This window comes from Schistocerca serialis, chromosome 1, assembly GCF_023864345.2.
Source record: "Schistocerca serialis cubense isolate TAMUIC-IGC-003099 chromosome 1, iqSchSeri2.2, whole genome shotgun sequence".
Lineage (NCBI taxonomy): Eukaryota > Metazoa > Arthropoda > Insecta > Orthoptera > Acrididae > Schistocerca > Schistocerca serialis.
In genome coordinates this window covers 121573270-121645358 of record NC_064638.1, presented here as the reverse complement: position 1 = coordinate 121645358, position 72089 = coordinate 121573270, and positions in this window count along the sequence as shown.

The following is a 72089-nucleotide window of genomic DNA, read 5'->3' as shown; positions in this document are numbered from 1 at the left end:
GGATATTCCAATACCAATCTTCTGTGCTATTTCCTGTGTTGAGATAGCTTGTTGTTTGGTTTCCTGAATGCTGTTGGACGAGATAGGAAGCTCATCAGCAAATCCTAAACAATTTAAACTTATGTTGCCTCTGGGTCTTCCAATTTGGATGTTCTTTGGGTTAGTCTTGTACCATTCCCCTCGTTATGAATTCGAAAGCACTGTTAAACAGCAGGTCTGCCAAGTAATCTCCTTGTCTTAAACCTGTTTTTATGAAGAATGGCTCTGAGTGTTCTCCCTGAACCTGAGTTTTGATACAGTGTTGATTAAGGTGAGTTCTACAAATCTGATTAATTTTGTATGGAGCCCGAAATTTCTTACGATTTTTAACATTGGAGCTCTATGGATATAGTCACATGCTTTTCTGAAGTCCACGAAGATTATTACAAGAAGTTTATTTCATTTCTTGTAATATGCTACAGCTAATTTTAAAGTGATGATCTGTTCTGCACAGGTTCTCCAGGGTTTGAAGCCTCCTTGGTATTCACTTAATTCTTCCTCTGGCTGCTCTTTGATCCTCTTGTATAGGATTCTGAAGAAAATCTTGTATGTGCAGTCTAAGACAGAGATACCTCTGTAATTATGTGGGTTGCTTTTATCTCCTTTCTTGTTGAGTGGGTGGATTATGGCTGCAGTCCAATGTTCGGGAAACTTTTCTGCTATCCAGATGTGTATGGATGTGTAAGGATGTTCGAATTGTATCACTGGCATATTTCCACATTTCTGCAAAAACTTGGTCTTCTCCGCATGCCTTATAATTTTTCATCTCTCTGAGTGCCGTTTCCACCTCTTGGACTGTTGGAGGATTTATGAGATCAGGTGGAGTCTTGATGGGTGCGTCTGTATTAATTGCTAAAAGTTCCTGGGATTCCTCACAATTCAAAAGTTTACTAAATGCTTTTGCCATGATTTCGGCATTTTTCTTGTCATTATGTGCCATTTTTCCATCTTCCCTTTTCAGCATTAACGTAGGAGGTGCAAATTTTTGTAATTGTACTCCAAAAATTTTATAAAAGTCTCTGGAATTGGTTTTGTGGTAATTTTCTTCTATCGAGTTGATTAGATCTTTCTGTGATTGTCTCTCGGTTTGCCTGATAATTTGTGTGAACTTTTTCCTTACATTTTCGGGGTAGTTTTCATTTTCTTCTGTTTTGTGTGTTTGAAATTTAACCACGCATGATGTCTTTCTTCATTAATTTTGTCACATTCTGAGTTCCACCAGACATGTCTATTAGGTGGGTTCAATGGAGCTCAATTTACTGCTTGTTGCCTGAGAATTTGAACCAGTTCTTCTAAATTACCTGTCAGTTTTATGTTTTGTGTGACTTCTCTATATTTATCATTTCTAATTAATTGGTGGGGATCGAAGTGCCTCTTTCTTTTATTGCATTTTGGTTTCATTTTTAGTTGTGTGAACTTAATTTTGATTTCGACAATGTAATGATTTGAACCTGTATCTACCCCTCTTAATACTTTAACGTTGTAGATGTCTCTGTGGAAAAATTTGTCCATAAATACATGATCCAGCTGCCACTCTCCTCTTCTCCAAAAAGCATGTTTCCTAGTTTTGTTTGGCCTCCTTTTGAAGTATGTTGGACTTTGAGATCAGTTTGTGTTCCCAATCTTTGACCATTCTCATTTGTTTGTCTATGTGGAGCCCATTTAACAATGATATCCCGGTATTTCTTTTCAACTTCTGATAGTTTTTACGTTAGAACGTTCAAACTGCACGGTTGGCCGCGGGGCATGATGGGAATTAGTTTGCGCATGCGCACACGCCTTGATGTTCTCGGACATTTTCACGTGAAAAAGTCACGGTACAGCGTGAGCGTTTAGCGCTTGTGAATGCCTACTACGCGAGCAATAATAGCCCAACTGCGACTCAAAGGAAGTTTGCGACCGAGTTCAAGCTGAAGACAACCCGTCCAAGTGTGCTAACAATCAAGAATTTGATTCGCAAGTTTGAGAGAACGAGTAGTGTTCGTTATGACAGTGTTGACAATGTCGGTCGTCCAGAAATGGTGAAAACGCCTGAAAACATCGAGATGACACACGCAGTGTTTCAAACCAGCCACAAGAAATCGATCAGATGAGATGTACAGCAGGTGGTAATCAACCGGGAGACATTGCTACGAACTGTTGTTGAAGACCTACGTCTCTTCCCATATAAAATTCAAATCGATCCACCATTAAGCTCCAGGGCCAAGGAACAGCGGTTGTGTTTCGCCGACACTATTGTCCACAGAATTGACGAACACGACTTTCATGTGAATATGGTTTGATTTAGCGACGAAGCCCGCGTTCATTCGGGTGGATTCGTCAATAAGCAAAGTTGGCGCATTTGGGCGATGGAGAATCCGCATTTCGCGATCGAGAAGTCTCTTCACCCTCAACGGGTAACTGTCCGGTGTGCAATTTCCAGTCACGGAATAATCGATGCGATATAATGGCACGGTGGCTACCAAACGGTACATGAAGATTTTGGGAGAGGGTTTCATCCCAATTATCCAAAGTTACCCTGATTTCGACAAGATGTGGTTCATGTAAGACGGAGCTCGATCCCATAGAAGCAGGAGAGTGTTTGATGTCCTGGAGGAGCACTCTGGGGATCGCATTCTGTCTCTGGGGTACCCAGGGGCCACTTGCATGGGCTCCGATTGGCCACCATATTCTCCGGATGCGAACACATGCGACTACTTTTTGTGGGGCTATATTGAATATAAGGTGTACAGCAATTACCCCAAAACCATTTCCAAGCTGAAAACAGACATTCAGGAGGTCATTGACAGTATCGATGGTCCGACACTAAAGCGGGTCATGCAGAATTTCGCTATTCGTCTGTGCCACATCATCGCCAATGATGGCAGGCGTATCGAACATGTCATAACCTAATTCTGAATATCTTTAGTGACGTTGACATGTTAAATAAAATGTGTGAACGCCTAACTTTGCAACTAAGTTACTATATGATCTTTTTGTGGTGGTCTGGACACATTGCAAAAGAATGTATAGTATGCCTCAGAGCCATTTTTTGTTTTATGTGCCATAAATTTCGGAATGAATGGTTGATGAGTCACACTGGATTTATTTAAATTTTGTGTTGTTGCATTTCTCTTTTTCCCGTTACTTATATGCATTGCTTGGCGTCATACACATTAATACTGCGCTCTTCGTTATAATTAACTTGGCCATTCGACCTAAATGAATTATTCTATTAAGTAAATTGAGTGTTGCGTACTTTAATGCCTCGTTAATTCGCCGTGCAAAATTCACGGCACGAAATCCATTAGCCATTGTGACAGGTAGAGACCCCCTTGTTTTGTTTTATTTTGGTCGGTGTTTTATAGCCTATCGGATCTAAAGCCGTTAGAAAAGCATTATTTTATATTATGCATTGCTCCCGTCCCATTTTCATTGCGTATCGGTGTCTGGGGACAAATTCACTGATTTTTAAATGCTTCACCTTTACTGCACTGAACCTTTCTTAAGAGAAAGAAGATATGCGAACGAGTCTTAATATCAAGTTATTCATATAATGTGGCGAATTTTCTTGATCTACATGTAATGGAACTCCCCAAGTCACTCATGTAAGGCGACAAAAGTGTTCAGAATTCGTTCTGAGATACATGCAGCAAAACGCTGTAATATACATGTGCCTGAAAAACCGTGCATTAACTTGTCCAAAATCTATTTCTGAACGTGTGTATTGATAGTGTTACATTTCTTGGCTTCTGGATGCAATTCGATGCAATTCCGCTCAGTCACCTTGTAAAAAAAATATTTAACAACACATGTATTCAAAACTAAAATTATCTGCTTCACATAAACTGAGACTGGAGTGCCATGTATTGTTGTTAAATATACCTAACTACAACTATAAGTTTCCCAAAGGTACAATTACCCTACATTGTTCGGGGTACGAAACGTCAAAGTTGTTCTGTAACTCACATTCTTCACTTTAATGTTGATAAGAGAATGCACCCGGCAACCAAAGTTTACCGTGAAGTTACGTGTTTAATAATTTTCTGTGGACAGCTGATATTGTGAAAGACATTTTTATGGTGTTTTAAACTAGTTTTCCTCAGTGCCGTTTCTTTACCAGAATATCCCTTAATGGTTCCACAGCGAAGCTTGGAGGTGTATGTTTCTCCAAGCAAAGGCGTAGAGTCATGTCGGGAGATGAAAAAAGATATTAATATCTGGGAACGGAACAAAAGGAGGACTCAGAGGTTACTTTTGTTACATTTCATTACATATGAGGCTTTTTTTATTAAGGTAATAGTATCTGAATAATGATAATTAAAAGACGACAATGTGTTCATGCTTGAACGAGGGGCTTTAGATAAGTAATGCAACACAACTTTTTCCTGAAAGCAAGTTGGTTTTATTCAAGATTCCCGTACACCATATTAATTCCCTCTCTTTTGGGTACAAAACCCTGTTTTTCAACATAATTGTCATTCAATGCGACGAAGTTACGCCAGCTTACCGGGAAGGCTCGAACATCCGCGTGGTACAAGTCTACTTGGCGACGTAGGATCCAGCGTCTTGCTGCATCAATAACCTCCCCGTCACCCATGTACTGCTTCCGCAGAGTGCATTCTTCATTGGGCCAGACTGGTGGAAGTCGGAAGGTGCGATACCTGGGCTTTGGGGTGAACGAGGAATTAACAGTTCAATGAAGTTTTGTGATATATGAAATAAATTTTTAAGTACAAAAGCTTTTAATGCGTTGACGGCAATTTTCATATCACAATTGAAGCACGATAATTAGTTTCGGTTGCTATCTACAACTATCTTCAGATCGTTTTGAGAGTGAAAAAGCGGTGTATGTGCATTGGAAAGCGTCATTAACTGCAATAACATGCATTCGTAAATACCAAGACGATAACAGTACGTAGTTTAAAACAGTATGGTTTGAGAGTAAATCGGAGAAAGACGAAGGTAATGAGAAGTAGTAGAAATGAGAACAGCGAGAAACTTAACATCAGGATTGATGGTCACAAAGTCAATGAAGTTAAGGAGTTCTGCTACCTAGGCAGTAAAATAACCAATGACGGACGGAGCAAGGAGGACATCAAAAGCAGACTCGCTATGGCAAAAAAGGCATTTCTGGCAAAGAGAAGTCTACTAATATCAAATACCGGCCTTAATTTAAGGAAGAAATTTCCGAGGATGTACGTCTGGAGTACAGCATTGTATGGTAGTGAAACGTGGACTGTGGGAAAACCGGAACAGAAGAGAATCGAAGCATTTGAGATGTGGTGCTATAGACGAATGTTGAAAATTAGGTGGACTGATAAGGTAAGGAATGAGGAGGTTCTACGCAGAATCGGAGAGGAAAGGAATAGGTGGAAAACACTGATAAGGAGAAGGGACAGGATGACAGGACATCTGCTAAGACATGAGGGAATGACTTCCATTGTACTAGAGGGAGCTGTAGAGGGCAAAAACTGTAGAGAAAGACAGAGATTGGAATACGTCAAGCAAATAATTGAGGACGTAGGTTGCAAGTGCTACTTTGAGATGAAGAGGTTAGCACAGGAAAGAAATTCGTGGCGGGCCGCATCAAACCAGTCAGTAGACTGATGACCCAATAAAAAAAAAAAAAAAGTTTAAAACCGTTACTGTGGGCGATTCAGGTTGTAAACTTCAATCTCGCATTATCGCGGTAATATAAGAAAATTTCCAGTTGCATGAGTAAAAGTTGCACCAAAAGCTCATTTTCTGCAACAGTATACCTGGTATAATCGCGAGAAAAGTATATGTAACGGTTCCAAAATTTGTCGGCTGTTCCGTATCCTGGCCTAAAAACGAATGATCCTGCATGGCGTATGAAGTATACATCGTTATAAAACGTTCACAGGTTGGAGAATAGTAGGAAAATGTTGCAAGCCCACCAGCCTAACAAGAGTTCCTCTCGGATGCGCGTTCGTTTGCATTTTTGTAGCGACGAACCCACTGAAGTTATTTCTTCAGTTACCTGAGGGTACTTCAATGCACTACAGAGGTGATTATTGTGCGCTGATGGAAGACTTCGAACAGAATATCCCCTACAGAGTCCGAGACGACCGTCGCCATGACTTTACAGGTTGTGGGCGCGTTTGAACTTTTTCTTCGGAATGGGGGTGGTACTGCGCCACTCCATAGATCGCCGTTGTGTGTCCGGTTCGATGTGATGAACCCACATTCATCGCCTGCGACAATGTTCGACGAAAAACTGTGACAAATAGCCCCGTAGCGCGCAAGCAGTTCCTCACAGATGGTCCTTCGTTGATCTTCATGGTCTTCTGTTAGGCGTCGAGGAATCCAGCGGCCACACCATCTTTAAGTAGGCAAACGGGTGGACGAGTGTGTCAGCACTGCCAACAGGGAAGTCCAGCAGTACAGCAAGGTGTTTGACTGTGATCCGCCTATCACCTCGAATGAGAGTGTCCGCACGTTCCAACATTCCAGGGAGTCACAGCTGTCTGTGTCGGCCGGCTCGCAGGAGATCGGACAGGTTTGCGCGACCTTGTTGCGATGATGACAGACGCCTCGCCCAACGACTCACCAAGCTTTTGTTCACTGCCGGGCTGACGTAGACATTCCGCAAGCCCCTACGAATATCTGCGATGCTCTAGTTTTTCGCAAAAGGAAACTCAATTATAGCGTTGCCATCTATTGAATCTTCAAGAAACTATACGTCATGAAGCAGGAAGATTCAACGATATCCCACAGCACATTTCGTATTTTTGTAACCGAAATTGTTGCTTTTCTTATTGAACGACCCTCACTGCTGTATTTGTATTCTCTTCTTTCTTTGTACTTACTCTGCTAAGCGATCACCAAACTTACCACCTGTCTGGTAATGACCAAGGAGTGTTCCTACTCCAAACTTTGCGCCCGGAAATAGCGGTTGCTTTCATGAAACACCCGCTACTGGGACAGCTGAAATCCATCCAGAAACATAGACTGATGTTGTTGTTGTGGTCTTCAGTCCTGAGACTGGTTTGATGCAGCTCTCCATCCTACTCTATCCTGTGCAACCTTCTTCATCTCCCAGTACCTACTCCAACCTACATCCTTCTGAATCTGCTTAGTGTATTCATCTCTTGGTCTCCCTCTACGATTTTTACCCTCCACGCTGCCCTCCAATACTAAATTTCTGATCCCTTGATGCCTCAGAGCATGTCCTACCAACCGATCCCTTCTTCTTGTCAAGTTGTGCCACAAACTCCTCTTCTCCCCAATCCTATTCAATACTTCCCCATTAGTTATGTGATCTACCCATCTGATCTTCAGCATTCTTCTGTAACACCACATTTCGAAAGCTTCTATTCTCTTCTTGTCCAAACTATTTATCATCCATATTTCACTTCCATACATGGCTACACTCCATACAAATACTTTCAGAAACGACTTCCTGACACTTAAATTTATACTCGATGTTAAATAATTCCTCTTCTTCTAAAACGCTTTCCTTGCCATTGCCAGTCTACATTTTATATCCTCTCTACTTCCACCATCATCAGTTATTTTGCTCCCCAAATAGCAAAACTCCTTTACTACTTTAAGTGTCTCATTTCCCAATCTAATTCCCTCAGCATCACCTGACTTAATTCGACTACATTCCATTATCCTCGTTTTGCTTTTGTTGATGTTCATCTTATATCCTCCTTTCAAGACATTATCCATTCCGTTCAACTGCTCTTCCAAGTCCTTTGCTGTCTCTGACAGAATTACAATGACATCGGCGACCCTCAAAGTTTTTATTTCTTCTCCATGGATTTTAATACCTACTACGAATTTTTCCTTTTGTTTCCTTTACTGCTTGTTCAATATACAGATTGAATAACACCGGGGAGAGGCTACAATCCTGTCTCACTCCCTTCCCAACCACTGCTTCCGTTTCATGTCCCTCGACTCTTATAAGTGCCATCTGGTTTCTATACAAATTGTAAATAGCCTTTCGCTCCCTGTATTTTACCTCTGCCACCTTTAGAATTCGAAAGAGAGTATTCCCGTGAACATTGTCAAAAGCTTTCTCTAAGTCTATAACTGCTAGAAACGTAGTTTGCCTTTCCTTAATCTATCTTCTAAGATAAGTCGTAGGGTCAGTATTGCCTCACGTGTTCCAATATTTCTACGGAATCCAAACTGATCTTCCCCGACGTCGGCTTCTACCAGTTTTTCCATTCGTCTGTAAACTGATAATGGTTGCTAAATCAACAATATTTGTTGTTTTCGGTTTCGGAACACTTAAAATTTCTTCTTCTGGCGTAAAAAATAAAATCACTTTAACTCACCCCATTGTTGCCTGGAACCAAAAGTTCTGCGTCAAAAGTATAAAACGTGGAGGACACGGAACGTTTGGTTCCATGACAACTCTGGGAAGGATGACCTGAGACGGTTAAGTGATTTTCTTTTTTACACCAGATGATGGAACTTTGGTTGTTCCGATATCGGTCGTGTATACAATAAAAGTTTGTTGATTCAGCAACTGTTGTGCGGTTTCTACAATTTACAGAATTGTCTTAGGCAGCTGAGGGTATGCCGTAAGAAGAACTCGTTGTACACACACTGATAGGATTAATGAGGTTCTGTACAGAACTGACTAGGAAAGTAAGGACAGGAAGTAAGTTCATAGCACTGAGTGGAGACGTAGAGGGCAAAAACTGTAGGGGAAGACAGGGATTGGAATACATCTGACAAATAATCGAAGAAGACGTTGGATGTAACTGCTACTCTGAGGTTAAGAGGTTGTCACAGGATTGGAAGTCGGGGCAGTCCGCATCAAACCAGTATGAAGGTTCATGAACAAAGAAACGGTACGACCTATGAAGCGATATATGCTAAGAAGTGGGTAACATCACGTGCAGACAGCAAGAGCGGTTAGGTTGGGAGGAGACCAGACAGCGCGGTCATCGGTCTCATCGGATTGGGGAAGAAAGTCGGCAGTGCCCTTTTAAAAGAAACCGTCCCGGCATTTCCCTGCAGCGATTTTGGGGAAATCAAGGAAAACCTGAATCAGGATGGCCGGAAGTGGCATTGAACCGTTGTCCTCCCGAATGCGAGTCCAGTGTGCGAAGCACTGCTCCACCTCGCTCGGTGAGACAGCAAGAGCCAAATATTGTATTTCTTCCTATCGAAATGGAAGATATTTGAGCACTTTATTGAACACGTTTAATGAAAAACCAGTGATGAAAGGTTAGAGTTTAACGAGCCGTCTCCTGCGATGTCAGAGAGGGAGCACGAGTTCCGAGTTTGTATTATCGTATACACACCAAGTCAAAAAAACAAAAAGAGACGCACCACGTAAGAAATATCCGAAAGGTACGAAAACCGGTAGATGTGATGTACATATAAAGACAAATAAATTATTACCATTTCCAAAAAATTGGATGATTTATTCTAGAGAAAGAACTTCAGAAATTGGGAAACCATAACTCGCTGGCGCAGCTCTGGCTCTTATGCGGGCAGTTTTTCGGCTTGGCAGAGTGGTTGTACGTCTTCCTGATGTATATCGTGCCATAATCTGTCCAATTGGCGCGCTATATCGTCAAAACCCTGAGCTGTTTGGAGGGCCCTGCTCGTAATTCTCCAAACATTCTCAGCTGGGGAGAGATCCAGCAACCTTGCTGGCCAAGGTAGAGTGTGTCAAGAATGAAGACTATCAGTACAAACTCTCGTCTTGTGTGGACGGGCGTTCTCTTGGTGAAATGTAAGACCTGGATGGATTGCCACAAAGGGCTACTAAAGTGACATAGAGTATCTTCAACGCATTGCTGTGCTGTACCGGGTCCACGAATGACAACCGAAGTGGTCCCAGTATGAAGACAAGGCCACTAATGCTTGTTGTCCTGTGACAACATGAATTCCACCGTTGTCTAGGGCGCGTCCAGACACGTTTTGGACGTGGAATCTCATTGACTGGAGTAGAATTGTCGTCCATGAAGAATCCCGCTGTAATGTCTCTTGCAGCGGTCTCTCCGCGATATTTTCAGAAATTTTATAAATTATATAACTCAGTACATATCTCGAAATATCTCATCTTACCGATTATCAATGCAAAGTAGTTTCAAGCCCAATTATTCCATGGAGCGTCCATTTACTCAATGGAATAGCTTCTCTGCTATCTATGTTTTCTCTTATGAAAAGAATTAAGGACTTCTTGCCGATTAGTCGTGAAAGAAGGAGGATGTATATGTAAGTATTATTGGGCTAGTCGCCATCTTGATGAGATTCTGTATGAGAAGGAATTTAATACATGAACTAAAGTAAAGTAAGTGTGTTCGCGTATTATTTAACTGATTATTATTGACAGTGTCTGCTTACTACGCTGTGTTGCACGGGATCAGTGGGGAACGTCTGATTTACACTGGACGAACCTACCGTTTTGTATGCTCAAGATATCCAGTTATTTCAAATAAATAGGCTAACACGGTCTTACCAGCAGATCTCCGGTCGTCCTCATGTGATCACCGAAAGTTAATAATTATTACAAATGTTTCCAGGAGCTCGACTGACAATTTTTGTCGCACCGAGACTTCGAAATTGCTTCACTGCCTTATGGAATTTACGTTAAGCTCAATTTAATCAGGATAGAACAGTATTGAACTGTGTGAATGTGATAAGCCTGCTTTGTGAATGAAAATTCCCTTAATATACGCATGTTTCTACTATCCTGATCAGTGAAGCTAAATCAGGCCGGTGTGAGAGAGGTTTTTAAATTTTAGATTCCACAAAAACATTAAACCGCTTCGAATTGCGCCCCCATGACCAGCAAAGACGTTTCCAGAGACGCCACGGACAGCAGAATGATACCAACCTGTCGCCCTCTATAGAGGCCGACAACACGGAGTGATGGTCTGGGGTGCCTTTTTTTTTCATAGCAGGGCCACTTCGGTTGTTTCCGCGGCACTGCGGTACGTCGACGATATTCTATCCGAAAGAGCAAATCATCCCAAGAACATAATGTCCACCTGCTTACGGCGAGAGTAGCTACTGCTTGCCTTCTTACCTTCCGAGGTCCACCTCGGCTAGCAAAGTCGTCGGATCTCTCCTCAGTTCAAAAAAAAATGTTCAAATGTGTGTGAAATCTTATGGGACTTAACTACTTAGGTCATCAGTCCCTAAGCTTACACACTACTTAACCTAAATAATCCTAAGGACAAACACACATCCTTGCCCGTGGGAGTACTCGAACCTCCGCCGGGACCAGCCGCACGGTCCATGACTCCAGCGCCTTAGAAGGCTCGGCTAATCTCCTCAGTTGAGAACGTTTGGAGCATTATGGGCAGGGCCACACAACCAGTACGGGATTTGGACGATTTAACCTTCTAATCGGACATAGTCCAGCACCATATACCTCAGGACAACTTTATCAATTAATGCCAGGTCGAATAACTGCTTAAATAAGGGCCAGAGTAAACCGACGCGTTATTGACTTGCTCAATTTCTGAACCTCTTTCTCTTGAATAAATCATAAAAGTCTTCTGAAATTGCAGTCATTATTTTGTCTGTGTTTACACATCACATCAAATCTACTGAATTGTCCAATTCGGATAATATTCCTTCGTGGTGCTTCATTTTCTACTTCTTAGAGACTTCACATCTCCATAATTTTGTCATAAACATCGCGTATATTATTTTATATTAAAAAATTATAAGAGGTGGCGCAAAAGTCATTAAACACTAAGCGAATGTATGTACTCCCATTCTCATAAATTAAGGATAATGCTGATACATGGTGAAACGACGAGTCTCCTCTAGAAGCTATGGTCAGTTAAGGTCGTAACCGTGTTACTGTACGTACACGATCAGTGTCTTACTACACTCATGCTCATAATGCTGATACATGGTAAAACAACGCTCTGGTGGGCGGTTTGCGGATTTCAGTCACCTCGGGGTATGACCATGCGGTGCATTTGAAATGCGGTCGTTGCACGGTGGCGCTGGTAGCAGTGCACATACGCAGAGGTGTGATGCTGCATGTCAGAGTACGGTGCAGCGAGTAAGTGTGCAGACGTTTTCAGACGTGCTAATGGTGACTGTGTGTTGATAATGGCTCAAAGAACACATTTTGAAGACGTCATGAGGCATAGAATACTATGGTCAAACACAGCAGGTCGTAGCACGGGCCCTCCGTGTGCCACAAAGTGTGATCTCAAGATTATGGTAACCATTCCAGCAGACAGGAAACGTGTCCAGGCGCTACAGTACGGGACGTCCATAGTGTACAACACCACAAGAACACCGATATCTCACCATCAGTGCCCGCAGACGGCCACGGATTACTGCAGATAGCCTTGCTCGGGACCTTACCGCATCCACTGGAACAGTTGTCTCCAGACATACAGTCTACAGACGACTGAACAAACATGATTTATTCGCCCGGAGACCTGCAAGGTGCATTTCACTGACCCCTGGTCACAGGAGAGCGCGTAAAGGCTGGTGTCAAGAACACAGTACATGGTCATTGGAACAATGGTCCTAGGTTATGTTCACGGACGAGTCCAGTTAGTCTGAACAGTGATTCTCGCCGGGTTTTCATCCAGCGTGAACCAGGAACCAGATACCAACTCCTTAATGTCCTTGAAAGGGACCTGTATGGAGGTCGTGATTTGGTGGTGTGGGGTGGGATTATGATTGGTGCATGTACACCCCTGCAGGTCTTTGACAGAGGATCTGTAACAGGTCTGGCGTATCGGGACGTCATTTTGCACCAGTATGTCCGCCTTTTCAGGGGTGCAGTGGGTCCCATCTTCCTCCTGATGGATGATAACGCACGGCCCCACCGAGCTGCCCATACCAGGCGAATGGAGTGGCCTGCCTGTTCTCCAGGCTAAACCCCATTGAGCACGTCTGGGATCTCGGTCGACGTATCGCTGCACGTCTTCAAACCCCTACGACACTTCAGGAGCTCCGACAGGCACTGACACAAGAATGGGAGGCTATACCCCAGCAGCTGCTCGACCACCGGATCCAGAGTGTGCCAACCCGTTGTGCGGCCTGTGTACGTGTGCATGGTGATCATATCCCATACTGATCATGGGGTACATGCGCAGGAAACAGTGCCGTTTTGTAGCACATGTGTTTCGGGACGGTTTTCTCAACCTATCACCAATACCGTGGACTTACAGATCTGTGTCGTGTGTGTTCCCTATGTGCCTATGCTATTAGCGCCAGTTTTGTATAGTGCCACGTTGTGTGGCACCACATTCTGCAATTATCCTTAATTTATGGGCATGAGTGTATTTAAGTTGGTACTACGTATGTCAACAAGGATCCTGTGTAGGACCCTTAAGACGTGAGCGACGTGTTCATCAACCGCAGTTAGAATCGACTGATCGCAGCGGACGCCATATCTACAATGGTTCTGCGCTATAGCTTCGCTAAACGACGGCAACGTCAGTGACGTCTTTTACTGTAGACTCGTGGACGAGGCTGGTGTCGGCTGCTACGCGATGACCCTTGCGTTGGGTTACGGAGAGTCGCTGGGCAGTGACAGTATGTATCATTCCGATGTGGTGGCAAAATAATTTGCATTAATGTTGCCAAACGACTGATGTATAGGACAGTTATACGATACTATCTACAGAACAACTGTAATGGTTGCCTCACGGCAAAATTTTGTGTCACCCCGCACCATTGGTCAGAGACTAGCTGTAGCCGTACTAAGTAATTACCATCCCACGCATGGGCTGTCATTAACACCACAACACAAACGGCTGTGTTCGGAGTGAAGCCGTGAGAGGCGAGCGAGGACTGCTGATGAATTCCATCGCATTGTAGATATTATAATTAAATGTTTCGCTGGGACATTTAAGCCTCTTTTTATTATCTACGATAATGATCGAAGCAGACGAAATGAGTTAAAATTCGCGCTGCGGCCAGGACTCGAACCCGAGTTTTCTTACTTACATTTTTTTTTTTTTTTAATCTCACTTTGTTCGTTTTCGTTCGTTGTATCTGCTCAGGGCGGACGTCGCAAGACACCCGTTTCAGTTCGTCCTTGATCCGTTAACTCAGTTTTTTTTTTTATTACAGAGGGCAGCAAACCCTCTGACCGAACACGCTGAGCTACCGTGCCGGCTTACTTATTACGCAGAAATGCTAACCATTACCCTACCACAGCACACTCTTCAAAATTGCTGCACGAACTACCTAAGGTGAGTGCCCACCCCAACACAAACTTCAGTTCATTTTTCCGTTACGTATTACAAGGACGACCCATTTCAACCAATGCTGTGGTGTTTGCCAATATCGGAGAGCCCTGGCAGTAGTGACAATATATAAGGGAAAAATGAATTGAAGTTTGTGTTGGGGAGGGCACTAAGTTTAGGTAGTTCACGCAGCAATTTTGAAGATTAGACTATCGTGGTGTGGTAGTGTAATGCTTAGCATTTCTGCCTAGCGAGTAAAAAGACCCAGGTTCGAGTCGCGGTCGCAGCACAAATTTTAATTCATTTCGTCTGCTTCGATCACCATCGCATTGTGTTCAGTGATGAATTGAGCTTCTGTGCTTTCCTATATGGTCATTGTTGCCGAGTAAGGCTGCGACATGGGGTGAGTTCCCATTTTTCTATTGTTTTGGAGACGAACAGTGGTGTTACTACTGCAGTCGTGGAGAGGGAAATCATCGTATATCACTTCAGCGCATGGCTGACAGTGACTGAAGGAACGGAATCCTGTATCCGCATGTGTTACCTATCGCGCAATTGTGGTGCAATTTTTCAACAGGATAGTGGTAGTCCACAGATAACAAATGACACGTGATTATGAACTGTCCGTTTAATGTTTATGTACCCATGTGGCCAGCGAGATCCCCACATCTGTACTTGAGAGGATATAGGAATGCGCTCGGACATCATCTTTGTCTCGTGCCAGTATTCAGAATATCAAGGACCATTGACAGCAGTTCTTGGGCACCTTGCCTTTGTAGAGGATACAATGGTTGTGTGGCACTCTTCCCAATCAAATCTGTGCAAGCATCCATCCAAGATGGGGCGCAACATCATACTGGTAAGTTGGCTCATATTCCCAAGCTATTTGTAAATTTCATTCGATTTAATAATCACTTAAATATCACACAACCTTTCAACCCATGAAGGTGTTGCTTTTTTTTTTTCAGTGTAGTTACTGCAGTTCCCACAAGGAACTTCGTAGGATTAATAGGGTATTCGTTCACAAGGGCCTATTCAAATATTCAAAATTATTTTGGGTAATCATGTTTCCTGCACCATAACTGCACTCTGCTAATGGCAGTTACCTACACGTATGTAGCATATATGCATATTTTCCATGTGAAGTTTCTGTCCTGTTTAGTGGTAACTATACCTACTTTGGTAGGTGAAAGCCCGCCAGAGATCCAGTAACGAAATTTATGGATTCGGTTTCATTACGAGGTAGCTCAATCCAAAGTTTCTCTCTGCAACGTTTATGCGGTGAGTTACTTGTTCAAGAGCACTTTTTCGAGAGCAAGAGTAATTTTATCGCCAAAAACTAAATAACTGAATTTGACGCCGTTGTGATCCCATGATATAGTCCTTTTTTCTCGAAGTTTCTAATCCGGGACTGTCTTCACTTTCTACAGAAAATAGTTATTAATTTCAATTATTAAATTATTCATCGCAGCCTATCACTATGATGTTAGCAGTAGATAAGAGATTTCATTTTTTTTTCTATACCTCATTAATCCTCAAAGAGACTATGATCCAAATGGTTCGTTATACTCTGCAGACTGACGTTTCGACGTGTACCGTGATACATATTTAAATGTTTTTCATAGTTAAGAAAATATGAAAGTGTTTTTGAACGTATGATGACATTTTATAAACTTTCGCGTATGAGACACCATCCCTTTGACATTGCAGTTCACTGATTTCTGTATAATGAGGCAATCCAAGAGCGAAGCCGTCGGTTCAGAAATTCGTGTTGAGGAAAGGTGAAGCTACCGCGCCAGAGTGGGAGCTGGACTTTTATTTTTCTTTCCGTTGCGGGGATGCCGTAAATCTGAGTTTTAGTGTTCTGTGCTGAAAATCGCTTGGAGAATTTCCAGAGACATAACTTCAGTTTAATGCACATATTGAGCCGATTATCTCTTATCACTTGACTTCTCTATGCTGAGTTATGATTCTTGAATGCACATTCTCGTTTTAAACGTCGCTGCACTGTTAAAACGTTTCTCACCTATTAAGCGGTGAAGAGTAAGATATTTTCTTTTCCTGGTGCTAATTACGCATGATGTCATCTCATGTTCGCTGCCTGAGTGTCCATGAAGTCCCGCTATTGTTTACACAAATCATGTATTGGAAACTATTGGAGATAGAGCATCGTGGTTTGCTGTAAAACCTTTAGCAGCTCTCAGAGTTTATCCAGTTAGTCCTTGCATTTAGTTAATATCTACGTATAAAATTCAATAATGAGTGCAAACAATACTGTATAGGTATCAAAGTGAATGGAACTATAATACAAATGTTCTGGGTAACTTAGCTGTGATAGCGCTAGACAAAAAGCACAGCCGAAAGTATTCGAATGCTAAGATACCATATAAAATTAAAATTAACACGAGAAAAAGAGAACTACTAGAGGGTTCCAAAAAATCAGAAAAATTATACACTAAAACCGGGGAAATAAAAGAAAAAAGAAAAAAAACAAAACAATGAAAATATTTTGATTGTGATAATATATAACGGATGAAACAGATAATATATAATCCAAAAAGAGAGAGAAAAACAATGCGAACGATTAGTAGAGCTTTGTTAAAATAACAAATAGAAAATGAGGAAAAAATTTCTTATGACGTACAACACTGTACAGCTTTCAAACATGGATCATAAGCAAATAATGAAATGAAATATGTCGAAGCGATTGAATGATGGTGCTGGAGAAACCTATTGAAGATAAAATGAAACGGTTAGAATCACAAACCAGGAAGTTTTACGAGCAACTGCGGAACAAAGAGTATTCAGGAACACAACTGAACAAAGGCCATATGAGTTCCATATCCATATTACCAAACGGTCGAGAAAGATCACAGGTACCCCAGTTGCAAGTTGCCTTCCTAACTGCATCTAGGGGCCACAAGAATTTCCTTTTCGGTAATTCACATAATTATTGGCAGCATTTAAGAACTCAAATCAATGACACGGCCTACCCATTAAGAGGCATAACCGTACGTTAAAGGTTAACATAAGAATGCCAGTATGAAGGTTAGCAACTTTTTATATGTCCTGGGGCAGCACAACTCGTGGCTCGCAAGTTACCCCACAACATTTGAGAACGAGAGCACTTAGTCACTTCCAGTAAACTTTGCACATAATATGAAACCTTTTAAAATCTTTTTCCCGCTGGCACCACCCACAAAATAATGAAAGAAAAAAAATTACAGTTTAAAACGTTTTCGCCGTTCATGCAATAAAGCTTCAGCATCAGTCACGACATTTTCATTTATTACTTCTTTACTACTAACTCCACTCGCAACACACTTTTCAAGCAGTATCCAGTCGTACCACTGAAAGTACCTCTGAAATAACATCATTGTACGACATATACTTCAGGAATATGACGTCACAAGTATTGAGATGCGTGATGAACTAGCTTTTCTTAAAACGGAGTGCGAATTACGAAGTGTGTGATGATGAGCTCTTGGTGACTTCCAAGAAACTTTAAAAATAATGCCTCACATGGGAGTTTGCTTCTTTAAGGAAGGGGGGGGGGGTAGAGGAAGGGAATTACTGACCTCACAAAATACCCCACGTCCAGTTCCTTGTGCACAGTCCATTCCAAGACATGGTTTTTGGGTACCAAAACCGAGCAGCGGATTCAAAGGTGGCTACGCGTAGGAAGTGGCTGAAACTTTTACGATATATTCCTAAGATCCCGATCTCGAATAATCTTGAGAAGTTTCTTGCTATCTTTACCAGTTTTGGAGGTACAGGGGTTCGAAGTCACCTTTCTTATAAAAGTGAAAAGTGAAATAAAAAAGCACCGTCTTCAGGCCACGAGTGTCCTACCGCGACCATCCGACCACTGTGTCATCCTCTGAGGAGGATGCGGATAGGAGGGGCGTGTGGTCAGAACACCGCTCTCCCGGTCGTTATGATGGTAATCTTGACCGAAGCCGCTACTATTCGGTCCAGTAGCTCCTCAATTGGCATCACGAGGCTAAGAGCACCCCAAAAAATGGCAACAGCGCATGGCGGCTGCATGGTCACCCACCCAACAGCGCTTAACTTCGATGATCTCACAGGAACCGATGTATCCACTGCGGCACGGTTGTTGCCCTATAAAAGTGAAATACGCACGTAAAATCTTATGTGAGGGAAAACGTAGTTTATGAAGTGACTTAGCTGTAAGGTGTCTCAGTTACTATCGGAAGGGTTCTGGGAACCCCGTGTTGTGGTACTGAAAGCACATGCAGAATTGTTTTGCACCTAAAATTGAGTCTGAGATGTAAAATTATTTTTGCGTTATTTGAATTTTACAAAAGTAATTAAAATTATACTTACTCACATAGTTCTTTTCATATGAGGGACATGCCTTGCTGTAGAGGAAAAATTCTGCTATCAGAGTGCAAAAGGCGAATAGTTTCTGTTTAAAAGGCTGGCTGAAAGTGGAGGAGCACCTGCCTCATTCGACTTTCCTCAGCACCTTTAAACATTTTTCCAAAAAATTTCACATGTGAACATATTCGCGCTTTTTTATGCTGAGGTAGGAGACAGTGGCAGAGAAAAAGAGACGGAAAAGTAATGAATACTGGGAGATATTACGCAGTGGCTGTGGTATAGAAAGAGCGAAGCAGACAGTAGCGGTGAGAGAAAGAGAGAGAGAGAGAGAGAGAGAGAGAGTGGCAGCGGAAAATCGTTGACACTGACACAACAGTGTTAGGAAAAGCCGGCCGTTGGTGGCCGAGCGGTTCTGGCGCTACAGTCTGGAACCGCGCGACTGCTACGGTCGCAGGTTCGAATCCTGCCTCGGGCATGGATGTGTTTGTTGTCCTTAGGTTAGTTAGGTTTAAGTAGTTCTAAGTTCTAGGGGACTTATGACCTCAGCCCGTCGAGTCCCATGGTGCTCAGAGCCATTTGAACCATTTTTTTTTTGTTAGGAATAAAGGTGAAGGAAACACTGCCGGTAGAAGAGGACTAAAGAGAAGGAAAAAATGGAAGTGGATGAGAGCCAGTGGTGATGAGAGAGTCTATGACAGAGTAGAGACAGATAGTGACAGAGAAGAAAAATGGTTCAAATGGCTCCAAACACTATGGGACTTAACATCTGAGGTCATCAGTACCCTAGAACTTAGAACTACTTAAACCTAACTAACCTAAGAACATCAAACACGTCCATGCCCGAGGCAGGATTCGAACCTGCGACCGTAGCCGTCACGCGGTTCCAGACTGAAGCGCCTAGAACCGCTCGGCCTCAACGGCCAGCAATTTTAAATTCATGCAAAATTCCAAGCACTTTGCCCAATATGTCATCTTGCAACCATAATTTCAAAATTTGCTCTTGAAACAATGTTTATTAGGTTTAGAGAAATGTGTGTACAAAATTTCATAATTGTAGAATTCATAGAATATGAGGAAAAGGTACATAAACTTTAAAAAACAAGCTTTTCAGGAAACGCAATTTAAAGTTCAACCTAACATTTTTCATTATGTCACTTCTTCAGAAGGCACCACATTAATTGTACTCTGGGTCGTCTTTCCGTTCAAGGCTTCTCTTTGCTTTCTTATTGTCTGTCTTCTTTCCTTTACCAGGTCTTCAACTGACTTTTAAGACGTAGAGACGCGCTGTAAATCTATTTTTCTCAGGATGTCTTGAGTAAAATTGCGTATCTTGAAGCCCATTCTTTCTAATACCTTCATCCTCCCGACGTTCCCATTATTAAATGCAATAACTCCATCACAAGTTGTAATTCTGATAACTGTAGCAGATGCAAATGTGTTTTTAGGGCATGGTTTCCATATGAGTGAATTTAGAGACTCATTTGGATTTTGGGTTTTGCCATGAACACACTTTTTGAGAAGTGCAGGATTGGCCAAAGATGATCCATAAAACCAAAGACCATGTATCACGGCGTTCTAGATGCATCCCGCACACGTTTGGTTGAAAGCAATACACAGAATCGTTGTTGAGCTTGTATTGAAGTGCTGCTTCAAAACACGGACGTGGCGGAGAGGCGGCGTCACACTTTTAATTAATTTTCAGGCACTTCGGATGCGATTTCAGATTTGAAACTTTGGGAACTTATTGTCCACGAGTTGCACTAAAAAATAAAAAATAAATCGAAAATTGACATTTTTGGTCAATTTCATCAACGTCCCCCCTTAAACGTACTTAAAAGTCGTGTCGAGTTGCAGCCTTGGGCAGCAGTAGTTGTTGACTCATGGAGAGACTGTTCAAATGGTTCAAATGACTCTGAGCACTATGGGACTTAACATCTGAGGTCATGAGTCCCCTAGAACTACTTAAACCTAACTAACCTAAGAACATCACACACATCCATGCCCGAGGCAGGATTTCAACCTGAGACCGTAGCAGCAGCGCGGTTCCGGACTGAAGCGCCTATAACCACTCGGCCACAGCGGCCGGCCACAGTGAGAAAAGACAACAGGAATGGGGAAGAATAAATGAGATAATAGCAGTAAGAGAGAGCAAGAGGGAGACGTTAACAATGAGGCGAAACGGTACTAGTAGTACAGAACGTAGGAGATTGTGGCCGTGAGACAGGAGAACGACAGAGAGACAGAATGAGAAAATGACAGTATCTTGGACAGTATGAGTGTGTGAGAATGAGCAAGAGGGAGTGATGGATATGAGCGCCTTATAGCGATGGACTACTGGCGATGACCGAGTTAATACACTAATTGCTACGCCACGAAGATGACATGCTACAGACGCGAAATTTAACCGAAGGGAAGAAGATGCTGTGATATGCAAATGATTAGCTTTTCAGAGCATTCACACAAGGTTGGCGCCGGTGGCGACGCCTACAACGCGCTGACATGAGGAAAGTTTCCAACCGATTTCTCATACACAAACAGCAGTTGACCAGCGTTGCCTAGTAAAACGTTGTTGTGATGCCTCCTGTAAGGAGGAGAAATGCATACCATCACGTTCCCGACTTTGATAAAGGCAGGATTTTAGCCTATCGCGATTGCAGTTTATCGTATCGCGACATTGCTGCTCGCGTTGGTCGAGATCCAATGACTATTAGCAGAATATGGAATCGGTGGGTTCAGGACGGTAATACGGAACGCCGTGCTGGATCCCAACGGCCTCTTATCACTAACAGTCGAGATGACAGGCATCTTATCGGCATGGCTGTAACGGATCGTGCAACCACGTCTCAATCCCTGAGTCAACAGATGGGGACGTTTACAAGACAACAACCATCTGCACGAACAGTTCGACGACGTTTGCAGCAGCATGGACTATCAGCTAGGAGACCATGGCTGCGGTTACCCTTGACGCTGCATCACAGACAGGAGCGCCTGCAATGGTGTACTCAACGACGAACCTGGGTGCACGAGTGGCAAAACGTCATTTTTTCGGATCAATCCAGGTTCTGTTTACAGCATCAAGATGGTCGCATCTGTGTTTGGCGACATCGCGGTGAACACACATTTGAAGCGTGTATTCGTCATCGCCATACTGGATTATCACCCGGCGTTATGGTATGGGGTGCCATTGGTTATACGTCTCAGTCACCTCTTGTTCGCATTGACGGTACTTTGAACAGTGGACGTTACATTTCAGATGTGTTACGACCCAGTAGTGCATTTTCGCTGATAAAGAATGCAGGATTCAATAATTATGCAGAAAAGAAGGAATTAGCATATTATAGTTTCCGTTGTAGAGCTGGTAATCAATAGAAAGATAAATGGTGATGAAAATCATTTATCCACAAGAACATGAACAATGCGTTCCACGCTAAAACACTCACAATGTTAGTATTTGAACTCCAGACTTGGTGCACACGTTGTAAGGATTTGACAGTCACTTCATCTGCGAGAGAACCGCCACAGATCTCCTTCTTTATAATCTAGACAGGAGACGCACATTCGGCCGCGAATCATAAATCACCCTCGCAGACTGTATCAATATTTAGCAGTCGCGCGGATAAACAGAGCGGAAACATCCGGACAGAAGTTTGTGCTGCGGGCGCCGCTTCGAATACATCCGCATTTGCGTGAATTAAGCCGAGGCTAATGCATGACTCTCCCATTAGCCGGCTTTTCGGCTGCCACGCTCAATATAAGTCCAGCCATAAAATCCGCAACCGGAAAAGGCCGGTAATTCCGCGAATACGAGTTGGAATGCGAAGTTGAAAACCCTGCTGCAAACGTAATCGGGATGTTATTAATGCTTGTTTTATTGGCATTTCATTGAAAAAATATCTAAGTTCTTTCGCAGTCAAACGAAGGATCGCATATTAGAAAATTTCCAATCAGCGTTGAATACAGCCGAGAACTATAACGGCGTTATTAATCAAGTGAAACTCAATTTTACGCAGCTTTGATGACGAAATTCCTACGTAGTCGTGAGTAAGTTGACGTCTTCACATATAAATTCTATGTTATTGCTTTCCTACAGCTTGTCTGAGTCTTACCCGACCCATCAGTGTACGAGCGTTTCTGTTTTCTTTTTTTTCCAACCTGCAATCAGTCCCGAAGTTGAAATCACAGTCAAAATCGTGAAGCTTTGCGAAGATGTGTTGCGGAGTGCTTCTACTATTCCCATTTATCGCGTCACTTAGCACTTTTCAGCTCTGAGAGCAAAGTGAGCACGTAAAGATGTCTAGAAAACAGCGTTTCCCGCCAAGTGTGATGTCCTGCTAAGGATTTTCGCCTGATTTCATGGTTCCCACGTGACGTAACTCTCATGAGTTTCCTTCTTCATGACAGTTCTCGGCCACATACTGCAGGGGCAACGAACAGTCTCCTGCAGCGTTTTCGATGGGAAGTGTTTGATCACCCACGACCTCTCTGCTCACATGAACTGCTGTCTATGAGGGCAGTATTTCGGCACAGACGACGAGCTGCAGACCAGCGTAGGAATCTAGCGGAAATCACGGAAGTCTGCCTACTGTGACGAGGGTACTGGAAAGTTGATACTACGCTATGACAACTATCTATGTCGGAGCAGCGACTATTTAGAGAAGCAGCTAGAAAGTGTAGCTAAATATTCCAAATGAAGTATTTTTGTGGTTTCCATTTCGCGACCGACCGGAGGCTGAAAAACACTAACAGTCGTGTTCTGCAGATTGCTGTACACAAGTTGCACCAAAACACCACCGACAAAATTATGGAGGTTATTGACAGATATTTTCTCACTATTTTCGCGTAAGTGTGTGAAGCTCGGTAGCACTTGCTACATAGTATTTTCTGACAATGCATCAAGCGCTGGTTATCACCGATCGAGGTGGCGCAGTGGTTAGCACACTGGACTCGCATTCGGGAGGACGATGGTTCAATCCCGCGTCCGGCCATCCTCATTTTGGGTTTTCCGTGATTTCCCTAAATCGCTCCAGGCAAATGCCGGGATGGTTCCTTTGAAAGGGCACGGCCGACTTCCTTCCCCGTCCTTCCTTAATCCGATGAGACCGATGACCTCGCTGTTTGGTCTCTTCCCTCAAACTACCCAACCCACCCCGCTAGTGGTGGCTTGTTCTGTAGGCAGCAACAATTTTTATCGGACTTAGTTAAGTTTACTGTATTTACTCCCATTCATTATTATATCTGCACGTTCGACGTAAAAGTTGTAGACGGCAGATAACCGCGCACTAAAGAGTCAGTAGCCGACTCTCTCGTTCCATGGTGGTGGAGTCATCTACATCTACGTCTGTATCATGATCTCCCCTGCGAAAAGTCTTCGCCCCTGACAACGGGCCACGTCTTCTGACACTTTCCCTCTCTTTAGCCACCCTCTCCTGATCTCTGCGTCAGATTCCGTCGCAAAGTAAAAATATATGTGTTAAGCATTAATCCAGATCAGTCTGAGCTCCGAACGCAATTCGCGGATCAACAGTGCTCTAAGCGGACTCTCGACATTGTGGAAGAATTAGAGACCACAAACTCAAGAAAAAAAGGAATGTAAGAAAAGTTACTGTTAATATTACTGATGATGTACTACTGAGATAATTTATCTTTTATGGGTACGTCAATTAGACACAACAGTGGCGTTATTAATGAAGTGAAAGTCAATTTTACGCAACTTTGATGACGAAATTTCTACGTAGTCGCAAGACGAGTAAGTTAACTTCTTCACATTGTTGCTTTCGGCGAGATGATGTCAGGCAGCTCCATATCTGATATGTTGTTGTTCAACGCTTACAGTTTTGAAGGCAAATTTGTAACGTACAATCACAAATATTTGTTTTTTCTCAGTCTTCTGGCTGATTGATCTGATGTGGCGAGCCACTAATTCCTTTCCAATGTCAACCCTTTCATCTCAGAGTAGCACTGGCAACCTACGTCCTCAGTTATTTGCGAGATATATTCCAATCTCTGTCTTCCTCTACAGTTTTTACCCTCTAAAGCTCGCTCTAGCACCACAGAAGTTATTCACCGGTGTGTTAGCAGATATCCTATCATCCCATCCCTTCTTCTTGTCAGTGTTTTCCATACATTCCTTTCCTCGTCGATTTCAGATTATTGCAGATTATGTTCACGGGATAGGAAAATAGCGGAACAGGAAGGGAAGATTAGAGACCTTCAGGCTGAATGGATAGTGCTAGGGAGGAAATGATGAGGTTAAGGGGGAAGGAGGGTAGCAAGGAACAGGGGCCACAGAAATAGAACAGTATCAGACAGTTTCATCATTGGCACAAACAATATATTTGCCTTGCTACCTCAGTGAGCTAAGGAGCAGGCTCAAGGAGATGTAAGACTTTCACTAGGAAAGCAACTGTTGCAAAATAAGTAGAAAGTAGGAGGAAAGTTCTGTTATTAGGTAGTAGCCATGAAAGGAGTGTGGGCCAGATTTTTCAGGAAAAATTAGGTGACAGGCACCAGCTCACAAGTATTTTCAAGCCCAGTGCATGTCTTAGCCAAGTAATAGAGGATGTAGGATCATTGTTCAAAGGTTTTACAAAGCAGGATCATGTTGTGGTAGTGGGTGGAGCGGGAAACGGTATTGATAGGGATTAGGGCTACAATATTGAGTGTGATCTGGTAAAAAAGCATCTGCAACGAACCATACAAGTGTTGGCTTCTTTCCTGTTCTCATGTGGTATGACCGGCCGCTCTGAACAGCTCTGTCAGGAGAGTCAATATGGAGCTAGATCAGTTGCTTCGGGCAGCTGCTTTGTTAAGCATAGGTTTGGTTCCTGTTGATGGTACTGGTAGGTGGGACTTCACAAGACGTGGCCTGCATCTCAATAGGAACGGGAAGGGAAGGGTAAACTGGCTGGGATGATAGAAACATCTTTTGGGGAGCGGGGGGGGGGGGGGGGGCACTGAAACTCATGGGAGTACTTCTTTAGGCTAATATCAGTATCCAATCGTCCTAAATTGATTGAAATTAAGCTTAATGAAAAGTTCAGACAGGCAGGTACTAGTGATGTGAAAATATCACAAGATTCTCATAACAGTACAGTGAAAAATAATGTTAGTATGTCACAAGACTCACATAAAAGCACAGTAAAAAATAATGTATATTGCATCAGAATACCAGGGGGCCAAAAAACAAAGTAGATGAGCTTCTTGTCTGTATAGAAGATTTAGAAACTGACTGGAATATATGTACTATGCCTGTCTGAACATCATATAGTCAAAGGTATGGAAATAGTAAATGTAGGTGGACATAAGCTTTCAACAGATGTAATAGAGACACTATCGAGAGAGGAGGAGTTGCCATAATTGTAGTCATGTATAGGTCCCCATTAGGAAATTTTCATCTATTTTTGAAAAACGTGGATTATTTGTTGTGCTACCTGTCAGACAAAGGAAAGCAAACTATTATATGTAGGGATTTCAATGTAGATTTTCTGAAAGAGTCAGATAGAAAGCTTTATCTTGAAGTATTACTTGGTTCATTCAATTTGACATCAGTTATTGATTTTCCTACCTGGGTGCTACAGGAAAGCAGTACACTGATAGATCAAGATTTTAAACATGGCTGCAGCAGCAACTGTTAAAATTCTTCACAATAAAGGATGGCAGCCAAAAACAGTTGCAGGATAGAATTTTTTTTTTATATTATTAAAATTCTTGACCAAGGTTTCGGTACATATAAATATACCTTCATCAGAAGTACATTTCCTGAATGAATGTGTCTTTCTATTCAGGAAATGTACTTCTGATGAAGGTATATTTACATGTACCGAAACCTTGGTCAAGAATTTTAATAATATAAAAAAAAAATTCTATCCTGCAACTGTTTTTGGCTGCCATCCTTTATTGTGAACACTGATAGATAACATTTTCATATACCAAGATAAATTCACTCAACATAAAATTTTTCCTGTTAGGAATGGTCTGTCTGGTCAAGATGCACAGCTAGTTACAGTATATGATATAGCTCCATACAGTAATGCAAAACAGTCCTCCAAAATAGTGCGTTCCATTAACGATATAATACTTCAAAATTTTAGGGAAAGCTTGCAACAAAAAATTGGTTCAAATGGCTCTGAGCACTATGGGACTTAACTTCTGAGGTCATCAGTCCCCTATTACTTAGAACTACTTAAACGTAACTAACCTAAGGACATCACACACACCCATTCCCGAGGCAGGATTCGAACCTGCGACTGTAGCGGTCGCGCTGTCCCAGATTGTAGCGCCTAGAACCGTCCGGCCACAAGCTTGCAACAGTTAGACTGGGATGAGGTACAGGGAACATGATGCTAATTTAAAATTTAACGTATTTCATGATACCTTTGTGAGTATATTTGAAAACAGTTTCCCTAAGAAACCATGTAAAAAGCCATGGCTTACTTAAGGGATAAAAATATCTTGCAAACAGAAAAGGGAAATGTATCTTATAGTGAGGAGGAGTAATGATCCCAAAACAATGAAACATTAAAAAACTACTGCACTGTATTAAGAAAAGTTATTAAAACGTCCAGAAGTATGTGCATTATATCTGAGATTAGACATCTGATAATAAAATTAAAACAATTTGGAATATTGTGAAAAGGGAAACAGGGCAACTGACAGCACAGGAAGACTGTATTTCTATCAAACACAATGAAAAGTTTGTTAACAAAAAGTCAGAAGTAGAAAACATTTTTAATAATCATTTTGTAAGTGTTGTAGAGAAAATAGGTTCCAGCTATTCATTAGAAAATGCAAGGCAGTATATGGAAGAGGCAGTACCTACGCAATTTGATAATATTGAAATCCAACCCACCTCTCTTACTGAAATTAGGGAAATAATACATTCACTCAAAAGTAAAAGCTCACATGGAATTGATGGCATTTCCAACAGAGTACTAAAAGCTTGTTCCCAACAAATAAGTAGGATTCTCAGCCACATATGTAGTAGCTCACTGAAACAGGGAATTTTTCCAGATAGACTGAAATATGCTATTGTTAGACCATTGCATAAAAAAGGGGATAGATCTGATGCTAACAATTGCCAACCAATCCTACTTCTGACAGCTTCATCTAAAATTCTTGAAAAAGTAAACTATTCAATCACATATTTGTAAAAATGAAGTATTAACAAAATGTCAATTTGGTTTTCAGAAAGGCTTTTCATCATAAAATGCTATATATGCTTTCACTGATCAAATATTAAATGCAATGAATAACCGAACATCATCCATTGGGATATTTTGTGATCTCTCAAAGGCTTTTGATTGTGTGAATCATGAAATTCTTCTAGATAAGCTTAAGTATTGTAGTATTATTGAGACAGTGCACAAATGGTTTAATTCATACTTAACTGGAAGAATGCAGAAGATTGAAGTTAGCAGTACAGATAGTCTACAAAAACCGGCAGAGTCCTCTAACTGGGGAGGTATCAAGAATGGTGTCCCAAAGGGTTCAGTCTTGGGTCCCTTATTGTTCTTAATATATATTAACGACTTGCCACTATATATTCATGAAGATGCAAAGTTAGTTCTTTTTGCTGTGATACAAGTATAGTAATCACACCCAAGAAGCAAGAATTAGCTAAGGAAATTGCAAATAATGTCTTTCAGAAAATTATTAAGTGGCTCTCTGCAAATGGACTCTCACTAAACTTTGAGAAAACACATTTTATACTATTCTGTACAGTAAATGACATAACACCTTTGATAAATATAGACTATGCACGGAAATTTGTTGCTGAGGTAGAATACTCAAAATTTCTGGGTGTGTGCCCTGATGAGAAATTGAATTGGAAGAAACACATCGATGATCTTCTGAAACACTTAGGTTCAGCTACTTATGCTATTAGGGTTATTGCAAATTTTGGTGATAAACTTATCAGTCAATTAGCCTACTATGCCTATTTTCATTCACTGCTTTCATATGGCATCATATTCTGGGGCAATTCGTCATTAAGAGAGAAAGTATTCATTGCACAAAAGCGTGTAATCAACATAATAGCTGGAACCCACCCAAGATCACCTTGTAGACATTTGTTTAAGGAACTCGAGATATTCACAGTACCTTCGCAATACATACATTCACTTATGAAATTTGTCATTAATAACCCATCACAATTCAAAAATAACAGCGAAGTGCGTAGTTACAACACTAGAAGGAAGGATGATATTCACTATTATGGATTAAATCTTACTTTCGCCCAGAAAGGGGTGAATTATGCTGCCACAAAAATCTTTGTTAATTTGCCAAATACTATTAAAAGTCTGACAGATAGCCAACCAATATTTAAAAGCAAATTAAAAGAATTTCTGAATGACAACTCCCTCTACTTAATAGATGAATTCTTAGCTATGAAGTAGTAACTGTAAAAAAATTAGTTAATGAATTAATTAGTTTGTGTAAAGAAAACTTATGTCGAAGTAACACGTTCCACATCATTACGAAATGTCGTATTCATGATCTATGGAACAAGGATTAATGTATGCATGTATGTATGTATAAAGAATCTTCTCACCCCTTATTTTATCAGTCCACCTAATTTTCAACATTTTTCATAGCACAACATCTCATATGCTTCGATTCCCTTGTGTTCTTGTTTCCCACAGTTCATGTTTCACTTCCATAGTCTGCTGTATTCCAAACGTAAATTCTCAGAAATTTCGTCCTCAAATTGAGACCTATATTTGATACCAGTAGACTTCTGTTGGTCAGAAAAGCCCTTTTTACCAGTGCTAGACGGCTTTTTACGTCCTGCTTGCTCGATCCATCATGGGCTTTTTTGACGCCTAGATAGCAGAATTCCTGAAGTTCGTCTATATCGTGATCTCCAATTCTGATGTTAACTTAATCGCTGTTCTCATTTCCACTACTTCTCATTACTTTCGTCTTTCTTCGATTTACTCTCACTTTATATTCAGTACTCATCAACTTGTTCATTCTGTTTTGGTTGGATTTTGCTAATTAAGAACTGTTTTACGTAAGGCATTTTTTATTTAATTTAATATTTTTAGCCTAAAGTGTTGGGCTTTCAGCTGATTTTGAATTCAAATTGTTTGCTGTGAAAATCTCAGATTCGTTGGGCCTTCAGCCTAAATAAAGAACTGTTGTAAGATAAGGCTTCCCCTTTAAATTTCTGATTATGCTTGCGTTTTAAGTTATTGACCTTCAGCCGTTTTTAAATTAAATTGGCTTTCAGCCAAGGATTAAAGATGTGTGTATAAAAAAGATTTGGGGGGGGGGGGGGAGGCTCTTGTAATTTTTGATGAAATAACAAAGTTTTATGTTCTAGTGTAACTGACAGCCCTTTATTTTAGCCCATTTCCACAATTTAAACTACCTGTCATGTCCTGATGGTTAAGCAGGGTGTCTCAGAGTCCTATCGAAGGTCTGGCTGCAATCAAGGAAGGCCAAGACCACAGTAATGCGCCGTGTACGCGCAGGCGCGATCATGTCAAGGTATCGACATGAGGCAGTCCGAATTTTTTGATCGTTGGAGACCACGAAACACAGAAAGGTGGCGTGCGCCAAACGCCGGGTAACAATCTTCATATCAGAGTTCAGGAGCGACAGGGGGCCACAGTCACTCACTCCTTTCGTTTATGGACGGAAACAAGCAGTCCTTCGAGGAAGACACAACGAAGCTGTACAGCAGGAGACATCAGGTCACGGCATACGTCCGTCCAGGCCGACGTCAGTAACTCGCGGTGGGTCCTGTAGAACTTTAACAGGTGGCCGTCGGTCCCTGGCAGCTTATGAGACATGCCGGCCAGTTTAGCAGCAGCCACCTTGTCTTCCGTGACGTCGTCAAGTAACTACATCTGCGCGTCCCGCGGTAGCGTGCCGTATGTAAAGGAAGAGATCTCCTCAGTCTCGTCCGGGGGCATGACGGTGGTCCGCAAAACAGGTGACTACAGTGAGAGCAATCCATGTTGCATAGTGACACAGTGACCGTCGGCCAAAGTTACAGCATGGATCAATGGATCGTGACTGAAATCTTATTTGTTAATTAGCTCACGTTTTTACATACGGCTTGCAGCTTGGAAGATTCTGCAGTCGGAATTTCACAATTATTATATTATTATTATTATTATTATTATCAAGATCGATATTAAGATATTAAATTAATGAAATTACTTCTTCTATCATAAATAGTTGACTTTACAGCGCTGGAACCATTTGTGATCGGAATATTATTACAGCGTTGAAAGGTACAGTGGAGAAAGTACCAGTAGATGTCACTAAGACTTGGGGCGATCGAAAACTTGACCACAACCCGAGATTCACCGGCTTGTGACGTGAAATTGTTCGAGGAGTTCGAGTCGTGAAAGCAGCACCACAGTAGTCCATATCCAAGAAATACTATTTCTCACATTTAGTTCCAGCGTTTGACTCGTCTTGATTACTTTTGTTGTAGTGTACACAGTTCATCCATGTGTGACTTGTCTGGATATTATTTAAATCCACGAAATAAAATTACGTCTTCTGGCTGAGGTGGACTTTTATTTCCTGTAACTTGCTGCATGAAAAAGATGAAGAAATCGAAAAAGAAATGATTGTCGGAAGGACTGGCTCAACAAATAGAAAAGTCAAAACACCCTTCGCTGAAACTACAAGCAAGGGTGGTTAGTTTAAGAGCGCAACTGGAATTCCACTGTTAAATGCAGAGGAGAGAGCGGATAGGTGGAAAGACTACATTGAAGGACTCTAGGAGGGGGAAGATTTGTTTGATGTAACAGAAGAAGAAACAGGATTTAGAAGAGATAGGGAATCCAGTACTAGAATCAGAATTTGAGAGAGTTTTGAGGGCTTAAGATCTAATAAGGCAGAAGGGGTGGATGGCATTCCATCATAATTTTTAATATCATTTGGGAAAGCGGCAACAACGCGACTATTCACGATGGTGTGTAGAATTTATGAGTCTGGCGACGTACCATCTGACTTTTGGTCAAATATCATCCACACAATTGCGAAGATTGTAAGAGCTGACAAGTGCGAGAATTATCGCACAATCAGCTTAACAGCTAGTGCATCCAAGTTGCTGACAAGAATAATATACAGAAGAATGGAAGAGAAAACTGAGGATGTGTTAGATGACTATTAGTTAGGCTTTAGGAAAGGTAAAAGCACCAGAGAGGCAGTTCCGACGTTGTGGTTGATAATGGAAGCAAGACACGTTATAGGATTTGCCGACCTTGAAAAATCGTTCGACAATGTAAAATAGAGCAAGATGTTCGAAAAAAACTAAACTCCTCCCGAACAGGCTATGAACACCCAATATACCGACCGAACGCCGTGTCATCCTAATCCCACAGGCATCACCGAATGCGGATATGGAGAGGCATGCGGCCAGCACACATCTGAGGAAAATAGGGATAAGTTATAGGGAAAGAGAGTAATACCAATATGTATAAGAACCAAGAGGGAACGATAAGAGTAGAATACCAAGAAAGAAGTGCTTGGATTAAAACGGGTGTAAGACATGGATGTATCCATTCGCCCCTACTGTTCAGTCTATACATCGAAGAAGTAATGATGCAAATAAAGGAAAGTTTCAAGAGTGGAATTAAAATTCAGGATGAAAGGATATCAGCGACAAGATTCGCTGATGACATTGCTATACTGGATGAAAAAGAAGAAGAATTGCAGGATCTGTTGAATGGAAAGAACAGTTCTTAGGAGTACAGAATAAGGACTGAGAGCAAATCGAAGAAAGACGAGAGTAATGAGAAGTAGCAGAAATGAGAACAGCGAGAACCTTATCAGGAATGATGGTCACAAAGTGGATGAAGTTAAGGAATTCTGCTACCTATGCAGCAAAAATAACCCATTGCGGACGGAGTGGGGAGGACATAGAAACAGACTAGAAAAGGTAAAAGAGGAAGAGAGAGATTGGAATACAGCCAGAAGATAATTGAGGACGTAATTTGCAAGTGCTACTCTGAGCTGAAGAGATTGGCACAGGATAGGAATTTGTGGCGCGCTGCATTAGACCAGTCAGAAGACTGATGACTCAAAAAAAAGTTTGCTTGCTAAAAAGAAAAAATTGTTATGCATTTTTTTTGCGCGAAATGCTAGTTGTGATTACATACTGATCTGTAGAATAACGTAAGGCTCAGGTTAGATAGTAAGGTGGAAATTTTGTTTATATAAGTTAAGCGAGTAGTGTGGACAAGGCAAAAACAAGTATCTCTTCCCGTGATTGAAAAGAAGTTATCTCGTCCTGGAGTCATTGGGTACTAAAAATCAGCTGCTTCAAGGAAAGTGTGCGGGGACACCCTCCTAAGCTTTTATCTAAAACAGCATCATGTGCACCATTATTGAACTTCTCACGAAATCCGCCAAGTGTCTATACACATCGCGGATAACAGCAGCAGTATAACGCTCTCTTTGTGTTCATCCGAACCTATTTTTATATCGTCAATTTTTCTCTGTTAAGAATGATGCGCTCAGCCTTATCTGTTAGAAAGTCCTCGATCTATCCACAAAATTGGTCTGATATTTCATTAGCTCGTATGCTGTTCATTATTTCCAACTCCTTCCGTAAGTCAAGGAGCAAGACGTCAACCCAGCGACTGCTTTCTGGATCTAGTGGTCGAACGGAGCAAGCTGATTTGATTAAGTGAAACTTAAGCTTCTCCCGGCGCATTGAATATTCAATTTACTTACGGGAACGCAGCCCTGTATAGTCTTCGACGGGCAAATTCCCCTCCATTTTCAGGATGCAAAGACAACATGACATCGCTCTGCTTTGCTATTTAAACTCTCGATGGGCGCTGCGGCACCCAAAAGACGGCGTATGCAGAACGACAAAAGAAACAGAAAATAATTAGTTCCAGTGTACGACAAAAGAAGATCTACATCAACGATAGGGAAACATTCAGCAATAGCAGTTGAGCAGTTAGTGCCAACTCTGACTTTTTCGTATAGAGAAGTAGAAACAGTTCAATTTCGATGCAGAATTTAGATAAAAACCTGTCTCTCTATAAGGTCACTGTTGTTAATGTTGTGGTTACAGTCTTCAATTCGAAGAAGCTTTGGCCTCCCTCAACAATTTTTGCTTTCTACACTTCCCTCGGTTACTTGATTGACTATTCCTTCACGTTTCAATCCAGTTTTGCCGTAAATTTCTTTTTTCCCCCAATTCAATTCAGTAACTTCTCATTAGTTAACCGATATACCCATACTATCCTTTATTTATGTAGCACCACATTTCGAATTTTAGTTACAAATAAGTTCAGAAAAGACTTTTCAACAAATAAATTTATAAGTAAAGGGAAACCTCTATGATATAGGTGCTTTGGGCGTCGAAATAATTCGACAGCTGCACTTGAAAATTTGTACCAGATCGGGACTCGAACCCAGATGCTCCACTTTTGTAGAATGATTGCCTTAACCACTTTAGCCATCCGGACACGCTTCACGTTCGACCCTAATTCCCAAGGGTTGCCCACCATTGATGCTGTGACCCCTTGATTTGCGCCATTGCTCTCCGCCTCACTGTATTCCCGAAAGAGGATGAACGATGATATGCATCTGCACTGAAACAGTCGTATGCCCCTTGAGGCGTATCTGTTCCATTACATATGTAGTGTCTGTTCTTTTGGACGTGTCCGAAAGAACAGACATGACACATAATTTATACAAATTGTATTTAGTGTCAACAAATTTCATTACGTCAAAAGCGCTTCTCTTGCTATTCCCGGTCTGCGTTTTATATCCTCTGTACTTGGGCCACCATCAGTTATTTTACTGTCCAAACTTCAAAACCCATCTACATCTACATCCATACTCTGCAAGCCACCTGACGATGTGTGGCGGAGAGTACCTTGAGTACCTCTATCGGTTCTCCCTTCTATTCCAGTCTCGCATTGCTCGTGCAAAGAAAGATTGTCGGTATGCCTCTGTGTGGGCTCTAATCTCTGATTTTATCCTCATGGTTTCTTCGTGAAATATACCTAAGAGGGAGCAATATACTGCTTGAATCCTCGATGAAGGTATGTTCTCGAAACTTCAACAAAAGCCCGTACCGAGCTATTGAGCGTCTCTCTTGCAGAGTCTCCCACTGGAGTTTATCTATCATCTCCGTAACGCTACCGTCTCATTACCTAATGCAATGCTCTCGGAGACCCCTAACTTAATTCGACTATATGTCACTAACATACATAACTACTTTCAAAATACTGCCCATATTGTTCACATTTTGAAACTCCTCTGTTGTCTGCGACAGAATTATGTTATTATTGGCAAACCCTAAAGTTTTTATTTCTTCTCCCTCATTTAACATCTAGATTTAGCCGGTAAGGGAAGAAGATACAGTGACGTAAGGTTTCTGATCATTGCACTCTGTAGCAGTGCCCTGGGTTGACGCTCAAATCAGTCCGCAAGGACTTGCTGAATTATTGATGGCGATCCATTCATCACCTTTCGATGCTTTCTAGGTGCATACGTTGGGTGCCGGTCCCAGGTTTTAATTTCATTCTTTTCTGAAACTTCCTGGCAGATTAAAACTGTGTGCCCGACCGAGACTCGAACTCGGGACCTTTCGCGGGCAAGTGCTCTACCAACTGAGCTACCGAAGCACGACCCACGGCCGGTACTCACAGCTTTACTTCTGCCAGTACCTCGTCTCCTACCTTCCAAACTTTACAGAAGCTCTCCTGCGAACCTTGCAGAACTAGCACTCCTGAAAGAAAGGATATTGCGGAGACATGGCTTAGCCACAGCCTGGGGGATGTTTCCAGAATGAGATTTTCACTCTGCAGCGGAGTGTGCGCTGATATGAAACTTCCTGGCAGATTAAAACTGTGTGCCCGACCGAGCCTCGAACTCGGGATCTTGGCCTTTTGCGGGCAAGTGCTCTACCAACTGAGCTACCGAAGCACGACTCACGGCCGGTACTCACAGCTTTACTTCTGCCAGTACCTCGTCTCCTACCTTCCAAACTTTACAGAAGCTCTCCTGCGAAACTTGCAGAACTAGCACTCCTGAAAGAAAAGATATTGCGGAGACATGGCTTAGCCACAGCCTGGGGGATGTTTCCAGAATGAGATTTTCACTCTGCAGCGGAGTGTGCGCTGATATGAAACTTCCTGGCAGATTAAAACTGTGTGCCCGACCGAGACTCGAACTCGGGACCTTAGCCTTTCGCGGGCAAGAGCTCTACCAACTGAGCTACCGAAGCACGACCCACGGCCGATACTCACAGCTTTACTTCTGCCAGTACCTCGTCTCCTACCTTCCAAACTTTACAGAAGCTCTCCTGCGAACCTTGCAGAACTAGCACTCCTGAAAGAAAGGATATTGCGGAGACATGGCTTAGCCACAGTCTGGGGGATGTTTCCAGAATGAGATTTTCACTCTGCAGTGGAGTGTGCGCTGATATGAAACTTCCTGGCAGATTAAAACTGTGTGCCCGACCGAGACTCGAACTCGGGACCTTAGCCTTTCGCGGGCAAGTGCTCTACTAACTGAGCTGCAAGGTTCGCAGGAGAGCTTCTGTAAAGTTTGGAAGGTAGGAGACGAGGTACTGGCAGAAGTAAAGCTGTGAGTACCGGCCGTGAGTCGTGCTTCGGTAGCTCATGGTAGAGCACTTGCCCGCGAAAGGCAAAGGTCCCGAGTTCGAGTCTCGGTCGGGCACACAGTTTTAATCTGCCAGGAAGTTTCATATCAGCGCACACTCCGCTGCAGAGTGAAAACCTCATTCATTCTTTCCTTCATTCATCACACCACAAACAAAAGACTACATTGAAAAAACTCTCATCATAGCCATTCGCACGATACAGTTTAAAGGGCAGAAGATAGGAATCTTCATCGTGCGATGTAGCATAGTTGTTCTTGTATTGGGACTCTTTCCATGCTCCCATATTACGACTGTTCAGGAGGCCGAAAGTCTACTCTGTCGGAATCGAGGTGAATTACGCAAACAAACGGTCGTGTGAAATTTAGCTTTCTCTGTTCGTACACCAGACTCAGAACGCAGAAACCGGCTCCGATGTTGAGATTCTGTTCCTTGACTTCCAGGAGCCATTTTACACAGTTTCACACTGTAGACAATGAACAGAATACGAGCGTGCCGAATATCAGGGCAGCTCTATGACTGAACTTCATATTTCCGAGCAAACGTAATAGAGAATACCTTTCTTAACGAAGAGAAACCTGTAAAGATAATTTCGCTCGTACCCCGTGGGAGTGATATAGGACCATTACAGTTCACAACACTTATAAATAATCTAGTGGATTACATCGGAAACTCCGTTAAACTGTTCGAGGATGATGCTATCTATGTACAGAGAATTTGCAACATTAGAAAATTGGTACGGAATGCGAGAAAACACGCAGAAGATCAGCACTTTGTTGCAGGGTTGGCAGAGGACCCCCAACAAACGGAAATATAGTTACTGTGTGTAAATAGGAGGAAATGCCTGTGTTATATAATTACACAATTGTCCAACAATCACAGACAGCAGTCACGTTAAATATGCGTCGACAGCGATGAAAAGTGGAATGACCACATAAAACTAATCGTGGAGAACGCAGACGTCCGGTTGATATTCATTGGAAAAATTCTCACGATGTCCACCTATTTGGAGCTTCAACTGATTCTCGCTCTTGACGAAGAGTGGGCAGTGAGCTTCAACTGATTCTCGCTCTTGACGAAGAGTGGGCAGTGAGCTTCCACTGATTCTCGCTCTTGACGAAGAGTGGGCAGTGAGCTTCAACTGATTCTCGCTGTTGACGAAGAGTGGGCAGTAGTTGCGCCAGTGTACCATAGCGGACACCGACACGAGGCCTATTTAACAGCAGGACCATTAGACCTTCAGATCTGTGTGTGAAAGGAGCGTACCTATTTAGTGCCTTAAACATGTCGGCTTTTGTACCTACCAAGCAGCACTTGCGGATTTAAAGCAACTGCTAGTCTTCTGTTTTCATCTCAAGAAATCTCTTGTGGGAAGTCTTCGTATATTGGTGGAAGGGTATGGGGAATGTGCTCTGTCTGCAGAGATTGGCTTCGGCGTTCCAAAGCCAACAGTTTTGAGATGAGTGACAAAATGGTCCTGATCGTTATGGTGAACTGCTGCAACTGGGTCAAACGGTCAATTCTGAACGTTTCGAAGGACTATTACTCAATCTGAGTCGCACACCTAAAGGCAAATGCTCGCAGTATGTTCAGAGAAATGACAAAGTCATTCAGCATTATGACAACGCCAAGCCTCATGTTGTAAACCGTGTGAACTAAGCCTTTGAAGAAACTTCGATAGGATATACTTCCCCACCGGCGTATATATCGGGCATCACCCCTTCCGATTACCATTTGTTTCGGTCCATGCCACACGACGTGGCACTACACAAAACTGGCACATAGGGAACTCACACACACGACACAGATATGTAAGTCCACGGTATTGGTGATAAATTGAGAAAACCGTACCGAAACACATGTGCTACAAAACGCCACTGTTTCCTGCGCATGTACCCCGACATCAATATGGGATATGATCACCATGCACACGTACACAGGCCGCACAACGGGTTGGCATACCCTTGATCAGGTGGTCGAGCAGCTGCTGGGATATAGCCTCCCGTTCTTGCACCAGTGCCTGTCGGAGCTCCTGAAGTGTCGTAGGGGTTTGAAGACGTGCAGCGATACGTCGACCTGAGCATCCCAGACGTGCTCGATGGGGTTTAGGTCTGGAGAACAGGCAGGCCACTCCAATCGCCTGATGTCTTGTGTTCCGCGGTACTCCTCCACGATGGTAGCTCGGTGGGGCGGTGCGTTATCATCCATCAAGAGGAAGATGGGACCCGCTGCACCCCTGATAAAGCGGAGATACTGGCGCAAAATGAAGTCCCGATACGCCTGACCTGTTACAGTTCCTCTGTCAAAGACATACAGGGGTGTACGTGCACCAATCATAATCCCACCCCATACCACCAAACCACGACCTCCATACAGGTCCCTTTCAAGGACCATAAAGGGTTGGTATCTGGTTTCTGGTTCACACCAGATGAAAACCCGGTGAGATTCACTGTCATACTATACCTGGACTCGTCCGTGAACATAACCTCGACCACTGTCCAATGACCATGTACTATGTTCAAAAAATATTCAAATGTGTGTGAAATCTTATGGGACTTAACTGCATTTTATATATATATATATATATATATATATATATATATATATATGAGAGAGAGAGAGAGAGAGAGAGGGAGGGAGAGGGAGAGTCTGAAACTACGAGTGAAAATTAGTATCAAGACCAGTATTAGAACCCAGGTCTCCTTCATATTAGGCAGGATCCTTGTACAGTGGCTTTGCTAAGTTGCACGGACTACTCTAGCACGCTTCTCTCGTCAATCCACAATCCCATTCACGCTTCAGCCCTCTCTTGGTATTCCCCATAAACTCGAAGAGCATATTTCAGAAAGTACTGGTAGAGAAAATAGGGAAAATAATCCTGTTTCCCCCCCCCCCCCCCCATGAACCATGACCTTGCCGTTGGTGGGGAGGCTTGCGTGCCTCAGCGATACAGATGGCCGTACCGTAGGTGCAACCACAACGGTGGGGTATCTGTTGAGAGGCCAGACAAACATGTGGTTCCTGAAGAGGGGCAGCAGCCTTTTCAGTAGTTGCAGGGGCAACAGTCTGGATGATTGACTGATCTGGCCTTGTAACATTAACCAAAACGGCCTTGCTGTGCTGGTACTGCGAACGGCTGAAAGCAAGGGGAAACTACAGCCGTAATTTCTCCCGAGGACTTGCAGCTTTACTGTATGATTAAATGATGATGGCGTCCTCTTGGGTAAAATATTCCGGAGGTAAAATAGTCCCCCATTCGGATCTCCGGGCGGGGACTACTCAAGAGGACGTCGTTATCAGGAGAAAGAAAACTGGCACTCTACGGATCGGAGCGTGGAATGTCAGATCCCTTAATCGGGCAGGTAGGTTAGAAAATTTAAAAAGGGAAATGGATAGGTTAAAGTTAGATATAGTGGGAATTAGTGAAGTTAGGTGGCAGGAGGAACAAGACTTTCGGTCAGGTGATTACAGGGTTATAAATACAAAATCAAATAGGGGTAATACAGGAGTAGGTTTAATAATGAATAAAAAAATAGGAGTGCGGGTTAGCTACTACAAACAGCATAGTGAACGCATTATTGTGGCCAAGATAGACACAAAGCCCATGCCTACTACAGTAGTACAAGTTTATATGCCAACTAGCTCTGCAGATGATGAAGAAATTGATGACATGTATGACGAGATAAAAGAAATTATTCAGGTAGTGAAGGGAGACGAAAATTTAATAGTCATGAGTGACTGGAATTCGTCAGTAGGAAAAGGGAGAGAAGGAAACATAGTAGGTGAATATGGATTGGGGGGAAGAAATGAAAGAGGAAGCCGCCTTGTAGAATTTTGCACAGAGCATAACTTAATCATAGCTAACACTTGGTTCAAGAATCATGAAAGAAGGTTGTATACCTGGAAGAATCCTGGAGGTACTAAAAGGTATCAGATAGATAACATAATGGTAAGACAGAGATTTAGGAACCAGGTTATAAATTGTAAGACATTTCCAGGGGCAGATGTGGATTCTGACCACAATCTATTGGTTATGAGCTGCAGATTGAAACTGAAGAAACTGCAAAAAGGCAGGAATTTAAGGAGATGGGACCTGGATAAACTGAAAGAACCAGAGGTTCTACAGAGTTTCAGGAAGAGCAAAAGGGAACAATTGACAGGAATGGGGGAAAGAAATACAGTAGAAGAAGAATGGGTAGCTCTGAGGGATGAAGTAGTGAAAGCAGCAGAGGATCAAGTAGGTAAAAAGATGAGGGCTAGTAGAAATCCTTGGGTAACAGAAGAAATATTGAATTTAATTGATGAAAGGAGAAAATATAAAAATGCAGTAAATGAAGCAGGCAAAAAGGAATACAACGTCTCAAAAATGAGATCGACAGGAAGTGCAAAATGGCTAAGCAGGGATGGCTAGAGGACAAATGTAAGGATGTAGTGGCTTGTCTCACTAGGGGTAAGATAGATACTGCCTACAGGAAAATTAAAGAGACCTTTGGAGAGAAGAGAACCACTTGTATGAATATCAAGAGCTCAGATGGCAACCCAGTTCTAAGCAAAGAAGGGAAGGCAGAAAGGTGGAAGGAGTATATAGAGGGTTTATACAAGGGCGATGTACTTGAGGACAATATTATAGAAATGGAAGATGATGTAGATGAAGATGAAATGGGAGATAAGATACTGCGTGAAGAGTTTGACAGAGCACTGAAAGACCTGAGTCGAAACAAAGCCCCGGGAATAGACAACATTCCATTAGAACTACTGATGGCCTTGAGAGAGCCAGTCATGACAAAACTCTACCATCTGGTGAGCAAGATGTATGAGACAGGCGAAATACCCACAGACTTCAAGAAGAATATAATAATTCCAATCCCAAAGAAAGCAGGTGTTGACAGATGTGAAAATTACCGAACTATCAGTTTAATAAGCCACAGCTGCAAAATACTAACGCGAATTCTTTACAGACGAATGGAAAAACTGGTAGAAGCGGACCTCGGGGAAGATCAGTTTGGATTCCGTAGAAATGTTGGAACACGTGAGGCAATACTAACCTTACGACTTATCTTAGAAGAAAGATTAAGAAAAGGCAAACCTACGTTTCTAGCATTTGTAGACTTAGAGAAAGCTTTTGGCAACGTTAACTGGAATACTCTCTTTCAAATTCTGAAGGTGGCAGGGGTAAAATACAGGGAGCGAAAGGCTATTTACAATTTGTACAGAAACCAGATGGCAGTTATAAGAGTCGAGGGGCATGAAAGGGAAGCAGTGGTTGGGAAAGGAGTGAGACAGGGTTGTAGCCTCTCCCCGATGTTATTCAATCTGTATATTGAGCAAGCAGTAAAGGAAACAACAGAAAAATTCGGAGTAGGTATTAAAATTCATGGAGAAGGAGTAAAATCTTTGAGGTTCGCCGATGACATTGTAATTCTGTCAGAGACAGCAAAGGACTTGGAAGAGCAGTTGAACGGAATGGACAGTGTCTTGAAAGGAGGATATAAGATGAACATCAACAAAAGCAAAACGAGGATAATGGAATGTAGTCAAATTAAATCGGGTGATGCTGAGCGGATTGGATTAGGAAATGAGACACTTAAAGTAGTAAAGGAGTTTTGCTATTTAGGGAGTAAAATAACTGATGATGGTCGAAGTAGAGAGGATATAAAATGTAGACTGGCAATGGCAAGGAAATCGTTTCTGAAGAAGAGAAATTTGTTAACATCGAGTATAGATTTAAGTGTCAGGAAGTCGTTTCTGAAAGTATTTGTATGGAGTGTAGCCATGTATGGAAGTGAAACATGGACGATAACCAGTTTGGACAAGAAGAGAATAGAAGCTTTCGAAATGTGGTGCTACAGAAGAATGCTGAAGATAAGGTGGGTAGATCACGTAACTAATGAGGAGGTATTGAATAGGATTGGGGAGAAGAGAAGTTTGTGGCACAACTTGACTAGAAGAAGGGATCGGTTGGTAGGACATGTTTTGAGGCATCAAGGGATCACAAATTTAGCATTGGAGGGCAGCTTGGAGGGTAAAACTCGTAGAGGGAGACCAAGAGATCAATACACTAAGCAGATTCAGAAGTATGTAGCTTGCAGTAGGTACTGGGAGATGAAGAAGCTTGCACAGGATAGAGTAGCATGGAGAGCTGCATCAAACCAGTCTCAGGACTGAAGACCACAACAACAACAACAACAACAATCCTGTTTCGTAATGGGTTCGTTTAGGGGGTTTCTTAAAATCTTTTGGATTTTTTGTGCGTATTTTGACTCCTTGTAGTCTTAATAACATCTGATCAAAAGGATTTTGTCGGAAAATTATTCTTTGTACTTCAAAATCAAGCGCATACGCACATTCTAGCCGCTCTCTGTCCTTCCACCGTTTGCGAATCCGATTGACATTTCTTTCTCTACAAAGCTAGAGCGAAGAAAATATCGATATAGGTGTTGTACTTGCCCCCCAAGTGTCTCAAGGATATGGTTTCGACAAAAGTGAGATGAAATAAGCGGTTATGGTAACACATTATCACAAGAGTTCACCGAATAACGGTACGCAGCACGATTACTTTTCTGAAAGATGATGTAAATCGAAGCGAACTTAGATGAACGGGACAATAGGTATTTCTGATTACAAGTCACTACTGAGGTTTGAAATTATTGAAGCTATTGCTGATGTATGGCAACGGCCTTGCCGCCGTCGTAACACCGGTTCCCGTCAGATCACCCAAGTTAAGCGCTGTCGGGCTGGGCTAGCACTTGGATGGGTGACCATCCGGTCTGTCGAGCGCTGTTGGCAAGCAGGGTGCACTCAGCCCTTGTGAGGCAATCTGAGGAGTTACTTGAGTGAGAAGTAGCGGCTCCTGTCTCGGAAACTGACATACGGCCGGGAGAGCGATGTCCTGGCCACAGGCCCCTCCACATCCGCATCCAGTGACGCCTATGAGCTGAGGATGACACGGCCTGCTCGGGAGAAGTTCAGTTTTTAGTTATTGCTGATGTATATAAACATCTGACTGAAGACAATACGAAGCAAAGGTGCCTCATAGCCTATAACGCAGAACAGCAATGAAGGACTTAATTCAACAATTTGAGTTTGTGCTCCAAAACACATGTTTCCGAGTGGGTTGCTCTTTCGCCAGGAAGAGAAACGAGAAAAGCTGCAAGCGTTCGGACTGGCGTTCGTTCCAGAGCTGCGTCTTGGCTAGAACTGCGGCTAGAGAGAGACTCGCGATTTAGGAAATGAGATCTTCGAAGAAGAGGAAGGTTTACCGTATGGCCTAGGAATAGCAGATTAATGGTAAGCTGAAAAATGTTGATGTTACATGCACAAAAATCGAACTCAAAACTTTAAATGCGTGTATCGCGAGACGAAGTTTTTTAAACTTGTTCACGTGATTAAGAAAGCACTACTCGGTAAAATTGGATGCCGTTTTGGATTCAATAAGATAGACATTTTTGATCTTCTCCTCAACCTCAGAACACAATACATTTTTCATAATGTCTGTTGTTTACTAACATTTAAGGGCAACAAAATCGTTCGACAAGCTGCGACATCCTCTTTTAACAATATTACTGTAATGCCTTTTACATGTTATAAGCTAATTACACAATTCTACTATTGCATCCACCATTTATTTTCGCTGTTTCAATTAATTATGGAAAACTAGTGTATGCCGACATTAGCGACATCTGGGGAACTTACAACACAAAGATCTTGTGGCTACTGTACGGCAGCATGTTTTAAACAGTAGTACTACTGACAACATGACTCGTGCATCTGATGTTATTTATATGTATTTGACGATGCTGGTGCTGATTCCGCATTTAACATTTGACGATGCCACTATGGCTGCAGTGCATTAGGACTTTGTTTTTATGAAACAGGTATGCCTCTTCATATTTAAAGCGCACAAATGTAAATTTTGTCAGTACTACTTTCCATTGTGGTTTATATATTGTTCTTAAGAAGTATACAATTTGCGAGTGTATTTATGTTTTTCCAAATTTTGCTGCAGATCTGATGATGGTCATGAAAGAAGGAAACCGGTAATCTGTTAACAAAAAGTTTGTGACCATAGACGTAAATTAAAGGAAACTTAAAATTGGTCGAGTTTCTGATTCTATATTATTAAGTGGAAACCATTTTGAAATACACACCAGGAAATTTGATTTTCGAGCTTCATGCCATAGAGACTTTAACTCTGATAATGCGCAAATGTTTAATTTTCATTGCAGAAGAGGTTTGTGAGACTTGGGGATCCGCCAGTGTGACCTCTGAAAAGTAGGAACAGACCTATGGCGAACAGTCCTTATCACGAGCGCAAGTTTTTCGCTTGCACAAATCATTTTTGGAGGCCCCATAATACGTTGAAGATGAAGCCGATCAGGGAGACCTTCAGCGTCAAAAACCGACGGAGACGTCGAACGTGTGCGTGCTCTTGTGAAATCGATCGACGTTTAACAATAAGGATGACGAGTAACCTGTTAAACACATTCGCCATACATGAAATTTTGAGCGAAGCTTTGCACATTGCAGGCAAGTGTATGCTGCATCATGACAATACCCCTGTCACACGACTACTTCCATCAAGGAATTTTTGATCAGAAAAGGCATTACTATTGTTCCACAGCCCCCTATTAACCTGATATGAACCCTTGTCATGTTTTTCTTTTCCCGAAATTGAAAAAGAAGGACGTCATTATGGGATCTGGAGAACATTCCAAATATGTTGTTGTTGTTGTGGTCTTCAGTCCTGAGACTGGTTTGATGCAGCTCTCCACGCTGCTCTATCCTGTGCAAGCTTCTTCATCTCCCAGTACCTACTGCAACCTACATCCTTCTCTATCTGTTTGGTGTATTCATCTCTTGGTCTCCCTCTACGATTTTTACCCTCCACGCTGCCCTCCAATACCAAATTGGTGATCCCTTGACGCCTCAGAATATGTCCTACCAACCGATCCCTTCTTCTAGTCAAGTTGTGCCACAAACTTCTCTTCTCCCCAATCCTATTCAGTACTCCTCATTAGTTATATGATCCACCCATCTAATCTTCAACATTCTTCCGTAGAACCACATTTCAAAAGCTTCTATTCTCTTCTTGCCCAAACTATTTATCGTCCATGTTTAACTTCCATACATGGCTACACTCCATACAAATACTTTCAGAAACGACTTCCTGACACTTAAATCTATACTCGATGTTAACAAATTTCTCTTCTTCAGAAATGCTTTCCTTGCCATTGCCAGTCTACATTTTATATCCTCTCTACTTCGACCATCATCAATTATTTTGCTCCCCAAATACCAAAACCCCTTTACTACTTTAAGTGTCCCATTTCCTAATCTAATTCCCTCAGCATCACCCGACTTAATTCGACTACAATTCTAAATAATCAGCTAAATAAAGGCCCTAGCAGCTGAAGCCATTCAGCGCTGCTACCAAGACGGAACGCCGCGCGGATTTAGCCGAGCGGTCAAGGCGCTGCAGTCATGGACTGTGCGGCTGGTCCCGGCGGAGGTTCGAGTCCTCCCTCGGGCATGGGCGTGTGTGTGTTTGTCCTTAGGATAATTTGGGTTAAGTAGTGTGTAAGCTTAGGGACTGATGACCTTAGCAGTTAAGTCCCACAAGATTTCACACACATTTGAACATTTTTTTTTTAACCAAGACGGAACAACGACTTCGCCGATGTATAGCTGCCGAAGGGAACTACTTTCAGGGGGGAAATATTGTTGTCTGGAAGAAATAAAGGCTGCGGTAGATAAAAAAATGGTTTCATTACTTTTCTCACACATCTCGTATGCTTCACCCTCAGTCGTGCGAACCGTTTGGTTGCTCAGTCCGCGCAGTGGCAGTTAGGTCGTCATTTTGTGCTGCATAGGCTCACCAATTTACCGGCCAAAAATTATTTACTTATTAAAATCTGAAAAGTGCGAGAATTATCGCACAATCAGCTTAACACCTCACGCATCCAAGTTGCTGACAAGAATGATATACAGAAGAATGGAAAAGAAAATTGAAGATGTGTTAGATCAGCTTGACTTTAGGAGGCAATTATGACGTTGTGGTTGTTAATGGAAGCAAGAGTAAAGAAAAATCAATACACGTTCACGGGATTTGTCGACCTGGAAAAAGCATTCCATAAGGTAAAATGGTGCAAGATGTACGAAATCTTCAGGAAAATAGGGGTAAGCTATAGGGAGATAAGAGTAAAACACAACACAACACGTACAAGAGCCAAGAGTGAATAATTAGAGTGGAAGACCAAGAGCGAAGCGTTCGGATTAAAAAGGGTGTAATACCGGGGTGTAGTTTTTCGCCCCTGTTGTTCAATCTATACATCGAAAAAGCAACGATGGAAATAAAAGAAAGGTTCAGGAGTGAAAGGCTATCAATGATACGATTCGCTGATGACATTGGTATCCTCCGTGAAAGTGACAAAACCATTACTTAATATTCTCAATGGAAAGAACTGTCTAATGAGTACAGATACGCATTGGGAATAAATCGAAGGAAGAGAAAAGTAACGAGAAGTACCAGAAATGAAAACAGCGAGAAACTTAATATCTGGATTGATGGTCAGGAAGGAGACGAAGTTATTGAGTTCTATTACCTAGGCAGCAAAATAACCAATGACGGACGGAGCAAGGAGGTTGTCAAAAGCAGACTAGCACTGGCAAAAAGGACATTCCTGGCCAAGAGACGTCCACTAGTAACCAACATAACCCTTAATTTGAGGTAGAAAATTCTGAGAATTTACGTTTGGAGCGCAGCTTTGTATGATAGTGAAACATAGATTGTGGAAAAACCGGAACAGAAGAGAATCGAAGCATTTGTGATATGGTGCTATAGACGAATGTTGAATACTAGGTATTCTGATCAGGTAAGGAATGAGGAGGTTCTCTAAAGAATCGGAGAGGAAAGGAATATATGGAAAACACTGACAAGAAGAACATGTGTTAAGACATAAGGGAATAACTACCATCCTAGTAAGGGAGCTGTTGAGGGTAAAAACTGCAGAGGAAAATAGAGTTCTGAATATATCCAGCAGGTAATTGAGGACGTAGTTTGCAAGTCACCCTGAGATGAAGTAGTTGGCACAGGAGAGGAATTCGTGGCGGGCCGCATCAAACCAGTTATGAGACCGGGGGACTGATGACTCAGAGTAGAGTTTCGAACAATCCGTTCTTAAACGACGCCTACAGTGTAAGATCCACACCCTCTCCAAATTTCAATCTTTTGCTCTCGGCTGTTTGGGTTGGGCCGTGATGAGTCAGTGGTTTAGTCTGGCCGTTTCACACTTTAGGTGATGAATTCCCAGAAACAGAGAAACACGTATTTGTATTTCTAGCCGAGAAGCCAAATACCAATATTCAAAGATCTGAGTTTAAAAATGCTTTTACAATGAAATATTTTCATAATACATTTAATCCCCTTTCTATCCGCTTTAGGGGTTGAATTTCCAAAAACAGTGGGAGGCTATTTTTTTTATTTCTAACAGAGAAGCCAAATATAAATTCATAGATCTAACTTCAAAAATTCTTTGGTAATAAAGTATTGTCATAAAATGTTTTATCTCCTGTTTCACTCACGTAGGGGTTGAATTTCCAAAAACACTTTACATGCATTCTTTTTATTTGTAACTGAGAATTCGAATGCCAATTTTCATAGCTTTAAAAACACTTAATTAGTTCTTTAATAATGATTTATTTTTTTAAAAATTCACTCATTATTTCAACTCGCAATGGGGGTTGCATTTCCAAAATGCTCAAACATGTACTTCTTTACTTCTGACAGAGAAACCAAACACCAGTTTTCGTACGTCTAGCCTCAAAATTGCCTTAAGAGTGACATTTTTAAAAACCTTTCTTCCCTATTTCATCCTCTTATCAAAGTCTAGATCAACAACCTCTGCAAATTTCGACTTTCTATTCTTAGCGTGCTGGGCGATGGTGAGTCAGCGAGTTAGTCACTCAGTCGGGCCATTACTGATGTGTCGACAGAAGTGCCGACACAGTGTGATTTGAGGGGACCGCAATGCACGCTATAAACACACGAAGGATGGCGTGCGGTCTGAAACAGGATACGTATTGAATGCTATAAAGAAAAGTACGTAGCTGCTGGAATACTTAACTTTAATCCATCATTGTTGTACATCGCTATTGACGATACAAGTGAGACTCTGTAGATTCAGGCAATAAACTACTAATGGCGCCTTGCTAGGTCGTAGCCATTGACTTAGCTATAGGCTATTCTAACTATCTGCTCTGCAAATGAGCGAGGCTTCGTCAGTGTGCATCGCGAGCTACGTCGTCTGTACAACCGGGGCGAGTGCTATTCCGTATCTCGAGACCTGTCTTGTGGTGGCGCTCAGTCTGCGATCACACAGTGGCGACACGCGGGTCCGACATGTACTAATGGACCGCGGCCGATTTAAAACTACCACCTAGCAAGTGTGGTGTCTGGCGGTGACACCATAATTATCTCTTATATACAGAGATGGTGAATAGAAATTTGTGCACTAAAACCACCTGCAACTTCCACTCGCACCTCTTACTCTCTCTGCCGTTTCAGAAAATGACGTCAGTACACAAGGTGGAAAGAATACATTGAAAGCCTCTATGAGGGTGAAGATTTGTCTGATGTGATAGAAGAAGAAACAGGAGTCGATTTAGAAGAGATAGGGGATCCAGTATTAGCATCGGGATTTAAAAGAGCTTTGGAGGACTTACGGTCAAATATGGCAGAAGGGATAGATAACATTCCATCAGAATTTCTAAAATCATTGGGGGAAGTGGCAACAAAACGACTATTCACGTTGGTGTGTAGAATATATGAGTCTGGCGACATACCATCTGACTTTCGGAAAAGCATCATCCACACAATTCCGAAGACGGCAAGAGCTGACAAGTGCGAGAATTATCGCACAATCAGCTTAACAGCTCATGCATCGAAGCTGCTTACAAGAATAATATACAGAAGAATGGAAAAGAAAATTGAGAATGCGCTAGGTGACGATCAGTTTGGCTTTAGGAAAAGTAAAGGGACGAGAGAGGCAATTCTGACGTTACGGCTAATAATCGAAGCAAGGCTAAAGAAAAATCAAGACACTTTCATAGGATTTGTCGACCTGGAAAAAGCGCTCGACAATATAAAATGGTGCAAGCTGTTCGAGATTCTGAAAAAAGTAGGCGTAAGCTATAGGGAGAGATGGGTCATATACAATATGTAAAACAACCAAGAGGGAATAATAAGGGTGGACGATCAAGAACGAAGTGCTCGTATTAAGAAGGGTGTAAGACAAGGCTGTAGCCTTTCGCCCCTACTCTTCAATCTGTACATCGAGGAAGCAATGATGGAAATAAAAGAAAGGTTCAGGAGTGGAATTAAAATACAAGGTAAATACAAAGTGAAAGGATATCAATGATACGATTCGCTGATGACATTGCTATCATGAGTGAAAGTGAAGAAGAATTAAATGATCTGCTGAACGAAATGAACAGTCTAATGAGTACACAGTATGGTTTGAGAGTAAATCGGAGAAAGACGAAGGTAATGAGAAGTAGTAGAAATGAGAACAGCGAGAAACTTCACATCAGGATTGATGGTCACGAAGTCAATGAAGTTAAGGAATTCTGCTACCTAGGCAGTAAAATAACCAGTGACGGACGGAGCAAGGAGGACATCAAAAGCAGACTCGCTATGGCAAAAAAGGCATTTCTGGCCAAGAGAAGTCTACTAATATCAAATACCGGCCTTAATTTGAGGAAGAAATTTCTGAGGATGTACGTCTGGAGTACAGCATTGTATGGTAGTGAAACATGGACTGTGGGAAAACCGGAACAGAAGAGAATAGAAGCATTTGAGATGTGGTGTTATAGACGAATGTTGAAAATTAGGTGGACTGATAAGGTAAGGAATGAGGAAGTTCTATGCAGAATCGGAGAGGAAAGGAATATGTGGAAAACACTGATAAGGAGAAGGGACAGGACGACAGGACATCTGCTAAGACATGAGGGAATGACTTCCATGGTACTAGAGGGAGCTGTAGAGGACAAAAACTGTAGAGGAAGACAGAGATTGGAATACGTCAAGCAAATAATTGAGGACGTAGGTTGCAAGTGCTACTCTGAGATGAAGAGGTTGGCACAGGAAGGGAATTCGTGGCGGGCCGCATCAAACCAGTCAGTAGACTGATGAAAAAAAAAAGTACCCTCCGCCACGCACCGTAAAGTGGCGTGTGTAGATGGAAATGTAGGAAAAGACAGAATTTTATTCTTAAAAGTGTCGCTCGAGTGGGAGGAAGGTCTCTAGCAACTGGAAAAAGGCGTTCATTCGGTGCCTAGATTCACAGAATGGTGTGATCGCGTGTGGGCGCCGTTCTGTGAAAGTAACGCTCCCTCGTTATAGCTCAACGACATCCCTGAATGCAGGCAATGCGTGGGCGGAGTTGCCACAGCTTTTTCTCTGGGATGCCGCCATTCACCCGGAACCGTCAAAAGTCCCGAGCTCTCCACAAGGCAGACGCCATCGCTTTTCTCTGCGGCTTCCTGTCGCCAGATTGGGTCACACCGTTGAAAGTTTTGAGCTTTACATGCATTTTAACTTCTGCTGCCCCACTATATTCAGTCATTTTTGTGCCAATTATTCCTTTCCGTATGCCACACTTTAATACTGCAACTTTTCAGCTACTGTTCCCCTCAGGATGGCACATCGGCGGACTTCCGATCGTTCTTTCAACAAGATTTTCAGCACTGCTTCACACTGTCAGAAATGTTACTCCCTGATCAGCGGGGAAAAGTAGTACTAAGCACAACGATAACTCAGTCCAAAGTTGCAAATTTAACTATTTTTTATTCATTCGATGACTATTTTCTGGCCCGAAACTAGTCATCGACTGTAAAAAAAAAATTGCAACTCTGGACTGGTTTTTCGTTGTTCCGAGTAACAGAAGTTGCTGACCCACAGCTACTCCAGTATTCTGGAAGTCTGTAAAAAAAATAAAAAAATTAGAACAAAAAATCTAGTTCTGACAGCCTATCAGAAGTTATCTTTAGTCATTACACGTGACAAAAATTTTAAGGATTGCGGAATATCAGACTGTGCACAGAATTTATTACAATTAATTTTTATTAACGCATTTGATGGTACCGGACATTGTCATTGTACAAGGTGCGTCAAAAATATTCCTGCGATTTTACTATACTATATCTTCTACATGAATGAAGACAGAAGAATTTGGGATAAATTTTGACTTCCATACTAGGACGTACTTATGGTAAAATAAAACATCCAGTTTACAATGGTACGGACATACAAGCATGCGAACATTTTTAGTTTGTCTTTACCGTGGCTGTTATTCATATCGAATGAAACGAGAAGTTTACTTTTACCAATCACTGTTATCTATTTCCATGATTCGTTTCTGAGGCTTAAACATTTATTATCAGGTGGCTGTATGCGGATTAATGTCCCATGTACGTGTAGTTTGACGAATTTGGTGTAACCTGTGGTACTGTCTAGCAGAGAAGAACAAAATACTATTTCAGTACATAGCCCATGGTTTCGTGGCGGCATTTGACTCAAAAGATGAAAGAAAACATAAATGTGAAAGTGAAATAAATGAAATATGAAATGTTTTGCCACAATCCGGGGTTTTTTACGGACTGCTTCCTTCAAACGAAGTTGAATTTGTAGGTAGTATTTCATATTGCTCCATTAAGTTTCGGGAATGCAGCCGCATAAATTCTGCTTCTTCTTCTAATATTTCCTTAAAAAGATGGAGCGAGCGCTGGAGCGTCAGTCGTACGACTCTCTCTGAAGATGGCTGAAAGGTATACAGCCGAAATATTAGAAGAAGAAGCAGAATTTATGCGGCTGCATTCCCGAAACTTAATGGAGCAGTCTTTGCGCCGCGAAAACCTGAAGATTCACAGTATTTCATATTGTTTGTTTGATCTATTTCAAGAACTTATAATGCACTATGCCGTTGAAATCTAATACAACAGCTAATAGAACTGGAAATGGGGCAGTTTGCTTTAGAACAGCGAACTGATACTGTGTAGTGTTACAGAAAGACAGTCTACATCAAGGAACGCTCGGGGTCCACAGAACAGCTACGACACCTGAGGATGGGCTTGTAACAGTCCGAAACCGGTCGTGTGAAAATAAAGAAATTTACAACTGGAGCGGTATTTTCTACCTCTGCTATAATGCTCAGTTGAGGATGTTCTTCCTATAGGATTGTTTGGAGTCGGATAATACATGCTAAAAATTCTGTCAGTCATCTGTCACAAGAAAATGATTCTATAAGATCCTCCGATAAGAATCATATACTACTGAATGTTTTTGGATACCACAAAAAAGAAATTATTAAAATAGTGTAGATATGTATGTACTGTGATGATAAGATATCCGAATATCGATCGTTTCAAGAAGGTTCACCCCGTTCCACAAGACTAAATCACCTACTTGAGGTGAATTTTGACTTACTCATCGAACCCAAAAATGAACCTTGGCGCCAACTGTCAAGTTGGCAGTACATGCATTTGCTGATTGGGGGTTTTCTGGTGGAGCTAGCGCGCTTGCTTGTTCGTTGTATCGTTCATTACATAACTTGTCGAGATGGAGATAACGTGGCACCAAAAGGAGTTTCGTGAAATTTGAGCTTATCACTAAATGTCGAATGTTCAAATAACTTAGCAGCCGATATTTCAAGCACCAATTCATTTTCATGGTACTATTGAGAGAAATCTGGGGATGCCGATTTGAACCCTCGGGGTTCAAAAAATTGACTGTTTTCGAGGATATTAATCTTGTACACACGCGTTTGCTATTTGAACAAAATACTTTCTGCATTCTCCGTTTCAACAGGGTCAGTTCTACCAGCAGCACACCGCGCCTGGTACACGCGGCGCTCGGGGACCACAGCACAGCTACGACACCTGAAGATGGGCTTATAACAGTCCGAAACCGGTCGTGTGAAAACAAAGTAATTTACAGCTGAAGCGGTATTTTCAACCTCTGCTATTATCTGACGGCCCAAAGTTGCTCATTACTTATTGATTCCAATCTTGCATTAGACACTAAAAGACATTAAATATTTCTATAAGCAAAATGAGTTTTATTTTATTGACACGTCTTTCGAAGTAACAGTAAAGCTTACGGACTGTATAGCAAAATGAAACTTGCTGACACATTAAAACGGTATGCCCAACCGAGACATAAACCTGAGGCCTTTGCCGTTCGCGGGCAAGTGGTCCACATATTCACCTATAAAAGCCAGAGTGCCGGCCGAAGTGGCCGTGCGGTTCTAGGCGCTGCAGTCTGGAACCGCGAGACCGCTACGGTCGCAGGTTCGAATCCTGCCTCGGGCATGGATGTGTGTGATGTCCTTAGGTTAGTTAGGTTTAACTAGTTCTAAGTTCAAGGGGACTAATGACCTCAGAAGTTGAGTCCCATAGTGCTCAGAGCCATTTGAAGCAAAAGCCAGAGTCACGACACTCTTTCACATCTGTACTTCTGCCCGTACTTCGTCTGCTACCGTCCACACTTCAGAGAATTTCTCCCGTATGTCTTCGGAGACTTGCATTCTAGGAAGATATATTCTGGAGAAATGGCTCCGCCAGAGCCTGAGGAATGTTTCCAGAATAAATTTTCACTCTGCAGCGGAGTATGCGCTGGTTTTCCAGATAGATAAGAACTGTGTGCCGGAATTTTAGAAATTCAGTGTAATATTAATTTAAACTTAATTTGTTCCTCCTCCCACTCCAGAAACAAGAGCAAAAGTATTTCTGGTGCGAACCTATCTTTGAGCAATGTAATGTTGTTCTTGGGAGCCGCATGGCGATCTGAAATGTAAGCACATAACACACATACGCTGTAAGTTGTAGCACTTGATCATGTACATACGTCTGATATAAACTGAAATCTCTTGTAGCTAAAAGAGACATCCACTAGAGTGATTGACATGATGTAATAAAAATCCTGTCATGTTCTGCCTTTCTTGTTACACTGCTAATCACTTCTCCACGTATATACGTGCCGCTGCAAAGTTTTAGCGAATAGAGGTTCTGTAAATAATAACTGAATAGCCCATTTTAAGTAAAAGTCTATGGGGTGGCGACTGAGTGGTATTCTGATCGCTTCTAAAAACTTCCAGAATACTCTACATAATTTTATTCTACCTGTTCAACTATACTTGGGCTTCAATTTTATCTGCATATTTACATTTGAAGCAAACACATGCGTCTGATTCCTTCCCCCTTTCGCTCTATCGATTTCCTTGCACTCCAGTGCTGCATGGAGATCTCTAGGAACCCCGTGCGCACGCTCCTGGAGATTTCTAATGCTAAACCTTCGAGGAAAGCATCAAGTGTTCGTTTCTAGGCGTCCTGTAGCACAACTTCGTTCACCTCCTCACTGTGACCTAATCCATATATGTGGACATTCAACTTCCTGATTCTATCTATAAAGTCCTCTATTGCATTATTAATCCTTCTGTAGCCTGTACCCAACTACTCATCAAAAAATATGCACTGTTTTGTTTCCTGTATCTCTGCTCCAACTCATGTCTCAGCTGAACAATAGATTCCGCATTGCACCACGTTTCTGTGCAATGTACGAACAACCTCACCCATCCCAGAAAACGCAACCTTGCGATCTTCAGTATGTCAGCCAATGACTCGTGATTCTCCAGTAAAGCTAACAGAGAAAAAACAATAATCCAACACAACCGTAGACCGAACACTCCGCAGCTACTTGTATTTCCGACCTACGTCTTCTGCCAAGTCAGGCGCCACCTGAATTCTCAACATAATCTAGCTGTGTGCTAAAAGTGATTACATATACAGCGAATCGCTGCTACAGATTCAGGAGTAGGGAGTAAATACCGAAACAAATGACACTGTATACAACGTACAGGCTGAGACGTGGTATTTAGGGAAAGGCAGATTTCGGTGTGGACGGGGCCTTACTCTGTTACCGTTGGTTGCTCGATTTTTTTTTTTTTATCACGTACACTTTATTTGGAACCAATTGCGTATAAGGTTGACAATACAGAACAATTACCAAATTTTACTGTTAAGACAATATCTAATAAAAATTCTTTAGATAAATTACATTCACGGCTGAAGGCCTTATTGACCAGAAATTGAAATTATTTGTCGACTGAAGGCCCCAGTAGTAATAACTCAAAAACAATTTGACGGCTGAAGGCCTAGATAGCAAATTCTCACTAAAATATTTTTTTTAAAAAAGGACAATCATATTAAGAGACAATATCTGATTAAAAATTCTGAAGACAAATTGCATTCACGGCTGAAGGCCTCATTGACAATCATCACAATCTGACCAAATCAAGAGAGAAGTGGAACTCACACAGTTCTCCAAGGAACGACCTGGGAAAGTCGCTCAACTTCGTAAACGATGAGACAGGCAGCCAAGAATTGTATTCATTTAACCGGATGGCAACTCAAACTAGTGACAGTCCAAACGCCGGCCAACACTCTTGCAACATCTACCTAACGTCTGATAACCATAAAAACGATGGAATAACCCAGGCAAAGCAGAACCGGCAGACAGCACTGCGTCTACTGAATCCGGTGTTAAGAACATCCAGAAGCAGAAGGACCCACTACGACCAAAGTAGTCCAAAAGAAACAAATATCCAAACTACAGTCAAGGAGGCTGTCGAACTACACACCTTACCGGACAGCAGCCGCAAGGCGAGGAATGGTACACTGCCGCGAAAATGCGGTAACCTCCAGCAGGTAACTGGAGCACTAGCGACCACTAAGCAGAAAAATACCGCTGGTTGAACATCAATCAACACAGGGAATTCAATGGTCGATAATAAAAGGTGGAGGTCAGCTAATTGATTTCGCCAGCTCCAAACACTCATTGCTCTTCGTCTCAGCGACTCTCAAAATAGTGGAGGTTTGACTACTGGGTTAGTGTTCACTCAACTCAAACGTCCTGGATCCAGTGGAAAACGAGGTTGTCGCCCGCGTAACTACAGCCCCTCGATCCGGCAGTGACTGCATGCCGCCAGCAGTCCCGGCACGTCCTCACACTACCGGACATCACTGCTGCTCTGTCCCAACCAAACTACTCGACACATTCCAACCCGGAAAACACTTGGCGTCCCTCCAAAGATAGTACCACCGTACTAGACATCGATAACCGCTGCTGCTGCCACTCGCGGACAGACAACGCTAGCAAACTTTATGGCGCCAGCAAACACAAGAAGAAAACGAGACGCCACTATCCATATTACACGAGGACAACCTACCAACGGCACCAACGTGAGCAGCAACACGGCTCACAGGCACCAACCATTCATCTGTAGCAGTACCCTAAAATGTGACAAATCCACTGGTCCATCCGGTTTTACAAGGGTAACCCTCGTAGAATTACGACCCCTAACCTTCGCTCCCATAACTGTCACCACAAAAGTAAAAAAAAAATTGGTCTTACCCACCCAAAATTACGATACTGCGGGCTGTGTCTTGGACGTTACACTGACTGGGGTGACGCACTTTCTGTTTTCGTTGGCAGGAGAGCCAACACCGTGTTACTAGAAGGAGGCCGAAAGGCATGCGTTTTAGCTCACGCAGGCTGGCGTGAGGTCTGGAACAGGACAAGGAAATTAGAATTTAGAAAAACGGACGTAGCTGGTGGAATACTTAACTTTAATCCGTTAATGAAGATCGTCGGTCTTGACGGTACATGATTCACAATATCAATGGTAACTGATAATGGCGCCTTGCTAGGTCGTAGCAAATGACGTGGCTGAAGTCTATGCTAATCTATCGTCTCGGCAAATGAGAGAGTATTTTGTCAGTGAACCATCGCTAGCAAAGTCGGTTGTACAACTGGGCGAGTGTTAGGGAGTCTCTCTAGACCTGCCGTGTGGCGGCACTCGGTCTGCAATCACTGATAGTGACGACACGCGGGTCCGACGTATACTAACGGACCGCGGCCGATTTAAAGGCTACCACCTAGCAAGTGTGGTGTCTGGCGGTGACACCACGCTTTCTGCTGTTGATCATTCGACGTCGGCAGGCCTGACACCGCTCTGAAGAGTGCCTGGTTGTGACATCCTCTGAAGAAGGCAGCTTTACTCAGACAGGTGAGTGGGTGGTGGTGACAAGCCAGTAGGTCCCGTGGAAACATTGTTGACATTAAAAAAACGCCTTTATTCAATTCCAAGAAATGACTTGTCGTGGCTCAGCGACGCTAACATGCCTCACTGTGTTTTCCCTGGCCGGCGCTGATGTTGGACGGTGGCTTCCGCCCTGGATGCTGATTAGGCGCTTTGGATAGCCTGTGGCTGCCCAGCGGCTCCTTGGAGGTCACGGCTCTGTTGTTAGCGGCGTCTTACTTCCTTCGGCGGCATGGATCCCTGGTTCTGCTCGCGTCTTCAGCGGTGGCGCATGTGGACGACTGAGGCGTTTATTGTCACTAGGAACTCAGTGCTGGTGGCAGCTGGCGGGGATGGTAGGATGGCGGAGCTGTGGCACCAAGTCTCGTGAGGAACTTAGCACTGGCTGCGGCAGGCACAGCCTACTGCTGCCGTTGGCGGTGACTTGCCGTCTCAGCGCCCTATGTGGTCCTTGGCGTCGTCGAGGTGCCGATAGACTCTAGTGACGAACCAATCTGATTTCCAATCTGATTTCTTCTGGCTGAAAATATATCTCTCCGAGGCGCACTTGCTTTACTAAAACTTGGTCACTATTCACGTCGCCCATAACAACAGACCAACCCTGAAACTTACTGGCAGATTAAAACTGTGTGCCCGACCGAGACTCGAACCGAGTTCGAGTCTCGGTCGGGCACACAGTTTTAATCTGCCAGTAAGTTTCATATCAGCGCACACTCCACTGCAGAGTGAAAATCTCATTCTGGAAACATCCCCCAGGCTGTGGCTAAGCCATGTCTCCGCAATATCCTTTCTTTCAGGAGTGCTAGTTCTGCAAGGTTCGCAGGAGAGCTTCTGTAAAGTTTGGAAGGTAGGAGACGAGGTACTGGCAGAAGTAAAGCTGTGAGTACCGGGCGTGAGTCGTGCTTCGGTAGCTCAGTTGGTAGAGCACTTGCCCGCAAAGGCAAAGGTCCCGAGTTCGAGTCTCGGTGGGGCACACAGTTTTAATCTGCCAGTAAGTTTCATATCAGCGCACACTCCGCTGCAGAGTGAAAATCTCATTCTGGAAACATCCCCCAGGCTGTGGCTAAGCCATTTCTCCGCAATATCCGTTCTTTCAGGAGTGCTAGTTCTGCAAGGTTCGCAGGAGAGCTTCTGTAAAGTTTGGAAGGTAGGAGACGAGGTACTGGCAGAAGTAAAGCTGTGAGTACCGGGCGTGAGTCGTGCTTCGGTAGCTCAGTTGGTAGAGCACTTGCCCGCGAAAGGCTAAGGTCCCGAGTTCGAGTCTCGGTCGGGCACACAGTTTTAATCTGCCAGTAAGTTTCATATCAGCGCACACTCCGCTGCAGAGTGAAAATCTCATTCTGGAAACATCCCCCAGGCTGTGGCTAAGCCATTTCTCCGCAATATCCTTTCTTTCAGGAGTGCTAGTTCTGCAAGGTTCGCAGGAGAGCTTCTGTAAAGTTTGGAAGGTAGGAGACGAGGTACTGGCAGAAGTAAAGCTGTGAGTACCGGCCGTGAGTCGTGCTTCGGTAGCTCAGTTGGTAGAGCACTTGCCCGCGAAAGGCAAAGGTCCCGAGTTCGAGTCTCGGTCGGGCACACAGTTTTAATCTGCCAGGAAGTTTCATATCAGCGCACACTCCGCTGCAGAGTGAAAATCTCATTCTGGAGACCAACCCTGTGTGGTGACATCGACCCGACTGCTACAGCTATTGACGCTGTAGGGTGAAGTTTTCCGATGAGTGCGGCTAGCCTTGTCTTGCAATTAGGGATGTGAAAAACCGACCAGTAAGAAGCGATACCGGTATTTTAGTTCTGAATAACAGGTATTTTTCGGTAAAAGTTTCGTCTTCGTTTTAACAGATTTTTTGTATTTTTTACTAATAACCGAGTAAAAAACCTAAATATCAGGTACCCACACCATCAGTGCTAAAATTTAAATAAACCTTTTCACGCAAAGTTTTAACTTTTATTCATAAAATTTGAAATAGTGCTTTATTACAGAAAATAGTAAAAGCGATCACTGCTACTTTAATAACAATGCCGACAAAGCAACAAACACAAGGCATAGGAATTAGTACAGCGGTTCTGACACAATAATGTCCACGTTGCCGTATGTCGTGGCTTAAGACATGCCTGTATGTGCAGTTTACAAGACTTTCCCCCACCTGGTCTGTACGGTAGCTTCTCGCTGTTGTCGCTGGATTTCGCTGTAGTACAGAATAGCAGCATCCCCAGTCTGGAAATATTTTTACGAAGTGACCTAGAAATGATCCACACTGCTTCTTTCGCTTTAAAAGGTTAAAGATTTGTCTGTCATTTCTATGAAATAACAAAAGAAGGAGGAAATTAAGGTAATAGTAATCAACTAAAATCTTAAACAACAATTCACTCATGGAACACAATAAAAACAGAAAGTAGCTGATCTGTTGTCTGTGTCTACGTAAATGCTTTTATCTGCTTGTAGACCTTGAAAACGGGCAAATTAACACGAAAAACAATCTCAGATTTCACCATTTAACACTGATCGTAATTCGCATGTAGTAGTATAATTCCCGATTACAACATGATTTTTGAACAGAGTCTCAAAAAATTTGACTCAGTCGAGAATAATGGTGACTTTTTTATTTGTAGTATTCCACCATTTATTACTTTTCGAGAAAAGCAGCGAACAATGGACGGACTAAGTTTTCTCTTATTTGCCTATTTAATTTAATATTTTGTTTCTCTGTATCTTGAAATTGAGAAAGTCAAAATTTTTCAATGTTTGTTCGATTTCTAAATTTATTACAGGAAAAAAATAAAAAGCCTAAAATCTGTTATTTCAGAAACCGGTTATTTTGAGCGGTTGTAACAACCAGGTTAAACTGGCGACGATAAAAGAGAAAACAATGTAACCGAAAACCGGTCGTTTCAGAGATAACCGCCATCCCTAGCTGCAACCACCTTATGTGTATGTTATTGTGACCCACAAGTCGCCACGCTTGGGACTACCAGCCAGCGGCTGATAATGCAATACTTCACGGCAGCTTTCTCACTACATCTTATTTTGCAAAAAACACAGTAACGGCATCACACAAGGAACAACATGGTCAAGGATCTAGGTACAAATATCCTATTCAAATTTAAATTTCATGCAATCCTGAACATCTTTTCAATCCTATGTTTAATGGTCTGAGTTCTAAATTATTGGTCTAGTACACACCAATAATTAAAAGTGAAATCAAATGAGCTATTATGAAAAATAGACACAAGTTTAAAGCATTTTCATACAGAAGCTATTGGCAGGTAACACAAATTTCCGTTTTCAAGATAGGTCAAATTGTTAAGACATTAAATAAACGCAGTGCATTTGCAAATATCACATTTTCCATGGTAGTGGACCCTCTTCCACTTTAAGGTACAAGATGATGGGCGACAGATAAAGCATGACTTAAACATCCACACATTATATAAATAGTTTTAACCACCGGCTCCTTATTTTCGGGAATTACGTGACCTCTGGGTAGGCATCTGGTGCCATATACATCCCAAACCTGCCAGAAACTTGTAAAATGTATGTTACGCAGAATCGATGGTGCACTCTGTTCCAGAGGTGGACCAACATGCTATTAAATAAGTAGTCATAATGTTTTGGTTCATCAACGTAAATGGCCACAAATGTTCATCACTGTACGTTTTCTGTATTTACGCGAATCACGTTAGAGGAATGCTGAACTAATTCTTATAACATGAGCTAGCTCTCCAAATTCGTCACCGTCTATGGACCATTGAAGCCGAGGAAAGAGGTACGAATTTTCTGCAACACTCGAAGTATTCTTTGCATTTCGCATGGTCTGAATTTTGTGTTTCCTACAACACATGAAACTTGTGTACTGTACGGGTTTCTCGTGTCCTCTCCCAAACATACTCTTTATCGTGTAATCTCCTGATTTCGTCCCTAGAGTGGTCCCAGGGAATTACAAGCTTCCTGCTGCTTCCCCACTAATCAACAAACATGGTGTGGTGCCCCACTCCTACCAACATATTAACCCCCATCTCATCTCTTTCTGACACTCTCATCTCCCCTTCCACAGGGCACCGCCAGCTCCCCACCCTTCAGCCCCGTCCTATTTCTCTCTCTCTCTCTCTCTCCCTCTCTCTCTCTCTCTCTCTCTCTCTCTCTCTATTCAGCTGCCGTAGTTCTCGCCCTTGAATCTAGCCACTGAAACATATGAAATCCATTCCTCTGACCTTCTTAGGTATTCGAACTGTCATTTTACATTCATAGTAACTTTTTTTGTCAACACCCCGAATCAGCATTCTTCGCGGTCGATGTTATTTCCATCATTGCACATGAACTCTACTTCTGCTTCTGACATCGCGAAAGACTTACACTGCACCAGTTTTACCACGTCCACGACACCGTCGACATGCAGTCAGCAAAACACATCTCATCCATCACCTCAGTAAGGATTTCCAAACTACCGGGAAATAAAATTGAAAAGCAAGTGCATTTGAGTGTAAGCCCACGTAACTGACTTCAGAAGAGTAAGTATAACATAGTACTGCACGTTCTGTTAGTGCACAGGAATCATGCGATACACATTGTACAAATTCGTCAATAAATCAACCAATTAAGGGTCAATATAATTCGTAGGGCCTTTACAATGATTCATTGCCACAAACTAAACTGACTTCACTACAACTAAGATAATTCGACAGCAAGCAGATTCTGTACCAGCAATCAAAATGAACTCGCAATGACGCAAGTAACCAATGCCCACATGGAGAGAATCTGTTCGGCACGTGAAAGTTACAACAACTTCGTGATGCGAATCAAGAAATTAGTTAAGCAATAACCACGCGCTCATCATGAAAGTTCAACAAAATCGTACAGTAAGTATGCAGTTCCTGCCTGCAGCTTACCAGCATCTCATCAAATCACCAACCAGCGACGAACAACCTGTCGCATTCTACTGCCAACACGTCTTTGCGCAATGGAAGACTACAAATGCCTATTTAAACCCAAGCCTCAGGGAGCGTAGAGCGGCTGGTAGCGATCCGATTGGTAAGCTGAACCAGAACCCCAAGACATGTTTCCCTTATACCTCAAAGACTACGCAGACCTAACCAAGGTGTTCGCAAGCAATACTCGTTACACCATAGTATCATTACAGTGAGTCTGCAATGACTAGCGTGCGAAGTAATTAAAATGTAAAAATAGGAAAACTGAAATATTAAAAATGCAAACTAACAGCCAAATTTCACATTTACTTTCTCTGCTATTTAGCTTTTCTTATTATCTGGATCTTCCTTACTGAATTTATATAGATTTAATGACAAGACAATGTTATCTCGACTAAAGATAAAACAGTTAGTCATTGTGACCGAGACTCGCTTGACCGATAGCTCACAATTTGTGTACGAGAAGTATCACACAATCGCTCCAAACGCTTCAGCGAAACAGGATGAAACAGAACGGTGGAAGAATCTGGAATAATGGTTTTTAACAATGAAATATAAGCTGCTTCGTTTTCAACAATTCCTGAATAGCTTACAATTTTATGTTATTACTATGTGATATTTCGTGCGCTCTATCAGCCTCCAATAAAGGAAAAACAGTATAACGTGTAGAGCATCACTTAACATTCTCCTTATTCGCACATAAAAAAACATGTAACTCGCATAACTAGGGTAAATAGGAGTTTATCATGCCATATGTATGCAGATATCAGAACAAGAAGAAATAAGACTACGCACAACGAAGGAATTATCTGAATGGGTCGGAAATCGGTGGATGTGATGTACATGTACAGAAAAATATATGAAGACACTTTCAGAAAAATTTGATGTTTTATTCAAGATAAAGAGCTTCACAAAATGAGCAAGTGAACAACGGGTTTATCCACCTCTGGCTTTATGCAAGCAGTTATTCAGCTTGGCATTGATTTATTGAGTTGTTTGTTGTCCTCCTAAGGGATATCGCGTCAAAGTCTGTCCAATAGACGCGTCAGGTCATCAAAATACCTAGCTGGTTGGAGGCCTCTGCGTATAACGCTCAAAAGGTTCTCAGTTGGGGCGAGATCTGGCGACCTTGCTGAGAGCAAGGTAGGGTTCGGCGAGCACGAAGACAAGCAATAGAAACGCTAACCGGGTGCGGGTGGGCATTATCTTGCTGAAATGTAAGTGTAGGAAGGTTTGCCATGAAGGGCAACAATACGGAGCGTGGACTGCTGTCTACGTACCGATGTGGTGTAAGAGTCCCGCGGATGACACTAAAGGGGCCCTACTATAAAAGAAATGATACCCCAGACCATCATTCCTGGCTGTCGGGTCCTTTGGTGTCAAACAGCGGTTGGATACCAACCTCACTGTCGCCCTCTGTACATTCTGACGACGATAAGTGATGGTCCGAGGTTCCATTTCTACTCACAGCAGGAACGTAGCACTGCCCAACAACCAGCTCGGCATTTTGACAATCTAACGCGCCAACTGGACAGAATATGGTACGACATCCCTCAGGAGGACATCCAAAAACTATGAATCAATGCGAAGTCGAACAGCTGTTTGCATTACGGACATGGGTGGGCCAACGCCTTATTGACTTGCTAAATTTGTGAGGAAGCTCTTTATCTTGAATAAATCATCCAATTTTTCTGCAATTGTAGTCATTTTTTCTACCAATTTCCGTCCCATTCGGATTATTCCTTCGTACAGTGTCCTTTTTTGTTAGAGTGCTACAGTGAAGTGCAGTGTACCTGCGCCTTTACGGAAGTGTTAGTAAGGGAACTGTGTGTGTTTGTGTCTGTTTGTAGGCTGGTGAAGCTGGCTCTGGTGGAGACGAGCGAGAACAGCGCCTACTACGACATCATGTACGCGTTGTTCGTGTGGGTCGCCTTCCTGCACACCTGCACCACGCCGGCCTGCTTCGCTGCGTGGAAGATGTCCGAGTGAGTACCGCGCTGTGCTGAATTACGCTAACTTGGACGCCTTGCACGTTCACCAGGGAAGATGCAGAAAGTGAAAGGCATACACCGATCAGCCAGAACGTTATGGCTTCCGACATGCTATCGATATAAATCCGCAGGCGATAGCAACGTCACCTGGCGAGAAAAGTCTGCTAGTCACACACACGGTGTTGTGGCGCGCTTGTGTGTGTGTGTGTGTGTGTGTGTGTGTGTGTGTGTGTGTGTTGGCTCGATGGGGATGGTGGTTCAAGTATGGTGGGCACAGGTCGGCGCCCTTCGATCGCGACATCTCCAATCTGTAGCTGTTGAAACAAACTCCTTGCTTTGTTTGGTTGGTTTCAGATACTATCTCCCCTTACCACATATCCGCGTATCTATTTAGCAGCACGCCGGAATGTATAAGCGGCCCTCGCTTATAATTGAAGCAATGGTGTTCGAAGGACGTCTGTCTTCTATACTGCTACACTCAGCGACTGCACCACTCCGTACCGCAACAACTCCCTTTATCTGAAACAATAAACCAAATATCCTCCGCGCGTTCGCGACGGGCTTATAAGTTTACGCGAAACTTGATAACAGTAGTTCTTTATGCCCGGTTTTCAAATGAACTTTCAAACGTAGATAATATGATATCTCAAATTATAAGTTCCACTATTCAAGCCGATGCCACATTATAGTCTTGCGATGATATGGATTTGTGAAGTACTATAGCGTCTTTAAGGCGTCGCTACGGTGCTAATTCAACAATTCCTATGTCGTAAATCCAGAGATAAGGTATTCTCTAAACAACGTAAAGAAGGCGTCTATTTCGATGTAAACTTACTGTTCCCTTTTAATAGTGTTACTAAATCACCTTTAACTTCGGCGTTTTGTCAAGAAATAATTATTTCACAGCCATACAGTAAAGTTCCAAATGATATAGCCGACACGAAGAATTAAAGTTATATCTTCGTTTACTGAACTTCTCAATTACTTAACCACTGCACTTGAAATCACACCGATCTGTTATTCAGGGAACTGAAGCTATTTGCATCAGCAATTCTGACGTTGACTACGGCTTCCGACAACACGGCGTACCTGTGAATTGTTCATGATCGCGTGTAGATGTTTGCTACTCAAAGCTATATGTAGAGTTTATGTCTGCGGTTGGCATGTTGGTGTACACTTCAATGTTCGTGACTGTCACAGATCACGACGACTAAGTCCCAGAATTGATTAAGTAATACATGACTTATTTTTCCTTCACGTATAATAACTGTTCCGTTGTCTGCCTAAACGGTAACTGTTATCTTACATCTATTCAGAATTCTGACTAGTACGTCAAGACGATATTGGAAAAGCTTTAAAACTCCAGATCGGTCTGAAACAATGTAATAGCGGTCAATAGGAGTACTATTCTCGCAACGTCTACAACAGAGCGAATTAACATCTCCATTGAAGTTCTACATTGTAGTCGCAGCGAACTTACAGCTCGATGCGGCTACAACTCTCTTCTTGGATAAATGTTATCTTTGATCACTTTATCGCGTCTGGGTGTTAATCTTCATAAGGCATATATTTTAATTCTTTATATAGAGTTTCATGCTTCGTATCATCTGATAGTCTTTCATTTATTTCTTTCCTTGTAATAAATGTTGTTGGTTACATAGTATTTCTGTTAGTCAAACTTTCAATAGGGTTAATATTTTTTTGCCAGTAGCTCCCGTCAAGGTCAGAATAACTAATTTTTTTATATATTTTGCTAGCAAAGGGACGTCATTATGGGCTCTATATATTTGGGGTGTTATAGTGTGTGTAATGGGGAAGGCTCCGCAATCTATCTGAGTTTGACTGAACGCAGACTATGATGGCCCGGTGACTCGGCACGAGCATTTCAGAAACTGCACGACCTGTCGGGTGTTAGAGGAGTGCAGTGGTGGTTGTCTTCCACACATGGCGAAACGAAGGTGAAACCATGTCCAGACGTCATGGGGTTGAGAGGCCACCCCTCATTCCAGAACTCGGAAGTCGTACGTTGGGCAGACTGTTAAAACAGGACAGGCGGCGAACAATTAACATCAGACATTAATGCTGGGCAGAGAACACACTGTGCACCGAATGCTCCTGACAATGGGCCTACAGAGCCGACGATCCATGCTTGGGCCAATATTAACATCACGACATCGACAACTACGACTGGAATGGGCATGTTACCATCGGCACTGGATGTTGGCGCATGGGCAGAGCGTTGGCTAGTCTGATGAATCCCGATACCTTCTTCATCATGTCGATGGGAGGGCGCAAATCCTTCATCTTCCAGGGGAACAGCTTCTTGCACCTGTACTACGGGACGGAGACAAGCTGTCAGTGTCAGCATTACGCTCTGGGGAACATTCACGTGGGCATCCTTGGGTTCAGTGGAGTTCGTGCAAGACGCCATGACGGCCAAGGAGTATCGTACATTGGTAGCGGACCACGTACATCTCTTCATGACGATCATGTTTCCTGACGTAAGTGCCATTTTTCAACAACATAATGCGCCATGTCACAAGGCCAGGAGTGTGAGCATTATGGGACTTAACATCTATGGTCATCAGTCCCCTAGAACTTAGAACTACTTAAACCTAACTAACCTAAGGACATCACACAACACCCAGTCATCACGAGGCAGAGAAAATCCGTGACCCCGCCGGGAATCGAAGATGAAGTGGTTGGAGGGACACAGTGGCGAGTTCCAACTGAAGTGCTGGCCCCGTAACTCAACAGATCTGAACCCGATCGAGCACATTTAGTATGTAATTGAACGTGGCGTTAGATCTCATCGCCCCCCTTCCAGAAATTTACGCGAATCACGTGACTTTTGTGTGCAGATGTGGTACCAACTCCCTCCAGCGACTTGCCAAGGCCTCACTACTTCCATGCCACGAACCATCACCGCTGGTATCCAAGCCACAGGTGGACATAAAGGCTGTTAGGTGGGTGGTCATAGTGTTCTGGATAATCAGTGTATAACACAGCCAGAGAAAACTGCAGTACAAATATTTTTGCCGCTATGTGCGTCTCTTTTGTGTAGTAAAGCTCTTCCGTAGTGTGAGTGCAAATTATCGATGGTCAATTTTTCTTTATTTGTTTCAAGTCTGTAGTCGTTGCTATGCTCAGAGCATGAACGTTATCGGTACGCTTGCAATGACAGGTGCTAAATAATGTGTTCCAAAATGCCATGCGTAGAAACGCGATTCTTCCGGGGCTCATACCTCGGATTCTGTTGGTGACAGAAAGATAAGGTCAAGTGTTCTGCATAAACCTTGGACTAGGGACCATTTGTTTACACAACAGAAGGATCGACTTAGTGCAGGGTCAAATCTGAATACTACACACTTCCTCCCGTTTAGGCAAATGTAGCGAATCGAGTGGATCTTTTTGCATTTTATGTTGTCTACGATCGGCATTAAGGGGCTTATGGAGACCCCATTAGTTCATGGACGGTTCCTTAGAAAACACGAAAATAAAGTTTTTTGGCCATGTTTATGTAACAAAATCGAGCAACAGACTTCAAGACAGTTTATCGAAAGCGAATGGCTGAAATTTTTGCTAGATATTCCTAAGATCCCAAGCTCGAATAATCCTGAAAATTTTCCCGATAATTTTATCCGTTCCCGAGGTACAGAAGTCCAAAAGGCTTAGTATGTGACGAATTTCAACTTGGTACGTCTACCAGTTCATTATAAAAATGGCTTTTAACATTTGCTCAGACACACAGACAAAAAAGAAAGTGATCCTATAAGGGGTCCGTTTTTACCGATTGAGGTAGGAACCGTAAAAACATAATCGACAATTCATTACGAGTGGTCTCGGATGCGAAATCTCTGAAATGAAAAACAATATTATAGCAACTTCGACGACAATCGTTGATATACTTTGGATATGTTGAACAGATGTGTCAGACTCGTAAAGGTATTTCCAGTTTGTAAGAACCCCCCACCTTCGCTAAACCTTCAGAAATGGCTCAGTTTGGCCAGCGAGTCCGCAGATGGTGGTATAAGGGCCGTACAGTACAATTGGCCATACTTTCTCACACGAGTTTTGCGATAATTCAGCCAGTTCATTCTTGAACTGACTTAGTGAGTCGCCGGGTAAGAATTCTTTCTACCTGTTATGTGGAGATGCTCTCATAGTTTCATGTCCCCTTGCAGAGCTGCAGCAGAGCCGTTGGATTCTGGTAGCGTAACACTACTGTCCATGTTATACGTAATGACACAGAAGTTTTTTTGTGCAAATAATGTTTACACAGGATGCCATTATAGTGCGTTTATTTAAGAAACACCGTAAAATGAACTTATCCAACGGTACGAGAGCATGATCTACGCATGACTAGATCGAAAACCGCTCGCTCCTTACACCATGCGTACTGCAGCGCTCATACATTAACTTCACGTATGGGAAATAGCAAAACTGGAAAAAAAGAAGACGCGCTCTTATCTGCAAATAAGGGGTACCTTACAAGTTGGCAGAAAGCGCAAAGTTAACTACTAGGCTCTCTTTGTGAGACATTTAAATTCTACAATTTGTGTCCATTGTTCGATGTTATAACAAATTTTCAATGTCTTCTAACGACATTCGACTTTCATACCAGCAAGCAGTTCGCCGAAAATATTATTTCCTCCGTACATTGGCCTATCTTCAAATGGTTCAAATGGCTCTGAGCACTATGGGACTTAACTACTGTGGTCATCAGTCCCCTAGAACTTAGAACTACTTAAACCTAACTAACCTAAGGACATCACACACATCCATGCCCGAGGCAGGGTTCGAACCTGCGACCGTAGCAGTCGCGCGGTTCCGGACTGCGCGCCTAGAACCGCTAGACCACCGCGGCCGGCTTTTAATAGTAGTGTTGCCCACACATGACGGCTCTTTCCTCTTTTTTGGGTGACGGTACAGCACAATAAATGTCGCTCTTGCTGTCATGTCTCGCTCCAGGCGCTGCCCTGCACTCACTCGAACTGGAGCCACCGTGTGCAGCACAGAGCAGCTCAGTGCAGCCCCGTGCAGCCGGTGCAGTTTCGTAACAGAAGTGTAATGGAAACCCTTTTATTTATATCGACCCATCTCAGAAAATTTCGTTTTACCTCTCAGTAGGTAATTATTCCAGTTTGGGAATCACTGGGGCAAGCGAATTAGAATATACCCCTTATTTGCGGATAATAATTGCATTTTGCAAACCAGGACCAATAATATTAAATACATACCAAATTCTGCTATTAAATATGGCTGCCACACGTATAGAAGCAGCGTTGTTGAAGAATAAGTATGCACACACCCAGAAATGTACTCAGCTGTTCCAAATACACTGGCGTGCCCAATCAATGCAACACAAGTTATATTAAACAAACCAGCTGCAAAACACATGTACCTTAGCTATCAAATTCTAATTTGTCGCTAGCTGTGATTCTCAGCGAATCAGAATGTTTATAATAGGTTTGTGTGCATTCTATATAATGACACTTTCCAAAATTATCACTGTAGAAAGTTATTTATATATTCAACAGGAGAGAACAGCAACTGTATTGCTATTTAAAACAATTTTAATATGTCGTTTATTTCTTAGTCCACTTGTATACTATTTTAATTCACTACTAGTTTTGATCTCTATGGATCACCTTCACATCTAAAAGCAAAGTAAAACTAAATATGTTGTGAGTATTATTTTACAAAAACTGGAAAAGTTTTGTACATAAATGCTGAATTCAGTTATATAGTTATCAGCAACCCACTGTATCTGTATCAGAACCATACTTCAAAATATTGTCGTATATACCTGTGGTCCATGATTGCTATAGATAACTGATGGAGTTATGGGATAAAGGAAGAAACGGGGAAGAGGGGGAGAAGAGAAAAACTGGGTAGGACGATTGAGAGAGGCGAAAGCAGGTAGAACGTAAGGGGAGTGGGTGGAATGTCATGAGCTCAACGAATTTTCATGTGACAAAACGTTAAAGTGACGTGGTAAAAAGAGAGTCTTACGCTATAATTATATAAAAAGTAAAATTATGTAAAAATTATTATTAAAATATTCAGAATATAGGACAATGACGGAGGGGTGTCATAAGCGCACTGGACTACTGTCGGTGAAACATTATATCAATTTGTACACAATTAAAAGAGTAAAATTATTTAAGAGTTATCGTTAAGATATTATGAGAATAGAACAGTGGGAGAAGGGTGTCATGACCACAACGGATTTACAATCATTAAAACATTGTAGTACCTTATGTAACAAAAGACAGTTTTACACTAATTTTACAAAACGTAAAATTACCAAAGTCATTCAAACACTAAATTTACAAAAAGTAAAATTATGTAAAAATTATAGTGAAAATGTTGAGAGTGTTGAACCATGAATATGTGAATTGAAGAAGGTATAAAATAGTAAACTTATAAACGTTGAATTCTGTAAAGTAACTGAAACTAAATTAAGGATCAAAAAATTTTTAGAAGTGTAAAATATTAGAAGTGTGAAACTACAGGAACTATAAAACAATAAAATTATAGAAATCAAAGTACGTGAGCAACTAAAACGTCAAGGAACGGTATGTGACAGTTATAATTAATAGCTTTTGTACTGTATCTGTGCTGCACACATGTGACATCGTTGACACTCAGTTGTCGATAGCACCTCTGCTGTGTACAACTCTGCCCTATTGCTGCAAAACAGCAGCAGCAGGCAGGGATATAGGGGCGTGCGCAGCAAGCGGAAGTGTCTCGCTGCGAGCAGTGTGGAGGGATGGAGCTGCGGTTATACCTGTGACGTGTAAGCGCTCCGTTGGGCCGAACGTAGCTGTTAGGTGGCGGCATAGCCTGCGAAGTGTTACTGGCGCCATCACGCCACCTGGAGTTTAACGGTTGGCTTTTCGCCCGTTGGAGGATCTAGCTGGTATATTTGCGGTTGTTCGCTCTACATTCTGTGTGAGCAGGATGCTCGTTTGTACACACTGTTATGTTAAAAACGCAGCAGCAAAGGAGAAACCTGAATATTCCAGTAAGGTATGAGTTAGGTAATCTATCTTTTACGCTATGTACCGAACATGGGTCCCATCTTGAAATCGGCCATATTGAATCTAAGCCGGCCAGAGTGGCCGTGCGGTTCTAGGCGCTACAGTCTGGAACCAAGCGACCGCTAAGGTCGCAGGTTCGAATCCTGCCTCGGGCATGGATGTGTGTAATGTCCTTAGGTTAGTTAGGTTTAATTAGTTCTAAGTTCTAGGTGACTGATGACCTCAGAAGTTAAGTCGCATAGTGCTCAAAGCCATTTGAACCATTTGAATCTAAGCCAAGTTTTTTAATTGGAAAGGGGATCGTGTGATATATTTGATACCATCCACATTGTCTGACAGTTTCATTTCTGTAAAGAGATTTGAAGTAGCAGTAATGATTCGAAAGTTACAACACATATGATAAGGATTACAGGCTGTACTGTTCTCCACAAAGGACAGTCATTTAATGTGCTCAGCATGGTGCCCTCTCGATCAAGCACGTCCGAAGGCGCTGACTCCAATCGTCATGAACTCGCAGAATGATTTTTGCAGGAACGCTGGATTGGTGTGTCTTATTTTCTCGGCATGCGAGTTGCTTCAAATGGCCCCACAGATAAAAGCAAGTGGTGCGAGATCAGGTGATCTGGGTGGCCATTCCACAGCACCACATCAGGCAATCCAGTGACCAGGAAATTGACCATCTTACCACCGATGAATAACGGCTCCATAATGTGGTGGAGCCCCATATTGTTGAAAGTAGGAGCGAAAATTGCTATCTTCAGTCAGAACTAGGAGAAAAACCAATTTCAGCATTTAGGTTCCGGTCAACGAAAATGGGTCCAATTACATGGGTACCC